The sequence below is a fragment of the Lutra lutra genome, chromosome 10 (assembly GCF_902655055.1).
Source record: "Lutra lutra chromosome 10, mLutLut1.2, whole genome shotgun sequence".
Taxonomy (NCBI): Eukaryota; Metazoa; Chordata; class Mammalia; order Carnivora; family Mustelidae; genus Lutra; species Lutra lutra.
In genome coordinates, this window is record NC_062287.1 from 110,571,653 (window position 1) to 110,643,195 (window position 71,543).

Here is a 71,543-nt window from a genome sequence, read left to right on the forward strand (position 1 = left end):
GCGGCTTGCCTTTCTTCCACTTTAATTATGTTTTTCCATTTCTTAAGCTTCGTTCCCCCCCCTTTTCTTTAAAAAAAAAAAAAAAAACCACCCTTCCCTTTTTATTTTAAGATAATTACGGTCTCACATGTAGTTGTAAGGAGTAATATGGAGAGATCCCCATGTGCTTTATCCAGCCTCTTCCAATGGTGACATCTTGTAAAACTAGAGTACGGTGTCATAACCAGATGCTGACATTGATACAGTCAAGACACGCAATGTTCCATCACCACGAGGATCACCCATGTTGCCTTGTCATAGCCAGCCCCAGTTCTCTCCTGTCTTGCCTCCCTCCTTAACTCCTGTCAACCACTGTTGCCACAGTCTGAACCATCACAGAACCACAATCCGTCGTACATTTCTCTAGGTTTTCATTTCAAGAATGTCATATAATTGGAACGATACTTCAGCTTTTTTTTTTTTTTCCACTCAGTTTACTTCTTTGGGGACCCGTCCACGTTGTCATGTGTACCACTAGTTCATTCCTTCATATTGCTGAGTAGCAGTCTGTGGGATGGATGAGTCACAGCTTGCTTATTTATTGACCTGTTGAAGGACATCTGGGCTGTTTCTGGCTTTTGGGTATCACCAATATGGATGGCTGCTATAAACACTCATGTATAGGTTTTTGTGTGAACCTAAGTCTTCATTTCTCTAGAGTAAAAGCCAGGAATGTAAGACCAAATTGTCGTCCTGAGTGGCTGCACCATTTTGCATTCCCCCCAGCAACCTATGATACGCCCAGCTTCTTTGTATACTCAGGACACTTGGTGCTGTCCCTAATTTTAATCTGAGCCATTCTGATAGGTGTGTAGTTAGTTGTGGTTTTCATGTGCACGATTAATGGCTAATGATGTTGACCATTTTTCATGCGCTTTTTTCCCATCTGGATATCTTTTTCCGTGAAATGTCTTCACATCTTTGCCCATGTTCTAATCGGATTGTTTGCTACTTTATTGTTGAGTTTTAAGATTTCTTTATATAGTCTAGATACTTGTCCTTCATCAGATATATAGATCGCAAATTTTTGTCTATTATTTTTGTTTGTTGTTTTTTACCAGTCTATAGTTTGCCTTTTCATCCTCTTGACAAGATCTTTGGAAGAGCAAAAGTTTTGTATATTTTTAAATAATATTTGTTCTTTGGGTGACAAGTCAAGAACTCTTTGTCTAACTATAGATCCTAAAGATCTTCCCTGTTTTTTCTAAAAATTTTATAGTTTTACCTGTTGTACCTATCTATGGTCCATCGGAAGTTAATTTTTGTAAAAGGTGTGAAACTTAGGTCAGGGTTCATTTCATTGCCCAGGGCTAACTACTTCAATGCTGTCTTTCCTCCACTGACATGCTTTTGCACCTTTATCAAAATTAACATATGTCAAGTACATATTTGTCTGGATCTGTTTCTGGGTCCTCTATTCTGTTTCATGGACCTATATGTCTATCCCTCTACTTTCTCATATTCACGTATTTTGACCATGTTTTCATTTTGATTGGTTTAGCTTTATAATAAGCCTTGAAATCAGGTAAGCTGATTCTTCTGGCTACATTCTTTACAAAATTATTTTGTCTATTCAAATTCTTTTTCCTTTCCATATACATTTTGGAAGAATCTCATCGATATCTACAAAATTCTTGCAGGGATTTTGAAAGGAATTGTGCATATAAATCAATACCTTTATATCACTTTAGAGAAAATTGATATCTTTATTATGTTGATTCTTCCAATCCAAGAACATTGTATGCCTCCCATTTATTTATATTTTCTTTGATGTCTTTCATGAGTTTGTGTAGTGTTCAGCCTATAAGTCCTGTGCACGTTTTGTTAGATTTACACCTGAGTATTTAATTTTTGAGCAACTGAAATGGTATTGTATTTTAAACTTTGATGTCCTTTTTTTTTGTTTTTTGTTTTTTTTTTGCTAGTAAATAGAAACACAACCAATTTTTGTACGTTTATCTTGTTTTAGCAATGTTGTTGAATTTGCTTATTAATCATAGGAGTTGTGTGTGTGTGTAGATTCCTCGGGATTTTCTACAATCATGTTAACTGCAAAGAGAAACAGTTTTATTTCCCCTTCCTCATTTGTATGGCTTTTATTCCCTTTTCTTGCCTTATTGCAGTGGCCACAACTTCCACTACCATGTTAAGTAAGAGTGGTGAGAGAGGACTTCCTTTTCCTCAGCCTTTGATGGAAACTATTCATCATTTACCATTAAGTATATTTTAACTGTAGGCTTTTTATAGGTTTTTAAAAATTATTAATTTGGGGAAGAGGAAGGTCCCATCTACTCCTATTTATTTCAGTGAGTTCATGTTGAATGTTGTCAAATGCTTTTTCTGTATGGATCAATATGATCATGTGGTTTATCTTCTTTCACTTATTATTACGGCAAATTGTACTGATTAATTTTCGAGTACTGAACAAACCCGGCATTCCTAAAATAAACCCCATTTGCTCATGGTGTATAATTCACTTTATACATTACTGAATTCTATCTGCTAAAGCTTTTAAAGGATTTTGGTGTTTGTATTCATGAAAGATATTGGTGTGTGATTTCCTTTCTTTCTTTCCTTTTCTTGTACTGTTTTTGTTTTTGGCATCAGAGTAATACTGGCTTCATGTAACATATTGGAAATTGTTTCTTCTTCTATTTTCTGAAATAGATTGTGTAGAATTGGTGTTAATATTTCTGTAAACATTTATCAAAATTCTCCAGTGAAATTGTGTGGGCCTGGAAATTTTTTGAGGGAAGTTTTTTTTTTTTTTAATTATGAATATAATTTGTTCAATAAGCTATTTAAGTTATCTATTTCATATTGAGTGAGTTGTGGTTTTTCAAGGAATTAGTCAATTTCACCTAAGTTGTCAAATTTGTCTTTCATATTACTCTATTTTATCCTTTTGATGTTTCCTGGATCTGTAGTGATACACCGTTTCATTCTTGATATCGGCAATTTGTGTCTTCTCCCTCTTTTGTTAGTCTTGCTGGAGTTTTATCAATCTCATCACTGTTAAGGAACTAGCTCTTTGTTTCACAGATTTTTACTTATTACTTTTGTTTCACTAATTTTTAAAAAATTATTCTTCTGTTGTCCATTTTATTGATTTCCACTCTTATTTTTATTATTTCATTTCTTCTGCCTTTTTGTTCATTTTGTTTTGCTTTCTGTAAGTTCCTGAAGTGGGACCTTAGGTTGTTGAGACATTTTTCCTATTTTATGCATTTAGTGCTATAAAATTTCCTCTCAGCACTGCTTTAACTATCTCCCTCTATACTGGCATGTTGTATTTCCATTTTCATTAAGTTCAATGTATTTTTAAAACTTCCTCTGAGACTTCCTCTTTGACCCAAGCATTATTATTGTATTGTTTAGTTTTCAAGTGTTCATAGATTTCCCTGTTGTCTTTTTATTATTAACTTCTAGTTTGATTCTATCATTGTTGAAGAACATGCTGTATAATTTCTATTCTTTTAAATTTGTTAAGGTTTGTTTTGTGGCCCAAGATATGGTATATCTTGATATGTGTTCCATGAACGCTTCAAAAGAATGTACTTTCTACTGTTGTTGGGTGGGATGTTCTATAAATATGGGCTAGATTCTGTGAGTTGATTGTGTTGTGTGCTTTTGTTTCCTTGTTGACTTTCTGCCTAGTTGTTCTGCCGGTTGTTGAGAGAGCGGTGTTGAAATCCCCAACTATAATTCTGTATTTGTCTGTTTATCCTTTCAGTTCCATTAGTTTTCCTTGAGCTGCTTTCAAGATTTTATAACACTTTTAGTTCTCAGAAGTTTAATTAGTACATATCTTGGTGTGAATTTCTTTGGTTTATCCCGTTTAAAGTTTGCTCAGCTTCTTGAATCTGTAAGTCTATGTCTCTTCACAAATTTGGGAAGTTTTCAGCCATTATTTCTTTGAGTACTTTTTCAGTGCTGCTCTACTCCTCTTTTCCTTCTGGGACTCTGATGATGTAATGCTAGGTCTTTTGTTATAGTTCCACAGATTTGCAATGCTCTGTTCATTTTTCTTTTAGTCTATTTTCTTTCTTTTGTTCAGATGTGGTAATTTCTATTATTCTATCTTCCAGTTTTTCTTTGTTCCTCCCATTCTACTGCTGAATTTTTGTTTCAGTTAGTGTATTTTTTAGTTCTCAAATTTCCATTTGTTCTTCTTTTCTATTGATTTGCTGATTTGCTGAGGATATCCATTTTTCATTTGCTTCAAGTGTATTCATAACTGTTTACTGAAGCTTTTTATCGTGACTGCATTAAAATCTTTGTCAGATAACACTAACATCTCTGTTATCTCTGTGTTGGCATTTATTGATTACCACTTTTCATTCGAGTTATTTCTCATTCTTGAGATGATGAAGGATTTTTAATTGAAATCTGAACATTTTTGTATTATGCTCTCAGACTCTGGATCATATTTAGATCCTCTGTTTTAGCTGGGGTTTTTTTTTTAAAGATTTTATTTATTTATTAGACACAGAGAGAGAGATCACAAGTAGGCAGAGAGGCAGTGGGGGGGGGGGAAGCAGGCCCCCTGGTGAGCAGAGAGCCCAATGCGGGACTCGATCCCAGGACCCTGAGATCATGACCTGAGCCAAAGGCAGAGGCTTAACCCACTGAGCCACCCAGGCACTCCTTAGCTGGGGTTTTTGACAGCGCTTTGGTAGGATGACAGAAGATGCTGTTTCATTCATGCCAGGGGGAGGTAAAATTAATTTAGGTGCATGATGAAAGTTAGAGGTAAAGGTTCATTTCCTTTACATTGGCTATCTGGTCAATCTGGCACCACTTATTGAAAAGATCATCCTTGTCTTCCCCTGGATTGCAGTAGTCCTTGGGTCTTAAGCCAGGTAACCATGCAAGGGTGTCAGTTCTATACTCACTGCTTCATTGACAAAATATCAAGAATATGCCAGGATCTATGTTAGGAACTAAGAGTCTCATGGACTTACTGCCTTATAAGGAGATGATCTTGAGAAAGAGAGGTGAAGACAGTGGTGAAGAAATTGATAGTTGTATTATCGGGGCATGGAGGGGTATCTCCAAATTAACCTGAAGTGGCAGATCAGGGAAGGTGTCCTGGAGGTAGAGGACCCCAGAGCAGTGTGTGGAAGGATGTGCAGGACTTGTCCAAGAGAAGACTGGCAGCAGAAGGACATTCTGGGCCAGAGGGAGGGCCTACAGCTGGAGGTGAGAGTCAAGAAACATCCTGGTACCCAAGGGCTGCTATTAGATGTTTAGCATTATAGAAATTGGAAGTTCAAGGAGGAGAAAGCATCCAAAGAGGAGGCTAGAGACCTTGGTGGGGATGGATCCCTGGGGCATGACTGATTACAGAGCACAGCTTGGATTTTACCCTGAGGGCAAGGGGGAGCCAGGACAGGACTGACAGCAGGGAGGGACATGGCCAGAGGATTCTTGGGGACAGAGGAGGGGACACCTCGGAAAGTTCAGGCCATAGGCTGAAAGACCCATTGGGTGATCAGTGCAATGATATTCAGGGGATTATGGCCTGGGGCTGGGGAAGTGGCATCAGCCCCCTCTTGTCAAGTCAGGAGAGGCACAACTGGGCTCCACTGTGGGTCCCCATCATCCCGGTCGCAGGGCCAGAGTGGATCTCCTGTCTGAAGTCAACACGTGGAGACAGAGGTTGACCACAGGTGCATGGCAAGATAGCTGAAGTAGAAGGTGGTTCCACAGGGAAAGGCTGTTATCTCCAAGACGCTGCAGCATCTGGGCAAAGCAGACAACGCAATTCAGGTCAAGCGGGAACATGCAAGAAAGATCAGAAGAGCAAGGTAGGCGAAGAGCACCCATGGATGGGGGGTAATTGTAAACAAAGGTTTCCCCAGTGCTTGGAGGCACGAGGAAACACAGTCCCATTTCTGCCTCTAAATGTGGCTGCTGCACTCCTGCTCTGGCCACAGACAGACTTGTCCTCTGGAGAAATGATGTGCTAAATGTAGATACCTAGTGTGGTGTCCTTCTAGCCCCTATTTCTTATAACTGGCGCCTCTTTTGGAGTTCTCACTGGGGCACCCCACCCTGATCTGTTCTCTGCCACTGTCCCCCACCCAAAGGAGATGGAACCTGGATGGACACCTAACCCTACCTTGTCAATTATATGGTGTCTGGGCTGGTCTCTCAACCAGACAAATTCAAAGAGGTCACATTGAAAGAGTGGCCATTTTCCAGGTGTCAAAAGCCCCAAGAAGGAGAGAACAGAGGAATCAAGAGCAGCAGAGAGCAGAATCTTTGGGTAAGAAGCCACCCCTGTGTCCTTGCAAAGAAGGCACCATCTTGTTTAAGCCAGCCAGATAAATAGTCTCTATCTGTAGCCCTCACGCTCTAGGAACTGCACCGAGCCATGTGCTGGGGACGGACTGCCTGACCCTATAACCCAAATGGCTACACGTGAGTCCAAAGGAATTGGGACAGTCATCTATTTCTGTGTAACAGGTCATCCCCAGACACAGCACTCTCAAACAATGATAAACATTTACCATCCCTGATAGCTTCTGAGAGTCAGGAATCCGGAGTGGTTTAGGTGGGTGGTTCTGGCTTGAGGTCTTCCATGAGCAAGAGTTGTATCATCTGAAGGCTAGGCTGGGGCAGGGGAAGACACTTCCAGGCTCACTCACATGGATGTTGTTGTCACTGGCTATGGGTCAGGCACTTCAGGTCTTTCTACTGAGCATCTCTATAGGCTGCAGCTTGAGAGCGGGGGAGGGAGGGAGGGAGAGGGGGAGGAGGCCCACAGGATGAGTGGGGTTGGCTGCTAACAAGAAGGAGGGTAGGAATGAGCATTCTGCTGAGAAGTCAGAGAAAGCCTCTGGGCTTTCTGGAATGTTGCTTATGGTCCTAGTGATGAGAGATGCAGCTGGTAAGGAAGGGGAGGCAAGAAGGACTTTGACGCCCTTCTAAGGGAGGTGGGGAGGGGCATATCTTGAGAGCAGTGGGGAGCCCTAAAGTTTGAAGCAGGGGAATGGCACTTTCCGATGGATCTAACATCAGTGTGCGGAGAACAGAGTTGCAGAAGCGACACCAGGGCCGGGAGATACTTCCACTCGTTACTGTTTCAGAAATGGAAACCGAAGTTTGGAAGGTGAAGACCCTCACGGGAGGTCGCGAGGCCAGGAGGTACGGAGCTGGGCTTTGAGCTCAGGCAGCCTGTCCCCAGCACATCCACCCGACCGCTTTCAGTGTCCGTGGTGGGTTGAACATGTTGCCACCAAAGACATATCCGAGCGCTTTCTCCTGGTACCTGAGAATGTGTCCTTATTTGGAAAGAGCATCTTTCCAGATGTAATCAAGTTAAGGATCTTGAGATGAAGTCATCGCGGATTTAGGGTGGGCTCTGAGTCTAAGGAGTTGCCCTTATAAGAGAAAAGAGAGAGAGGTTCGAGGCGCTGACACGGGGGGAGAGGGCTGTGGGAAGAGGGAGGCAGAGACCGGAGTGACATATCTAACAGCCAAGCATGCCCAGCACGGCCAGCAGCCCTCAGAAGCTGGAAGAGAGACGGGGAGCGGACTCTCTCTGAGAAGAGCCTCCAGAGGGAGTGTGGCCCTGTCGACACCTTGATTTAGGGCTTCTGGCTTCCAGAACTGGGAGAGAATAAATTCCTGCTTGTGGTCATCTGTCATACAGCCCCCAAAGCCCCTTCCAGGGACAGCCAGCCCCTGGCCTGCCAGAACTTCATTTTCTTTAACCATTCACTGAGCCCAGGGGGACCTGAGTAGGGGGTGGTGAAGAGACCCCTCTCCCTTCTGCCCGTTCTTCCCAGGAAACTTCCATGATGCCACCTGCTCCTGCAGGGGCTGACCGAGCTCCTACTGAGGGGTTCACACCAAGCAGGGGGCTAGCCAGGCAGAGTGGGAAGGACCTCTTGGACTTTGGTGTTTCTGAGAATCATCTGGAAGAGCTTGAGACACACCCCTGGGCTCCACATGTAAGTTAAAGTGGCCTGTGTGCACGTCTCCCAGTTCCCAGCTGCCGTTGATGCTGCTGGTCTGGGGACCGCACTGAGTAGTGCCAGTCTAAGCAGAGGGGACAGCTCAGACAGGGGCTGGATGATGGAGTTAGGGGGAGTGTGGAACAGCAGCGTGGGCCAGGAAAGCACCAGCTAATCATGGAGCACAGAGGCCCAACCTGCAAAAGCCCAATGATGGGGTGACAGGTGGGATGGCCCACTTCCAGGAGAGCCAAGGACCCATCCAAGGCCAGGAAGCCAGCTCCACGGTCTGCTTGAGGGAAGGGAAGCCTTGGGAGGGCCAGGCATGTGCAGGAGAGCATGGGACGGGGTGGAGTGGGGGCGCTGGTGGGCAAGCTAGGGCCTTGGGTCAAAGGTCTGCAGTAACAGGTTGGCACCTGTCACCGTGAAGGTTTAGAGAGGGCCCTCAACCTTCCGGTCAGGAAGCCAGTTCACAGAGGTTAGTCTGATCAATCCTGTCACCATTAACCTCGTTGGGTGACCACCCGGATCTCCAAGTCTCCATCCTGTCATTGCTGGCACTCAGCCTCACCGCCAACTCAGCTGAAATCAGCCCAGCATTGGACTGTCTTAAGGTGACAAAACTGAGGCAAGCCATATTGAAACCATCCGGGATGCCTCCGAGGGAGCCTCCTTTCTCCTCGGATTGTTCCAGAAAGGCAGGACCTTCCCATCTGCAAGGCTAGGCCTCCGGCTTTGCAAATGCCTCTGCCCACCCCCCATGGAGCTCCCCGAAGCCCAGACACTTAATGCAGCTCCAGGGCCCTTATAAACAGACCTTCCCCAGCTGGTAGGAGCTGTTTTCTTTTCCCCTCTAAGAGGTTTGTTCCTGGTCATAAATTCTGCAGCCCCGTCAGCCAGCCTAGGATGTACACGTTGGTAAACACTGTAGTTAAAACATGCTTCCCGGCTGAAAAAGAAGGCCTGACAATGCAGCCTTGTCCCCGGCAGCAAATCTGACGGCCACCTTCTTTGATTCCTTAACCTTGCTGCGGGCTTGTATGAAATTGGCCCCATTCTCCGGGGTCCATCAAACGTGCATTTAAAGTACTTCATTAGCATCTTTCTCTGATCCATAACCACTCGGCAAATCCAACAGTCACTTTGGTGAGGGCAGCCGCGGTTTTCTATCTGGTGAACATCTAAAACTCCTTGACAAAGTTCCTTTTAAAATTTACTTCCTTTGTTCCGTCTTCGTCTTCTGTTGAGATCTTTAGTGGCCGATGTACTCCGAGATGACTCGGGGACAAAACTCCCGTCTGGCCCAGACAGTAAATCTAGCCTCCATTCAGACGGGTTAAATGCGTGCTTTATGCCCATTGTCCCGGGCTCTCCAAAGCTCCTGCGCCTTGAAGGGTTTCCTACAATAAATTAAGCCCAGCGCACCGTGGTCGCGGGCGAGGGAGGACGCGGCCTGGCTGCGGCAGGGAGCCGGCCGGCGTCCGTGGCGGGTGCAGGCCTCCGGGCCCGCACCCACACCCCCGCCCCCGTGTCCCTGGGCTTTGCGCCTGGGCTGGCTGGCAAGAGGCAGAAATCCCAACCCCAAAGGGATTCAGCCACATTGTGAACAGGAGGTCGTGGGGGCTGGGCAGCAGCTGCGTGTGGGCTGCCCCGGGCCCCAGGACCCGCCCCGCTCTCTCCCTGTCCCCTCCGGGCCACACCCTCCTACGGCAGACAGGACCGCAGCCCACACACCTGCAGCCCCGAGCCCAGCGGGACCGAGCCCAGGTGTCTTCCCAGCATTCCTCAGCGACGGCCTCATTGGCTGCCTTTGGCCACGTGACCACTCCTGACCAATCACAGGCCCGGGTGGCCTGCCTGGCTGGGCAGTGAAGCCACACTCGGAGGGGTGCCAGTGGGGGAGGGGATGCCAGTGGGGGAGGGGATGCCAGTGGGGGAGGGGGAGGAGGAGGGGGATGCCCTCCCGGGGGAGGATTGGGGCGCGGTGCTCGAAAGACGCGTGAATGGTGGATGCTGCGTGGCCACGCAGCAGACGCCAGCCGCGGTCTCCAGCCAGGGCCCGTGACGCGCCGCTGCAGGTGACTGCTCAGAGGCTGGAACCCAGAAGGGACCCGCACGCTCCACCCGCGGTTTCTTCGCTTCTGCCTGTGGCCGTCGTGCTGGCCTCGCTGGGCTCCTGATGCGTCTCTGGAGTTTTTCCGAGGAAGACCCACGGGCCGGCGGGTGTCAGGAAAGGGAATTCGCGTTCTACGAGGTTCTGGGGTCCTGGGGACCGATCATCTGCCGGGAATGGTGGCTCTGGCTGGCAAGGATGGGGACCAAGGGCGAAAGGGTCGGTGATCGGAGCCGATGTCTTTGAACCCCGGGTCTCTGGCCACAGACCAACCCAACAGAGAGACTGCCGGAGTGGGGCGGGTACCCAACACCCCATGTTTCCTACTGTCAAAAACTGTGATTGGGGCAGTCATGGATCTGCCTAAAGAACAATGGTTTCCCGCCCTTTTTTTACTGATGTGGTGACAGCACGATACGGTTGTGGCCAGCGACATGTGTCAGGGGTTATTGGATGGGGCTTCTGGGGAAATCCTTTAACAGCCTGAAGCTCCTTTTGTCCTTTCCCCCATTCTTCTTGCCCAAAACACAGATGTGATGGGGTCCCGTTCCCCCACTGGGGCCCATGTTTGCTGCTACCAGACTTCCCTTTTTGGCTAGTCCCACGGAGGCGACATGGCATCACGAACTGCTTTCATTTTCCTTCCCCTGATCACCAGTGAGGTTGTGGTGCCTGTCAGAGTTTCCTTCTCTTTGACTCTTTTGTATGTTTTTCCCATTTTTTTTTCACTTACTGGTTTTTAGAAGTTCTTTATGTATTTTGGATACACATCTTTCGTCAAATATGAGTCTATCTTCTCCCTATCTGTGTCTTTTCATTTTTTCCACCATATTTTTTGTCATACTAAAGTTTTTCACTTCTAATGTAATTAAATTTATTTAAATCTGATATGGTTAAATTTATATAATCTTGCCAATTGTTTGTGCTTGTGTGTGTGTGTGTGTGTGTGTGTGTGTAGGCTTTTTTTTTTTAAGATTTTATTTATTTATTTGACAGAGATCACAAGCAGGCAGAGAGGCAGGCAGAGAGAGAGGAAGGGAAGCAGGTTCCCTGCTGAGCAGAGAGCCCCATGTGGGGGCTCGATCCCAGGACCCCAGGATCATGACCTGAGCTGAAGGCAGAGGCTTTAACCCACTGAGCCACCCAGGTGCCCCGTGTTCAGGCTTTTTATGTTGGTTTAATACATCTTATCTCAGGGTCTTAAAGACATTTTCCTAGGTTTTATTTTAAAATTGTATTGATTGTCTTTGCACATTTTTTTCTCTCTCTTAAGCTCTTAGATACAGAAAGTAGTTTGGTGGTTGCCAGAGAATGGGGATGAAGGTGGGAGAAATAAGTAAAGGGGGTTAAAAGTATATATATATTATATGGGGCACCTGGGTGGCTCAGTGGGTTAAGCCTCTGCCTTCAGCTCAGGTCATGATCTCAGGGTCCTGGGATCGAGCCCCGCATCGGGCTCTCTGCTCAGCAGTAAGCCTGCTTCCTCCTCTCTCTGCCTGCCTCTCTGCCTACTTGTGATCTCTCTCTCTATCTGTCAAATAAAAAAAATCTTTAAAAAATATATATAATATATAAATAGGTACACATATATGTATATATATTTTAGATATATACACATCTACCTATCTATCCATATTATATCTATATATGTTTTTCCATATATAATGAAGTAACAAAAGAAGGATGTTACTCATTTGCATCCATTGGGAAAATTTAAACAATGCTATAGGCCACCTTGATTGAAGTGATATTTATAGAAGTCTATACTCTAAAAGACAGAATAGATACTTTTTTTAAACTTTGGTCAAGATATACTATATGCTGGATCATAATGAAAAATGTTGTTCTTATCTTTGTTCTTCCATATGCAATGTATCTTCTTCTCTAGATGCTTTTAAGATTTTCTCTCTCTCTGTCTATATATATATATATTTGCTTATAATGTGTCATGGTGAAACCATCTTCACATTTATCCTGCTTGGGTTTCATTAAGATTCTTGGATCTTTGTGTTTATAATGTACATCATATTTGGAACATTTTTGTCCATTGCTTCTTCAAATATTTTTTAAAAGATTTTATTTATTTATTTGAGATAGAGAAAGAGAGATAGCAAGAGAGCGTAAGGAGGAGGGAGAGAAGCCAACTCCCTGCTGAGCAGAGAGCCCAACATGGGATTCGATCCCAGGACCCTGGATCGTGACCTGAGCTGAAGGCAGATGCTTAACTGACTGAGCCACCCAGGGGCCCCACTTCAAATATTTTTTTCTGCCCCACCCCTGAATTAGTTAACTTTTGCTGCATAAATATATACCCCCAAACCAGTGGCTGAAAACAATAAGTGTATTATCTCAAAGAGTTTTTGTGGATCAGGAATGTGTGAGCAGCTCATCTGGGTGCCTCTGGCTCAAGGTCCTTCATAAGAAGGTCCCAATCTAGGTGTTGGCTGGGGCTGTGGTCACATGCTCTTTTCATTGAGTTTTCCACCATGTGGGCCTCTTTCTAGGGCTACTTGAGTGCTTTCAAATATGTCAGCCAGATTCCTCCAGAGTGAATGGTCCAAGAGAGAATAAGGCTAAAGTCACAGGGCCTTACATGACCTACCCTCAGAAGTCACACCACGTCATTCTTGCAATGCTTGAGTGGTTACCAGTTCAGCCTTGTTCACACTGGGAAGGAGCTGTCAAGGTCATGGGTCCCAAGAGATGTGGGCCACTGGGAGCCATCTTGGAAAATGGCTACCACACTCCTAGCTTTCTTACCTCAACTCCTGAGTCTCCAATTATATGTACACTAGACCACTTGATTTTGTCCTGCAGGTCACAGACACTGCTTAATTTCCTTTTTTCATTTGTACTTCATTTTGGGTAGTTTCTCCTGCTGTGTCTTCAAGTTCCCCAATCTTTCCTCTGGAGTGTCAAATGAGTTGTTTATTCCATTCAGTGAATATTTTATTTCAGATATTGTATTTTTTATCCCTGCAAGTTTAATTTGGTCAAGTTGGCTGACAGTGTTGTTAAAGTCATCTTTATTCCTCTTAATTGTCAACTTGTTCCACCAATAAATGAGAGAAGTGTTGAAATCTTCAACCATAATCTTTAATAGTGTGTCCAATTTTCTTTCTCTCTCTCTTTCTTTCTTCCTTTCTTCAGTTATGTCCGTTTTTGCTTCGTTTATTTGGAACATTTCTTACTCAGTACATGCACATTTAGGATGGTCACATCTTGGTTAATTGACCTTTTTAGCATTGGGTAATGCCCTTCTTTATATATTTTTCCATTTTTCTACTTTAAATCTCTTTGTGTATTTACACCTAAAGTGTGTTTTTTGTATAACACATGAAGTCAGGGACTGATCTCTTGGCTAGTCTGATGACAGCCAGGCAGAACTTGGGTATGAGTCGATACTTCAGTCTGAGCCAAAATACCACACATGTCCTATGTCACATTTTTTCAAAGCCCCAGAGTGTGTCTCCCTTTGATTCATGATCTTACATTTATCCCCTCTGGTCACAGAAAAAATGATTCCATTTTGCAGCTGAGGCTCCAGGATGGGGAGTGGAGTGCTTGAGCCCACTTCCAAGGTCACCAGAGGCAGAAGCCTTACCTTCTGGCTTGGGGCCAGCTTTCCTGTCCCACTGCAGCTGTGAAGGAGGCTTCAGCTTCCTATGGGGAGTTTCTCCCTCCTCACACAAACAAACAAATTGATACAGGCCATTTTGCATTCAAATCGGATTGATCAGAAACAACTTAACCAACCACATCAGAGGGCACATTGAAGTGAATTTTCCAGAAACTAAAGGAGGTAGGTTTGCCCTAGAATTAGTTGGCAGCTTGTACCTATTGTTAAAAAAGAAAAAAAAAAAAAAGTCTCGTCACCCTCTTCAATGCTAGGAGAATGAACATAAGTGAAAGAGGTTCAGGATTTTCTTTCTTTCTTTCTTTCTTTCTTTCTTTCTTTCTTTCTTTCTTTCTTTCTTTCTTTCTTTCTTTCTTTCTTTTTTTTTAAGAAAACCCTCACAGCCTTCTGCCTGGTGTACAGCTGAAATGGGGCAAAAGGGGAAACTGAGCTTGCAGGGGATCAGATATCAAAGGCTGTATGTCCCGCTTGAGTGTGGTGATCGTTGGGCCCCATCTGGACCCCTACCCCCGTGCCGTAGTCTGGAGGTGGGTGGGTGGGGAGCGTCTCCTTTCACAGACCACTCCATCTGCTCCTGCCAGCCCTCCTGCCCACCCACTGCTGGCTCTGGTTAGCCCTGGAAGCCACCCACATGTCTGTGAATGGTGTACTTCATCTGTCCAGATAAACCAGGAGGGGAAGGACACTTCTAGTGAGTTTCCCTGTCAAAGGTTGGAGGGCATTTTATTTTATTTTATTTTTTAATTTTTATTTTTTTTATTGACAAGGACCTCCTAACCAGCATAGCAAACCCATGCCTGGGACCACTGGGGAGACAAAGGCAAGCTGGTCCCCAGTGACTCCCTGTTACATCGTGGAGACACATGTGAATGCATGGAAAACCCAAGGCTCAGACATGAGAGACACTCTAGGACACCTCTAATTGTTAAGTGACAGCGGGGACAATGGAGACTCCGGGGTCAGAAAAGGGTTTCAGAGGCAAGTTGACAGATGTGGACAAGTCATCTACTATGGGCTCCCAGAGGAGGCAAATTGGTCCCAGGAAGAGTTGGCTGCTCATGTTTAGTGTTAAAGAAAAGAGAATCTTGTGAGCATCTTGCTGCCTCTCATATGGGGGTGGTGTGAGCCCAGTTCTTCCACACACACGGTCTCATTTGCTCTTCTGGAGTCACCCCATCATTTTACAGTGGGGAAACTGAGTCTGGGAGTGGTTTCAGGCACTGTTTCAAAGACAGGCCTCTCAGAGGAGAGGGTCTGTGTCTCAAAGTCCAGGTGGGGTCGGGATGAGGCTAGGGGACATTTCCTGTGGCTTGGGGAGCAGGCTAGCCCAAGACCTATCTGGGACACAGCCAGGACCCCAGCGTGAACCGACCAAAGGGTTTGGGCAGGTGTATGAATGGGTAAGGATGAGGCTGCATTGGGGGTGGAGCCAGAAATCCCGGACATGCCCCTGGTTTCTCACACAGGTGGTCACGTCTGTGTCCTTGCTGAGATCCCCTTTGTCATGGCTCTGAGGGGCTGGATGGGGCTCAGAGCTGTTGCCTTCCCGGGTACTTATTTTATAGATGAAGTAACCAAAGCAAAGGGGAGGAGGAAGTTTTTGGAGGCGTGGGTAAGTGAATGGTCATGCAAAGGGACCACCAGGTCTCCCCGCCTGTGGTCTCTCCGTTCCTGGCTCTTGTGCTGCCGTGGGCACCATTAGGAGTCATGCTGCACCTGATCTTGGCCCTGACGCCTGGCTTATCCCCACGGTAGTAGTTGTGGGGTCAGATGTGTGTGTAGGGGGGCAGTGGGCAGGATGGAAGGCTGACATGGGGGTTTAGGGATGGGCAGCTTCTCCCATAAAACTGAGACTTTACTGATTCCCAATGGTGACAGTCTTCTCCCTTGTGCTCAGCAAAGGCTGTTGGAGTTTGGGGCTGTCCCCCGACCTCCAGCCACCCACATTCCCTTAATGACCCAGGGGTTACCTTGCAGTGAGGCCTCTGTCCCTAGCCATGGGACTGAATGCCTCCATACGGGTCGTCTGGAATTGCAGGTTCTGGAAGCCTGGATTAGGGTGATGAATGACAGCTCTTCAAATCCCAGTGCCTGTGGACAAGACTACATCTTTCCTTCCTCTCTGCCCTCCCTCTAACAGAATGTGCAGACTACTTCTTTGGGTATGAGGCACAACCTGACTCCCAGACCTTGACTGAAGGCCTAGCCATAGTAGGAGGGAAGCTGGAGATGGCTTTGGGGGCCGGGGCCCTGGGCGTTTGTAGGAGGCATGACCGGATGGCCAATGAAGATAGTGAAACTTGCTCAGGTGCCCACCAGCATGGGTCATTCCCAGTGTTCTGCATGGACCACTCTAGCCCAGCCTACAAGTACCCCTGCTTCTGTGCCTTGTGTCTGGGCTGGGGGCTGGTCCCTACCACATCCTGCCCCAGTGGACCTCATGGAGCTTCCTACTCAGGGCCACAGTGACCAGGATTCAAGACCAACTGTTCCCTTGAGGACCAGAGGTGACAAGGACCTGGCTGAGCTGGCCTGGCGGGTCCCCTGTGGTTATCAGAGGCTGGAGTGCCCCCTGACGGATGTTCCTCCCCACGGGAACTGGAAGATAGTTCAGATATAGCCTTAAAATAAACCAATTTCAGTCAAACATGCTGAGGACAGACTGATGTGTCTTGTTCTTGCAGTAGAAAATCTTATCACAAAGTCACGGTCACACGAAGAGTGTGCGGCCCACATGATGCAGGAGAAGAAGTTATTACAAAGGAGGCTCAGGCAGTTAACGATGTAATCATATGCTACTTTTCTACATCTGGTGATGTTTATGTTTTGGTCAGCTTTTAAAAAATGTGTCCTCTGTTGTGATTTCTTTTTAGTTCTAAATGATTATTTTGGGACTTCCTCTGTGTTTGTAGTGTGGTGTCCTTGTCCTCAAACAGACCCTCCAGATTGTAATTGCTTCAGGCCCTGTAATGTCCGGCCTGCCCCAGCCCCAGGACTGTCTGCTCTTCCCACTGGAGCCTCGGGAGAAGGCCCAGGTGCTGTCCTATGATTGCACTTCCCCCAGGAGATCCGTTGAGAAGAGTGTTTCCCATTTTTCTAAAAGGAACAAAAGCTGTTGCAGGCATTCACTTCCCTGATCCCAGGGCTTGTGGGGATCTTGGTGAAAAAGGAAGTGAGGGAGACAGAGGGGTGGGGGCAGGGTTCTGTGGGATCTGGATCAGACCAGATGGCAGGAGCAGGTGAGCAGATGAACAGGTACACAGGACTCAAGGATACCCTCCTGTCTCCTCTCTACCCCTCCCTTCCACCTCTAGGCTCCCCAACCCTGCGGAGGTCAGGACAAGATGCCAGAGGAAGCTGGCTTTGTGGGGTCTTGCTAGCCCCAGGGAGAGCTGACTTGCCCCTGTGGAACATAGCATGTGTAGACTGCTTGATGAGGGCACCTGCATCGCTGTCTGGATCATGAGGGTGCACATGTGGGCTCATGATCATGTGAGCATGTCCTCATGTGCCCACATGCATGTGTGCCTGTGTGCATCAGCGAGGGTACATCATGGTGGGGAGAGACATTGCTACCAAGAGACAGATAACATCAAGAACAAGGAACTGGAGATGTCTGGGTGGCTCAGTCAGTTTAGCATCTGCCTTCAGCTCGGGTTATGATTCCAGGGTCCAGGGATCGAGTCCCACATCAGGCTCTCTGCTCAACGGGGAGCCTGCTTCTCCCTCTGCCTGACTTCTTGCCCTGCTTGTGCTCTCTCTCTCTGACAAATAAATGAAATCTTAACAAGAAAAAGAACAAGAAACTCTTCTTGTCAGCACTTGAAATTTAGACTCTGGTCAATACAGCTCTTCTGCATTGCTGGCTCTGAGGGTGCATCTGTAGGTGAATTTGAAGATTCCTCTTGCCTTGGGATTTCTAAGAATTCTAAGAAGTTACTTTGTAAGCAAAATAGAGGAAAGCTTTGCATTTATTTACCCTCATATTCATCCATCCTTTCATTCATCCATCCATCCACCCACCCACTCATCCATCCACCTACCAGTCCACCCATCATCCATCCATCCACCCATCCACCCACCCACTGATCCACCCACCTACCAATCTACCCATCATCTGTCCATTCACTCACCCACCCACCCATCCACCCACCCACTCATCTACCCACCTACCAATCTACCCATCATTTGTCCATCATGCATCTGTGCATCTATGTTTCTATCCATCATTCATCATCCATCCTTCCTTGCATCCATCCTTCCTTGCATCCATCCGTCCATCCATCCATCCATCCATGCATCCATCCATCCATCCATCCATCCATGTATACATACATCCAGTCAATGCCCACTGAACCCCAAATACCACTGGGATGAACTCTGGCTGCTGGGTGTTGGAGACACAGAAGAATCAGACATAGTCTTTGCCCTGAGGAGTTCTCAGCCTCATTCTGAAGAAAGATCAGGAGAAAAACCATTGTAACACAATAGTATCCATGCTCTAATTGAGGCTGGTACAGCGGGTACCCCAAGAAGCCCTTAATTCAGCCATAAGTAGACCAAGGAAGACTTCAAGGGCAGGAGGCCTCAATATTGAGTCCTGGAGAAGAAGCAGCTTATGTGGAAGGAGATGGAGAAGGGCATTCCAAGACAAGGGACATACCTTTACCTCAGCCTCTAGAGACAGGTGTAGGAATGCGGTAACCAGCTGGAAAGGTAATGCCCATGTCTCTTACCTCCTGGGTTTCATACCCTGGTGTAGGGTCCTCCTAGTCAGAATCAAGGCTTCTGTGGGATGAGTAGAGTACAGCAAAGATGGTGGTGTGACTAGGTCATAAAGGGCACAGCAGTTTCCGTTCTGGTCTCATGAATCTCTCTGAGGGAAGCCAGCTGCCATGACATGAGGACATTCAAAAGGTCCCGTGGAGAGGAACTGAGGCTTCTTACCAACATCCAGCACCAGCTTACCAGCGCTGGAGGCAGATCTCCTTCCCTGGTCAGTCTTTCCAGAGGACTGCCCCCCAAGCTGACCTCTGTCTGCTACCTCAGAAGAGACCCTCATGCTCCTCCCACATTCTTGACCCACAGAAACTGTCAGGATTACAAATGTTTATGATTGCTTTAACTCATCATGTTTGGGACAATTTGTTATGCAGCAGTAGATAACTAATAAACATAGGCATGGAGAAAAACCTGATCAGTTCCCAGCACTGGCCCTTCCTTCTCTATGCCAGCCACTGGGATAAGGAATGTGGCTGCCATGAATGGTTCTTTCCAGAGCCAGAGCTCAGGTGGAAGGAATTCTTAGAAGTCATTCCCCTACTTGTGCGTTCCATACGTATTTATTGAGGGCCCACTCTCCTGAAGCTTACCTTCTTGTAGGAGAAGACAAACACTGAAGATACAAAGAAGTGAGCGCTATGAAGGAAAACTGAACAGGATGGGGGATGGGGGAATGTCTGGGTGTGGGTGTGGGCATTTATTTAGCTTGGGAGGTCAGGGCAGGCTACATTGATGAGGGGACACTGAGCAGAGAACTGAAAAAGTATGAGAGCAAGCCCGGTGGATATCTGGGGAAATAGTGCTCCAGACTGAGGCAACCACAATGTGTGCAAAGGTCCTGAGGCAGGAGTTTGCTTAGCATGTTATAGGAATGGCTAGGGGGCTGGAGAGGCTGGAGTACAGTGAGGGAGATACAGAGTATGAGGTGATGAGGTCAGGGAGGTGGGCAGCTGGCCGGGTAGGGCCTCGTAAGCCACAGTGATGTGTCCAGAGAATGTAAGGTGCTTGTTCTAGGCTTGGGAAATATTTCAGCACTTTCTACACTCCCAGCTCTTTGACATTGGCCCACAGAAGTTGCAGAATGGTTGCTCTGAGACCCACACTAACTGAGGACTACAGTGAGGGCCCCAACCTGAGTTATGGCCAGCTGGAATATTCCTCGAAGCCATCCTTGGCATCTGCTCCAAGGTGCAGAGGGGGAAGTTTCCATTTCTGCCTCTCTTCCACCATGTGGCTGCATCTCACTCCTTCTACAGCAGAATGCAACATACTCAGCCTAAAGTTTGAAGCTCTTTTCACTATACCTCCCGTTGATGTTTCTAGCCTCATCTCCTATCAGAGCCCACCTTGCAGGCTGAAATCCCCTTCACCCCCCCGCCCCCCATGTAGATGCCCAACATCCTTCTCCTTTGAAGCTAGGCACCTTCCATGTGATGCTTCCCAGCAGCCTCTAGCCCCAGCAGAGGCTCTGTTCTTTCCCTGATTCCCACCACACACTGAAGTTTCTTCCAGCTTGTGTTGTTTCTGATGTATGTCTTCATCATTCTCATCCTTGTCTCCCTGTAGGGAATGTGTGTTTTTCCTTTGGCTACCTGATGGAGCTATAATCTGCACACTGTTTCGTTCATCCTTTTTGGTTCTGATGTTTTGTGAATTCTGACTAATGGGTACAATGTGTAATTACTACTATAGTCAGGATACAGAATATTTCCACTCCTCTTCCAGAAGTCCCTGGTGCCCCTTTACATCAGCTCCTTGAAACTACTGTCAGTCTGCTGGGGTCGCCATAACAGAACACCACAGACTGGATGACTTAAGCAATGGAAATTTATTTTCTCACAGTTCTGAAGGTTAGAAATCCAAAACCAAGGTATCAGCAGGGTTGATTTCTGGCCAGACTACTTTTCCTGACTTGTACGTGCCCACATTCTCATTGTGTCCTCACACGTCCTTCTCTCCATGAGCACGTATGGAGAGAGAGTTCTCTGATGTCTCTTCCTCTTCTTAAAAGGCACGGAACTATCTGATCAGGACCCTACCATTTTGTTTTTGTTTTTTTTTTTTTTAAGATTTTATTTATTTATTTCACAGAGATCACAAGCAGGCAGAGAGGCAGGCAGAGAGAGAGAGAAGGAAGCAGGCTCCCTGCCAAGCAGAGAACCCGATGTGGGACCCGATCCCAGAACCCTGAGATCATGACCTGAGCCGAAGGCAGAGGCATTAACCCACTGAGCCACCCAGGGGCCCCAGGACCCTACCATTTTGGACCTCACTTATCCTTAATCACTCTCTAAAGGCCTTATCTCCAATAGAGCCAAATTGGGGGTCAAGGCTTCAACATGTGAATTTTGGTAGGACACAATTCAGTCCATGACACCTCTGATCTATTCTCTGCCCCTATAATTTTGCCTTTTACAGAATGACAAATAAGTTGAATTATATAGTATATAGACTTTTGAGTCTGACTTAGAGGCATAATAGGTTTCAACATTTCTTTCTTTCTTTTTTTTTTAAGTAGGCTCTACACCCAGCATGGAGCCCAACTTGGAGCTTGAACTCACGACCCTGAGATCAAGACCTAAACTGAGCAACTCACTGAGCCACTCAGGTGCCCCAGAAATCCATGTTTCAATGTGTGTATCGGTATTCCATTAATTTTCATTGCTGAGTAGTATTATAGTGTGTAGCTGGACCATAGTCTGTTTTTCCAATGATCAGTCAAAGGACATTTGAGTTGTTTCCAATTTGGGGCAATTTTGAAGAAAGCCACAAAAACTACAAACACATACAGATGTTGTGTGAATATAAGTGTTCATTTTCTTGGGTAAATACCTAGGAGTGGGATTTTGGGGTTCTATGGTAAGTATAATTTTTTTAAAAGATTTTATTTATTTGACAGACTGAGATCACAAGTAGGCAGGGAGGCAGGTAGAGATAGAGGAGGAAGCAGGGTCCTTGCTGAGCAGAGAGCCCGATGTGGGGCTCGATCCCAGGACCCTGAGATCATGACCTGAGCTGAAGGCAGAGGCTTAACCTACTGAACCAACCAGGTGCCCCGATAAGTATAATTTTATAAGAAATGTGCCAATCTGTTTTCCAAAGTGCCACACCAATGTATGAGAAATCTAATTCCTGTGCATCCTCAAAGCACTTGGTATTGTCAATTTTTTTTTCAAAATAAATAAATAATTTATCGTTCTCTTGGTATTCTAGGAGATAAGAGGTATTTCAATAAATATGCTTCCCCTGACGACTGATGATGTTGAAGGTATTTTCATGTGTCTACGTGCCAGCCACTTATCTTCCTTGGTGCCATGTTTATTCAAATATTTGGCTCTTTTTTTTTTTTTAAAGATTTTATTTCTTTGTCAGAGAGAGGAGAGCGAGCGAGCACAGGCAGACAGAATGGCAGGCAGAGGCAGAGGGAGAAGCAGGCTCCCCGCCAAACAAGGAGCCCGATGTGGGACTCGATCCCAGGATGCTGGGATCATGACCTGAGCTGAAGGCAGCTGCTTAACCAACTGAGCCACCCAGGCGTCCCTTTGGCTCATTTTTTATTGTCTAGTTTTAATTTTCTTATTATTCAGTTTTGAGAGTTCTTTAAATATTTTGGATACACGTTCTTTGTCAGATACGTGGTTTGCAAGTATTTTCTCCCCGTCTGTGGCTTATCTTCTCATTTTTAAAAGAGTGTCTTTCAACGAGCAGAAGTTGTTAGCTTTTATAAAATCCAACTTATCAATTTCTTCTTTTATAGGCTTTCTATATAAATTTTTTATTGACTGTGCTTTTAATGCCATATCAAAGAAATCTTTGCCTAACCCAAGGTTACAAAGATTTAGCTCCTCTGTTTTCTTCTAGAAATTTTACAGATTTAGCTTTTACATTTTGGTCTATGATTCATTTTGAGCTTCCTACATTTTTGTGTTTATAATTTTCATAAAATTTGGAAAATTTTCAGCTATTATTTCCCCAAATATTTTGACTGTCTTTCCTTGCCTTTCTGTTTAAGGCTCCATCAGCATGAATTTTAGACCTCGTGATGTGGTCCTGCAGGTAACAAGTTGCCATTTATTTATTTATTTTAGTATCTTTCCTTTTTGTATTTTAGTTTGGATGGCTTTAACATTCCTGTATCTTTGAGTTTCCTGATCTAGGCTTTTAATTTGCTGAGTCTGTGCAGTGAATTTTTCATTTCACATGTTGTATTTGTCATTTCTAGAAGTCTCGTTTGAGTGTGTATCTTCTGTTTCTTTCTATGTTTGCATTTTCCTTTCATTTCTTGAGAATATTTATAATACCTGTTTTTAAAGTCATTGTATATTAATCACATCATCTCTATCATATCTGAGTCTGTTTCTTCAAACTAATTTCTCTCCTGGTTATGGGTCTCATTTTGGTGTCTGTTGGCATATCTGGTAATTTTTGATCATATGCTGGGCATTATGTATGTCACAGTGTTCTGAGTTTGGATGCAGTTGTCGTCTTTTACAGGGCGTCGAAATTTGTTTTGGCAGACATCGAAGTTCCTTGTGGATCAGTTTAATCCTTTTGAAGCTTGTTTTCAAGCTCTGTTCTTGAGTAGCCTATAGTGTATGACTAGTTTATCTCTATGACTACGGTGTGTCATTCTGCATTTCCCCCGAATGGCCCAGGTATTCAGCAAGATATTTCCACTCTAGCTTATAGCAACTTACGTGTGTCTCAGGTGAGCACTGGGAATTGTTCAGTTCATGGCCCTCCACTGGTGCTTTGCCCACCCTTGTGCCGTTTCTCCTCACATATGTGAAACTGGTCTTCAGCCAAATACTCAAGGGGACACTGTGAATGTTTCTGGAATTCTTTCTCTGTTAGTTCTTTCCTCTTTATACTCTGCCTCACAATTTCCAGTCGTCCTGACCTCCCAAAGTCCCTATCTGAGTTTTCTCAACTCAGAGAGGTCACTAAACACTTTCCCTGCATTATGGCTGGGGCATTGTCCCCACGAAGAACACCAAGGTGACCCTAGGGCTAAACTTTGTTTTCTCCTTCTCTAGGGAATAATGGTCTTGAGCTGCTTATTGCTCAATAACAGCTGTTTCATATATTTTGTTTAGTTTTCTAGATTTTTAAAAATAATTTTTAAGATTTTATTTATTTGAGAGAGAGCACAAGCAGGGAATAGGGAGAGAGGGAGAGGGAGAAGCAGACTCCCCATTGAGCAGGGGGGCCCAATCCCAGGACCATGGGATCACGACCCAAGCTGAAGGTAGATGCTTAACCGACTGAGCCACCAAGGGCCTCTCTAGTTTTGTTTTTAATGAAAGAGAGTTAAGTCCCATACCAATTATGGAGCAGGGTGGAAATTCTACCTTTATGTTTCTCTACCTGAGAAATGGGGATGAAAATACCTATCTCCTAGGGCTGCTATGAGTACACAGGGAGACACATAGGTGTGCTGGACCCAATCCTTATACCTTTCCAAGTTCCTTCTATTTTTTTTTTTTTTTAATCTCTTGGTTTGACATTTATCCTTGTTGGGTCATGGCTTTGCTTTCAGACTTGGATGAAAAACACTCCACAGGGCATGGGGTCTAACTTTCTGAGCATTTTCTCTTGAGATGAAACAACCTTTGGGGCAAATCTCGACCCAAAAGACAAGGGACATGTAATGGGCCAGGATGTCAGATCCTCCCATCTCTCTCCTTTTTGTGGGCTTTAAGGTGCGATGGTGTAGAAACCCTTCCAAAGGAGCCCCTCCTGGTCTCTTGAAAGTTTACTGTAGAGCTGCAGCCGGTGTGGTAATACATGGCATCTCCTTCTTCACATATTCCTTTCCCTCTCTCCCATGCTCATGGACCTGGGCTTGCTCACATGAAGGGTCAATGTCTTAATCTTTCACCAGGCTCTGATTTCTGGAGGACCTTATGTCAGGGAGTAGGTAAAGGGCATAGTGTAGGGCCTGCACCTCTGTGCATCATGAGTAAATTGTAGCTTCTGTTTCTAAGAAATGCATCTGCTGAAGCACTTCTTGGGCTGTATTCTAGCCGGTAGAGCATGTCTGTCTCCCTTTGCTGGATGTAAGCTCCTCAGCACGAGATGGGGCACACACGTTGTGCAGCGTCAGGCATGTAGCTGTGTTTGCTGACTGTCATGGACCACATTCTATTGACTGATCTGAAATTGAACACAACAATTGCTATTAATGTTTTTTTTTTTTTTCCCCTTGAAGCTTGTGTTTAAGTAAGAATGGGCTGTGGCTCTCCATGCACAAAACATCCAAGGAAGTCAAAGTTCTAAATGTAACACTCAAGGAATTGGCTTCTGCTTTAACTTCTACTGTAAAAACACACCGTGGAGATGCCTGAATTGGGACGATGCGTGAGCACTCGTGTGCAGTTCAGGGACAGGTCAGGGAACCCCTTTCCAGCCAAGCCCCAGATAAGCAGAAGGGACACTGAGAAGGACTGCAACCCATTTATTTTACTGACAAGAAGACTGAGGGTCAGGGTGGAACACAGTGGGCTTGGGCTCACACCTCTGGATTCCTAATTCCAGTTGTTCCTCCCACACCACAGCTCTGTGCTTAGAAATACGAAATTCAATTTAAAAAAAGATTGTGTTTATTTATTTATTTGAGCAGGGGGGAGAAGGGGTGGGGCAGAGGGAGAGGGCAAGGGAATCTTGAGCAGACCCCATGCTGAGCATGGAGCCCAATGCAGGGCTTGATCTCAAGACATTGAGATCATGACCTGAACTAAAGCCAAGAGTAAGAGGCTTAACCGACTGAGCCACCCAAACACCCCAAAGTTCAGTTTTTCAAATAGGTTTGTGATTGAAAAACAAAATCCTACTATTTGTGTTTCTGGTCCTTGATTCTGCATTTCGTCCCGTGTACCCAGCAGCCGGTGGCAGCCTTTAGAACTAAGTCCCCAGGTTACATTAGGATTCATGTTTTGTGTTGGACATTCTGTGGGTGCAGAAAAGTGTACTATGTCTGCATCCACCATTATAACACCACACGGTCGCTTCACCGCCATAAAACCCCCCTGGGTCCATCTGTTTATCTCTCTCTCTCCGGAGTCTCTGGCAACCCCTGACCTTCTCATGGTCTCCATAGTTTTGACTTTTCCAGAACATCATACAAGTTGGATTGTACAGAAGGTGGCCTTTTCAGATTGCCTCCTTCCACTTAGCAAAATGCATTTAAGGTCTCTCTGTGTCTCTTTGTGGCTCGCCAGCTCATTTCTTTTTTTTTTTCCCCCTTTAAAAAAAAATGAATGCATTTATTTCTTGACTGTAATATGTTCACAGGGTTCAAAATTCTAAGGGTATCAAAGTTCCCCTCCTACTCCTAACCCCCAGCCATCGGGTTTCCTTCTCTGGAGGCTACTTCTCCGGAGGCTTTCTTCAAAGAACACCTTCCAGAAGACTCTACATATAGAAGCATTTTTCTTCTCTTCTCTCTTTTTTATTGTGTCAAAATATACGTACCATAAAATCTACCATCTCAGTCATTTTTGAGTGTGCCGTTCAGCAGCACGAAGCACGTTCACATTGTTGTGCAACCCTTCCCACCATCCATAGCCAGAACCTTTGCATCTTCCCAAACTGAAACTTGTCCCGGTAAACACTAGACCCCTCTTTCCTCCCCTCCCCCAGCCCCTGGGGCTACCCTCCTACTTTCTTTCTTTATGATTTTGACTCTAAGTAGCTAGCTCATTTCATTGTATCCCTGAATAATATGGGAATCCTTTCAGAGAGTCCCCAGGTGACATGATCTGGGAGCTGGGTTGAGGCCCTGGGATCTCAGGTGGGTGGGCCTCCAGAATGGTGCGGCTGGAAGCATATCCTTGACCAGGTGAACATGCCACTGGATTCCCTTTTCTTTCCTTCATATTTTGATGCAGCCCACCCTTGGTTTCCTTATTTCCTGGCCTCGGATGCCCTTCCCTGCCCACCACTGCGATACACTGCATCCGTCCTGGGAGCGCGGGCCTCCTTGCTCTCCTTCTTGCCGTCCTCGCGGCTGTGTGCGCCGCGTGTGCCTCCTGCCCCGTACGTGTCGGTCGAGCTGTCGCGCGGGCTCCTGTGGGCTCCGCGGGGCTCCTGTTCGTAGCCTCTGCACGTTGGGGGACGCACAGTCGAGTCGCACCATGCTTTCTCTGGCTCCCCTGTGGGGTCCCGTGCCGGTGGCTCGGGCCTCCGAGGGGCCACGGGGCGCGGGGTCTGCGTCTGCCTGCGGGGAGTGCGCAATCGGAGCAGCCTCGCCCGGATTCTTGGTGCGGCCTCTAGACAGACCGACTGTCTAGGAATGCACCGGCATTCCTCCCAAGGAAGCACGTCTGCCCCTCGGAGAAGGTGCCGTAGCTTCCCGGACACCCAAGGGGCCCTGCTGGGTAAATTAGTTCTTTATTATTCCGTTCCCGGGGCTCTGGCGTTGGCCGAGCGACCGGCACGCAGACGCCCGCCCGCACTGGGTCGCCCAGACGCCGCAGACGCAGGGCCGCAGGGTCCCCGCACCCCGGACGCAGAGGATAAGCTCCTAAAGGCGGACGCCAGCCCAGCCCGGTCTGCTGGACAGCGCAGAGGCTCGGGCCGGCACGCGCGTGGCTCTCCGGCATCTAAGGGTCTGGTTGCCGAGGACACGCAGGTTCACGGCCATCTGTGCGCGGGTGCTGTTCCCCTGTCTCTGTGGGGCATCGTTTACCCTCCACACCCCCTGCCCTTGCCCCAGGGCTGGAAGCCCCATCTGCAGTGACGATTTTGAGATGGGGTCATTCAAAACCCAAAGTGGACAGATACTTGGGGTAACTGGGGCACAAGATGAGCTTTGACCCCCAGATGTGGGGCTGGGGGAGGCATGACTGCCCTAAGACCACCCCAGGCACCTTAGGTCTCTTTACCACCACAGACCACCACCGACTGTGTGCTGGAGGTGACTCCTCCATCAGGCACCCAGCGCCCCTCTTGTTTCTTCCTTGTCTCTCTCCCGCCCTGCCCCCCACCCCTGCGCCCACCCCCTTCCTGGAGGCAGAAGAGCCGCGTTTGAAACCCATCACACCTCTTGCCAGTCACCCCGCCCCTCTCACCTGGCTTCCTCCTCAGTAAAATGGGCTGGGGGGCGGTGATCCTGCTTCCCCATGTTGAGAGGCTGGGAAGGGAGGTCAAGACTGTGCATGGGTGTTTGGGACATGCCTGGCCTGGAGAGACACTTAGGAAGGGAGGCCTGTTACCCTCCCGCTCCAGGTGCTTTGTTTCTGAACCAACAAGCAGTTGCCCGGCGTGGGCGTCAGGGCACAGCACTGGGTACCACCTGGTGCCTACCCCAGGTTGGTGGCCGCAGTCACGGGCTGGGGTGCCCTACCCCGGGGTTCACATCCAAGGTTTCCCCTTACCAGCTGCTGTCCTCCGTTTCCCCAGCTACTCACGGGGTGCTGGGAAAGTTAAATGATTGAAAGGTCTTAGGATGCGCAGCTCAGGGCCTGGAAGACGCATCTCAGAGTTCGTTCTTATCTAACTGTGTCTGCACCGCAGTGGGGGTGGAAGGCTGAGATGCAGAACTGGGCCGGACGATAGGGATTTCGTTCCTGCTGGGCCCAAGGTCAGCGTGGCTGAGAAACGGCCCAGCAAGGGAGCTGATCCGTGCGGGGTTCCTCTTGGGAGTAAGTGGTCCGGAAGGCCAGAGCAGGAAGATGCTCAGGGTGTCTGGTCTCGCAAGGGCCAGCCCTGCCGCCTGCCCGCCGCTCTCTCGATCTGGGTTCCCTGTCTGTCCTCCTGCAGCCTTCCCAGGGGAGTGGGCCAGGAAACCGGAGCTGCGGGCAGGAGGCGCGGGCCATTTCATCCACCTGGGGATGGCAGGGCGGTACAGGTGAGGCCATTGTTCCTGCGCACAGGTGGGGATAATGCGTCCTGACAGCCCCAAGGACGGGCCCCTGGCAGCCCCGCCGGCCTGGCCCGAGCCCCAAGCTGGCCCTCGTGGGCACCCGCGTTCCAGAACGTCCTGTGAGTGCTCCCCACAGCCCAGCCTCTTCATGTTCTTCCAGCGCCCGCGGCTCGGACACACCTGGGAGCAGCGTGGCCCATTCACTAAGTGCTTTGGCAAAGGTCACCACCAGCCAGGGACAGAGTGAGTATTGTCAAGGGCGCCAGCCCGGCCTTTGTGCCCTCCAGGCTGCCCCTGACCACAGGAATTCCTCGTGCTCACCCTCACTCACACCGGGAGGGTGCCCACGGCCGTGGGGGCGGCCCCCCGCCCTCCCTCCCTGTGATGATGCCTTTGGGCTGGAGGCTGAAGTCTTAGCCAAACGAGCCTCACCCACCTTTCTCCAAAACCTAATTGCCACGCTGTGTCTGTGATGGGCACAGACCCAGGGTCAGGCCTGCCAAGAATCTCCCCGTGTGAATAGCTCGCAGGACATCTCCTGTGGGAACCAGGAGTCACACAGGGCCTGGCGTCTGTCCCCAGCCTGTCTTGTGACATTAGGCAGATCAAAGCCCCATTGTAAAAAGTCATGTTCGCTCTGTTTGTCCGCCTGGAGCCCATGTCCTGGGACAGCCCTTCCCTCTTCTTGGATTCATTGAGGGAGCTGACCACCGAGCCGTGGGCCCCCACATTACCTCTGGAAGGAGCCCCACTGAAAGTGAAATCGTCTCTCCTGGGTCTGAGGCCGCGGCACACCCTGAGAAAGAATGAGACAGCGTGGGGCAGCCCGGCTCCCCAGTGTCTCCAGGGGAGCAAGCTCCAACTTGGCTCTACAAGTAGCAGCTGAAAGGCAGAGAAAAACGTCATGGACGCTGAAATCACCAGGCTGTCCTGAGCCAGCGATGAGGGAAGGGCCACTGGAAGCGGCCAGGGGTGGCGGCCTCAGCCCAGCAGCCCTGGGAAGGCAAGGCAGAGAGGAAAGCAGGCTCGGGCAAGCCTGAGCTGCAAGCCGTAGGAAGGCATGAGGTCCTCCCAAGGGGCAGCTTCCCTTGCTCCCACATCCCATGGCTGGGTATCCAGCAAGGGGGAGCCCATCAATGACCCATGCGGCCGTGCACGAGCTAGGAGGCCCTTGACACATCCTACGGCCCACAGATCTGTCGGTGTTGGCTGGCTGGAACACAGACTGAGTGCCAGGACAATGCGTAGATCTCGGTCAGGTGTGTGTGCCTCCCGTCTGCGTCTCTGGTGTATTAGTCAGGGTATGCTAACTTTTGCTGCAGTAACAAGTTCATCTCCCAGTCGCAATGGCTTAGCACCACAAAACTTCATTTCCCTCTACAGAGCTCAGACCGAAGGGCCGGCTTCCCAGGGCAGCTGTCCAGAACGTGGTGACCCGAGACCCAGGCCATCTTCGTCTCTTGGTTCTGGTGGAGGAGGTGTGTGTGGGGCTTCTTGCCGCCGTGCCTGGAAGCGACACGTCACTTTTGCTCACTTCTCGCTGTCCATAACTTCTCGTGTGCTCTCTTTCTTCCCCTTCCTGGGCAGTGCAGTGAGCGCCCAAGAGGGGGGACCGGGAAATGGGATCCAGTGTGTGTCTACGATGGTGTCTGTCACACACAGCAAGAGCCTCTCCTCTGTTTTAGAAGCCAAGGAGGTGGTTCCTGGACAGGGAGGTGATGTGAACCAGGCCAACAGAGGGAGTCGCAGGGGTCACAGTGGATCCAGCCTAATTCCCGTGCTGGTGTTTTTTGGTGGGCCACAGTGCCACATTATCTAGATTCCTTTTTCTATCCACTTCTCATCTGGTGTGTGAATTCTGTTGCCCCAGACCCCTTCTCTTCCTGGGAAGCCCCGTGCAGGGACCATCCCGCTGCTGGATGCTCCCCTCCGAAGCACCATGTCCTCTTGTCTGGGGCCTGGGACTCACTGGTGGTACTGTGCACATCGATGAAGGCAAACCATAATAGACTTCTGGTCTGGACCTCAGATGGCTAAAATGAGCAGAGAATATGCCACCATTGCTAGTGTGTGGCACCCCAGGGGCAGGGATGGGTGTGGCTGCCCGAAAGGTGCTGTTCAGCAGAATGGGGCTTTGGAAAGGTGTGATATTGTGATTTATAATAAGAGATGTGGATTTGGTCTTTGTCCCCTTTCCTGGCACAAATCTCCTAAAACCCTTGGAATTTCCCGTGATGAGAGCATAAAGGTGTCTTTTGCTATGTTAATGAGGCAACTTTTGGAAAGCACCTCAGGAGCAAGGCTGGTTGCCAAGGGAGCCAGCCCAGTGGTTAGAGGGCGGGAGGTTTCAGTAACACCTCCCAAGAGGTGCTGGCGGTTGAATCACCTGCCGTTGGCCAATAATGAGTTAATCGATGAAGCCTCTGTGAAATGCAAAAGCCTGGGTTTGGAGAGCTTCTGGGTTGGTGGAGACCTGAGGGGAGTAGAAGGGCATGGGAGCTCCACGCCCCTTCCCCACACCTTGCCCTATGCGTCTCTTCCATCCGGCTGGTCCCGGTTATACTCTTTTATAACAAAACAGTGTTGTAGTAAGTGAAGTGTTTCTCTGAGTTGTGTGACTAAGGTAAAATCAGATCATTAGGCGGGGCCCTAATCTCATCTGACAGGTGTCCTTACCTGTAAGGAGAGATCAGGACACAGACACACACAGAGAGGGTGGACGGCCTGCGCACGCCAAAGAGAGAGGCCTTGGGAGGAACCAGCCCTGCCCCTGCCTGGCTCTTGGACTTCCAGTCTCCAGGAGCTGAGGACAAGAAACCCTGTGGTTTACGCCGCCCTGTCTGTGGGACCTTGTGCAGGAGGTCTTGCTGACTCTACAGATACGTGTTTGCAAAGCTGTGGTCTGTGAGAAGATCCCACCCAGGGTGGTGGGGCACAGTGGAGAAGTAGGAGGGACCCTGGAAGACCAAGGCCTGGCACCCCAGGATGCTGATGAGCGCCAGAACAGCATGTGTGCCACGGGCTGCATGGGGGACCGGGTCTAGTCCCGGGCCAGGTCACAGCAAGGTCAAAGCCACGCTGAAGTGCTGTTTCAAGAACTGGCAGTGACTTTGGATGTGCATGGCTCTCTGCAGATCTGTGCGATGCCTCTCATGGGCTTCCCGAGTGCTGCTTTGGGCCAGCTTCCCTGTTGAGTGCGGAGGACCCCGACAGAAATAGCAGTGATGGGAGTTCCAGAGGATGGGAATGGGGGTGGCGGCCTCCCAGTCTCCGGCCCGGAGGAGCTGAGAGCTCGGGGCCCCACTCCTCAGTGTGCCCTCGGAGAGGAGCGTTCAATCACTCCTGTGTCCCTGGCCTCTGGCTGTGCTCCGAGCTCACCCAGCCTGCAACCGTTTCAAGAAGCAGTGCCATGTGTATCCCAATGTTCACAGCAGCAATGTCCACAATAGCCAAACTGTGGAAAGAGCCAAGATGCCCTTCAACAGAAGACTGGATAAGGAAGATGTGGACCATATATACAATATAATATTACTCAACCATCAGAAAGGATGAATACCCAACTTTTGTATCAACATGGATGGGACAGGAGGAGATTATGCTGAGTGAAATCAAGTCCTCCTGAAAATCAGCATGAGGGCATCTGGTGGCTCAGTTGATTGGGTGACTGCTTTCAGCTCAGGTCATGATCCTGGAGTCCTGGGATTGAGTCCCACATTGGGCTCCCTGCTCGGCGGGGAGTCTGCTTCTCCCACTGACCTCTCTCTTCTCATGTTCTCTCTCTCTCATGCTCTCTCAAATAAATACATATAAATCTTAAAAAAAAAAATCAACATGACACCACACACTCCCTGTCCTCACTCATACCATCTCTTGTTTTTATTAAATAAAAGTGGAGCTGTAAAAAAAAAAAAAGAAAGAAAGAAATAGCAGTGATGGCCTCTTCGACTCACATGCCGCAGGCCTTGCAGCCATGGAGCGGAGCACCTCCTCATCACCTCTGACCCTCACTACAGCCTGGGATGTCCTCACTCTACCTGGCACAGCCTGGTGAGGCCTGGGAAGCCTGGGCTCATACAGCTGTTGGGGTCCCCACCTGGGATTCGAAGCCGGGTCTATGGGACCTTGGAGCAGAAGCTCCTGGCCATTCAAGTCTTGGCCTTGCTGCATGTGGGCATCTACCAAAGGGTGGTTCTTGGCCACTTTTGAAAGACGTTGGCATTGATGGCAGCTCCAGATTGGACCCCAAACCTCCCACCTGGTACACCAGCCCCCAGGGTTGGGGTCTGGGCCCAGGGTTGTACTTGAGCTCAAGGGCACCAGAGCCCCAATGCAGGGAGAGAATGTGGAGTTAGGGACATGGGGTTTTCAGGACTTCCCCTCTGCTGGGCACAAAGGCTATGGCTTGTCTTGTAGCTCTGGGAACAAAAGGGCTGTGTCTGGGTCCATGGGAACAGCTCTGGCCCTCTGTGTATGCTGATCAGAGACCCCAATGTCAATGGCAACTCAAGCTCAAAGGCAATCCAATTACTGCATTCTGGAGCCATAGCCACCCTTTCCTCTTGGGGGGTCCCTGTTTCCCCAGACCAGGTTCTTAATTGGCCCCTGGGAGGAATCTGAGGGATGGAGTCCTGTTCCTGGGGCCCCTGCAGACACTGGGGAGGAGAAGGAGCTGTCAGGGCTCCCAGAGGAGAATAAAGCCCCCTGTCCAGGATTACCCACACTGTCAGCCAGAGAGATGGGCCACAGCCACCTCCCCTGGGCCACAACTTATGTCACTGAGCTCCTGCGCACCTGTCCTGCACAGAACTGAGCTCTATATGGGCCGGCACCTCTCTGGATGAGCTCTGCTCCAGTGAGGACCTGGACTTCAGAGTCACAGGCAAGCAGCAGGGGAGCCACTCTGATTTCTACCTGCATGATCTAATGGAGGCCTCGTGTTGGCCTCTGAGCCTCACCCATGCTGTTCCTTCCACCTTCCCTAGGTGGCTCTCATCTTCTCCATGGTGGGAAGAAAGTGCAGGTGTCCTTCATGCCAGCCCTCTGCCCACAATGTCATGTTTTGTCCTCCAAGGATTCCTGTGACTGCTCAGGCCCTTCCTGGGCCAACCAGTTGGACTCACCTTGGAGTCAGCCAGAGGCCACTACCATGGCCTGTTGAGAAAGGGCAGAGCCTTAGTTTCAGACCTGGGGTTGATTTTCTGAGATTTCCTGAGAAGATATTTATTGGGAGAGGAAGTTGCAAGAGGTGAGAAATTCACCCAGAAAGTTGAGGAATTGGATACTTAGAGAAAAAGGCTTTTCCCGCAAGGGGCTGTGTCTCCTTGAACCTACACACCTGCAGATTCCTGGCACTCACTGTTTATCTGCCAGAGATTAAAAACCTGAAAAAGTCAGCTATTAGCATGCAAATCCCAGAAGAACTGGCCTGATGTGATTTGCATAGGAACAAAAGCTCCCTCTGATATCCTGGGGCCCAGGAGGCCTCAGTCTTCAGAATAGCCCCAACTTCCAAACCCAGTGGGGCTTCCTGCCCAGGCCTAGGGCAGCCATTCTCAAGGTGGGGTCACCTGGGCATGGGGTAGAAATGCAAAATCTCTGGCTCCTCTTTAGACTTGTTGAATCAGAAACTCTGGGAGTAAGTGGAGAGGTAGTCCATGTTCATGGATTGAGAAACCCAATATTATTTGATCTGTAGATTCAACCTGAACCCAGTCCCAGCAAACTGTTTTGTAGGTGTTGAGGAACTGATTCTAAAACTCATGTGGAAAGGCATGGGTAAGAGAGTAGGCAATGCAGTTCTGAAAAAGATGAGACTTTGGGGACAAGGTCAACAACTTGTGTTTTCACAAGCCCTCAGGTGAGTCCTGGGCACAGTCTGGGGACCACTGGAAAAGCAGAGAAGCTGGGGTGTGGGAGTGGAGGGGACCATATCTGGAGACTGAAGTGTTCAAGGGCTTCCTCCTAGCCTGTCTCACCTGGTGAGTGGGCATCTCCATTTTCCCTCAAACACACCCCAAGTTTGCTTTTGGGGCAGGGGAGGGAGTGAATCTGATTGGGCCAAGTTGGAGTTTTCTCTAGCACCAAGGATTGGCTGGGGAAAAGGTGAAGTGCATTCTACATTACTAAAGCCTGTTTCTATTATAGGTGTTTTAAACCCCAGTGTAATTCTGGTGTCCTTCACAAGCCCTGCCTGGCCCCTGTTCTGATTTGTACTGATACCTTCTAAAGGGCTATGGTCACTTTCTTCCCCCTGGACTTCTCCTGACCTCCTGCTGGCATCATCCACCAATGTTTCTCCCATCCTGGTCACCAGAGTGGCCTTCCTAAAACACAGTGCTTTAAGAGTTTTTATGTGTTCTGTGTACTTAATTTTATTTATTTATTTATTTATTTATTTATTTATTTATTTCCTTTAATGGCTTCTAGGTTTCCTGTCTTGTGTAGGAAGACTTTTTGATAACTGTGAGGTTATAAGGATATTTATCATTATTGTTTTCCATATGCTTGTAGTTTATAAAGAAAAAACACAAAACTCCTTTACCTTTAACTCATTTGGAAATTATTCTTGTGTACGATGTGAGTTAGGGATTTATCTTTGTCCATGGTCCCAGCTCTTTTATTTTTTTAATTTTTATTTTTAAAAATTTTAGAAGGTTTTATTTTTATTTATTTGACAGAGAAAGAGAGAGAGAGAGAGTGAGAGACGGAATACAAACAGTGGGAGTGGGAGAGGGAGAAGCAGGCTCTCCGCTGAGCAGTGAGCCCCATGCGGGACTCGATCCCAGGACCCTGGGATCATGACCTGAGCAGAAGGCAGATGCTTAAAGACTGAGCCACACAGATGCCCTGTCCCGGCTCTTTTAAACAAAAAATTTTTCATTTGTTTTAATTTCCTACATATACTGGGAGGAACCTCTGAACTCTTTTTCCTGCTAATTAGTTTGTTCCCATGCCAGGAGGACACCATTTAGTTACCATAGCCTCAGAATAAGTTTTAATATCTGGTCTGTTATGCCCCAGTAATGGGCCCGTGATTAAAGGAGCGAGACTGATAAAAAGCGAAGGTCAAGCAAAGCTTTATTTCGCGCCAAGCATCAAGAATCTAACCGAACGTTCGGGGCCGCACCTCTTACAAGAGAGGGCGACCCTTCTCTGTTTCACAGTCTAGCTTTTAAGGGCAAAGGCCATGCGGTTGGGCCTGTCCACGCACAGGTGGCCAATGAGATCGTAACACACACAGGAAACTCCACAGTGATGCTAGGTCACCAATTGAGTTACAATTTACCCTAGTAGACATTTGAACTAACTATTACACCTTGATTGGGATTGGAGCCCAAAAGGCTCCCAAAGGGCGGGGCCCATACTCCTTGGTAACCAGGGAGACAGTATGCATCCCCCCACTGATCAGATGTCTCCATCTGGCCTGACCCACCCTTGTATTTGGGCTTTGTTACTTGGAGCTGGTTTCCAGGACTTGTCTCCAAGTCAATCCCCTGGGGGAGGGGAGCAGGGACAGTTTCTAAATAGGTCCTTACAGGTCAGTCGTGTCCTTTCATGGTCCTCCTTTCCTCCTTTCCTTTTCTTCTCCTCCCCCTCCCCCCCCTCCTCCTCCTTCTTCTTCTTCAGATTTATTTATTTATTTTAGAGAGAGAGTATAAGCAGCAGGGGCAGATGGAGAGAGAGAGAAACCCAAGCAGAATCCATGATGATCACAGAGCCCAGTGCCGGGTCTGATCCAACAACCCTGAGATCATGACTTGGAGCCAAAACAAAGAGTCAGATGTTTAACCTACCACACCACCGAGGGGCCCCTGGTCTCCCTTTCTAAAGCCATCTTGACAATTTTTGAGGTTGATTTTTTTCCTCCCTGAACATCAGATTCACATGGTCTAATTCCCCCACCCCCCAGAAAAAGAAAATTTGGTTTTATTTTTAAAGAAATGACACAAACCCAAACTCAGAGCCTTGCTGGGATTCTGAAGAGAAGAGAGTAAATATATCAGTCCCTGAAGATTTGGCCAACTGTGAAACTAGATCCCTCTCAGAGAACATCTCTCTCCACTTATTCAGCCCTTCATTCTTTAATGGCATTTCATCATTTTGTCCTAGAAATCTTGTACGCTTCTGATTAGATCTGTTTCTAAGTATTTCATGGCCAGCTTAGCGGGATTAGGGCATTGGGATGTGGCAGGCCTGGGAGAAACAGAGCAAGGTCTGCCACATGGTGATAAGGCGTGTGTCTAGCAGGTGCTAATTTTGGAGTTGCACTGGCCTTCAGTGGCCACACTGGCCTGTAAGCCCAGCTCATGGGGGTTTCCAGGGCTGCATTTGGTTTTGATGTTGGACACCTTTGTGCTCAAACTCGCTGTCGCACTACACGTGGGGCATCAGGATCATCTGGAATTTGCCAGGTTGGTGGTGGCATGAAAGGGTGGGCTCTTCCCTTGTGCTCCCAACGTACCCCCTCTTGCTGCAGCAGGTAGCAGGGTTAAAGCTCCTGGGGTCCTTTAAGACTCAAAGGGCCAGACAACAGGTTTGACTTGATGTCATGGAGGGTTTGCAGGGGTCTGAGCCTGAAGCCAGCGTCCCAGCCGGTGGCCGTCCCCCCATCTGGTTATTTCCCACGGCTCCCATCCCCAGAGTTGGGGCACAGAGTCAGACCTCACTGCCCCTTGTAGCATCCCCTATAGCTGCCCAGACCCCAGGACAACCAGGACCTCGGCGTCAGTGGGCCCCCGCTGCCCCGTCCACCCATCCATCATCCCTCTGCCCGCTGAGTGTGCTCGGGCTGCAACCACAAGGCTCCCATAGACGTGGGTGTCTCGTAGATGGCACAGATTTATTCCTCACACTTCTGGAGGCTGCGGGTCCAAGATTAAGGCTGTAGCAGACTCAGTGTCTGGTGAGAACCTGTCTCCTTGTTTGCGGACCATGACCGCTCACCGTGTCCTCAGGCGGAGGAAGCAGGAAGAGTGCTCTCCGGGGCCCCTTTCATAAGGCACTGATCCCATCTGGTAGGGCTCCAGCCTTGTGACCTGATCACCTCCCACACACCCCACCTCCTCAAACCATTGCTGTAGGGGTTAGGATTTCAACATACAACTTGGGGGGGGACACAAACATTCCTTCTATAGGACCGCTTGTCCTCTCCTCACTCATCCCTTCAATAGTCCAGCCACCCCGCAGCCCCCCACCCATTCCACACTCAGTGAGCTTGCGCTGCTGGGACGTCTGGCAGGGGGCAGCTGAGTGGACAAGGCCATGGCAGACCCATGCTTGGGCCATGACAGAGCAGCTGTTCCCATCTGGGGTTTTGGAAAGCATCAATCTATCCAACACCCACTCCCTGCTATGTCTCAAGCTAGCTGATAGGACCCCACGTTGCTCTGTGGACTCAAATGGCTCCTCTTGAGCTTCAAGGAGGCAGAAGGTGCCAGATCAGAGCCCAGGCCAGGGCATCCCCAACGCATGTAAACCCTGGCACCCTCCCTGACTTGCTCTGTGACCTCAAGAAGGTCGCTGCCCGCCCCACTCCCCACCTGGTCCCCACTGCCCCCATCATGAAGGGATGGGATTGGCTGCTTTCCAAGGCTCCTTCTGGGTCCCTCTGGGTCCTTTTGGGTCCCTCTGGGCCCCCCCCCCCCCCGCTTCGGCCATGCACGGAGCAGACTACCCGACTTTCAAGCTCAGCGTTCCTCCCCCTCGCCTCCCACCTGCCCTGGGGTGGAAACGCTGACTCCGCATTCTCCCAAATGTCATATTTCCGCCCATCACACCCTCCCTCTGTCTTCCTGTCCTGCTCATTGTCTGCATCCCCAGCCTATGAGCTGATGACACGCAGGGTCTTCTGGCATCGGAGCGAGCGTGATGCTGGGATGTGCCCCGTGTGGGGCTCCTGGTGTTCCAGCCCCTGTCCTTGTTGCTGCCCCAGGTCATCCCAGGGCTGGTGGTTCTTTCGGCCACTTCTGGGACATCCCAGGGCCCCAGCTCACATGAAGCTCTGCGTGCCGTGGCCTGAGGGGGCCCTGGACCCTGCGATCGAGGCCTCCTTCTCGTCCTGGACAGAGCGATAGCAGTGGGGCTCAGAGGGAGACTTTGAGCATCATTGCTAGTACTGTATGTAGTCAAGGCACTGGGAGGACCAGGTGGACCCAGAACTGAGCCCTGGCATCCCATGCTTGGCATAGAGGAGGTACCTGGGAAGATGTTACGGGCAAGCTGAATCACCAGCTTCCCTGGTTTAGGGCTGGACGCTGGAGGAGGAGCCAGGGAGAGGCCTGTGAGGGCAGTGATGGGGAACAGGGCAGCCTCTCGTGCTCACACCGCTGCCTACGCTCCCCTCATCACACTGTGGCTCGAGGGTCCAGAGCTGAGTTTGACCAAGGACGCTCGGCTGATGGAAGCTTCCAGAACCAGCGTGCATTGCACCGTGGGAGGAACGCGTCCATCCGCCACAGCCGTTGACTCGCCAGGACCTGCCGAACAACTAGCTTTATCTGCGTGTCTGGGCAGAGTGTGGCCATCCTGGGTGTCACTCGGGTGGCAGATTGAAGGTGACATGTCAGTGCAGAGGGCTCCCACTCACCTCCTCATCTTTCCATCCTGTTCCGTGCACCCTTTTTATCAGACAACTTACTGTGCAGGCTGTGACTTACTAGCCGTTGTCACTACCCCTTGAAGTGTCCATCCATCCCCTTCACGTTGCTCGGTTTCTAGGGCAGAAATGACCTTTCCCACGTCTTGCAAATACGCATCACCACGTGGTGGGCGGTGACCCCAGAGAGAGCCGGCCAGGGGTTCCCAGCACTGCTGAGTGCCTACTGCATGCACTGCCCAGCACCGAGCACTTTGGGGCCCCCCTGGAGCTCACAGTCAGGACTCGGGATTTGGGCTGATGGTGACCACGTGGAGGGTCTCCTGGCTGCTCATGGTCTCAGCTGAGGAGCCCAGAGGGGTTAAACTGGGTGCTTCCACAAGCACCCCTGAGCCCCTCCTGTGAGCCAGGCAGGCGTCGGTCCACCTGGAGACATGGTGGGGAGGCCCCTCCTGGTGCGGACAACGGTCTAGTGAACAATACACGTGTCATTTCGCTCCTGGGGAGGGCCAAGGAGGTGCAGGTTCCTGAGTGGGGGGGGCCTGTCCTTGGAGTCAGCAGGGACCTGGGGCAGAAGTCAGCCCTCCGTGTTGTGGAAGGCAGGGTGCTGCTGCTGGCAGACGCACAGGGTAGGAGTGGCCCGGAAAGACGAGACAGGGACAGGAGGCCAAGTCACAGCTGGGACATTACAGACTTTATCCTGGAGCCGTGTGGGGCGTCACACTCCGAGGGGCCTGTGCTGGCCTGCAGGATTCCTTGCTGCTGGCCGGAGGCTCCTCATCATTTTGGAACAAGGGGCATCGTGTTGTCATTTTCTTTGGATCTCCAGGGCTCCTGCTGCCACCCAGGAGCCCTAGCCCAGTCAGGGGCTGGCGTGGGAGCCCAGGATCTGCCCATGGTCCCATCCTGGTGTGTGGGAGGAGCGCTGGCATGGCCGTCAGGCTGGGACCTGTCCCCTTCGCCGGGCAGGGCTGACGATCTGCTAGGCGCGCCTTTCCGGGGCCCATTCCCCTGGCGTTCAGCTCCGCACGACCTCATAGCCTAGGGTTTCACAGGGAGTGTGCTGTCGGGCTGGAGGTGGCTGCAGGACCGAGGGTACGTGGCTGGGAAGGGGCGTGCTCTTTTTAGGCCAGGAGGATATCTGAGCCTGGGTCACCTCCTGGAAAGCTCGGCTTCTGCAGGGCTCTGGGCTCTCCAGGGTCGCAGGTCTGTCTGCTGACCAGCGGGAGCAGGGGTGATGGAATGCCACCCAGAACAGTCCCTTCACAGTTTGGTCCAAAGGACAGAAATTCAAGTCCTGGTACTCAGAGTTGTGTGACCAGAGCCACTGAGGATAATTCCCAGCCTCAGCTTGCTGATCTGCACAGTGGGCATAACCATCAGTCTCCAGGGAGGAGGATGAGGGCCTTGGAACTGGGCTGGGAGGCCCTCTTGGGGGCCCCAGCCAGGCTGGGCACGTGCAGGGGCCTTTCTGTACCTTCCTAAAGTTTTGGTCTCTGGCCTTGAGTTGCAGGCTCTGCTAGGCCGCATCTGCGGGCCCCAGGAAGGGCTGCCGTTTGGCCCCATGTTCTTGGTGCTGGTGGTGTGATGGGCTTCGGGGCCACAGAATCTTTGGAGCAGGGACGCAACCCCAGGAAAGGTGGGGACCTTTCCTCCACGGGTCCCTGGGTGTGGGAGGGGCTGGGCAGGGAGCCTGTGTCTGGTCCCTGGTGTCCCTGGGTCTCCTCCGACCCAGCTTCACATGGGGATGTTTGGGGCTTCGCCAGCAACTTGGGCTATTTCTCAAAGAGGGTTCCAAGGAACACTGGTCCCAGAAGATGTTCCAGGAGAAGGATTTTGGAGGTCAAATTGGCTTGAGAAACTGCTTGCTCTCTCCTCTGGGAGGGCCTAGTCAAGGCGCCAGCTAGTCCACAGTAAAGACTTGGCTTCGTCTTGTGACTTCTAGCCCGCCTGGGTCCTGTCCACGTCCTACGGAAGCAGAGTCTACCTTGGAAAGCGTTGGCCACGTGCATCTGTGCCTGCCCTGCCCTGCGTGCAGGGCAACGGGCTTTCCTCCCCAGGCTTTGGGCTTGGTAGTGCACCTTGTCTGGACGAGGGGTTCGCTGCTGCCTCGGCTCAATGCTGCGGAGCGCTCCTCCTCCCCTCCCAGAGCCAGGGACACTCCAGAGTCTTCCATGCTGCCTGGGGCCGAGAGAAGTGTGCAGAGGGGTCCGGGAAGCAAGCTGCCTGGGCAGAGTGGGGTTTCCCAGTTCTCAGCTTCAGAGCTGGATGGCCCAGGGCTGCCCAGAGGCCAGTGAGGGACCAGGGACCCACGGCAGGCTCGGCAGGCTCTGTGCGTGGAAGCCGGGCTAGGGAGAGGCTCAGCGAGGTCAGAGGAGGGCAGCCAGGTGTGCAAGCGAATTTGGGAAGGGGTCAGGGATCAAGTCTCCAGAAGCTTCACTTGGAACTTGCTGGGAGCCCGCCGGCTGCCCCAGGGGCAGGAACAGGATTTACCTGTGTGAGCTGGAGCAGATCCTGGACCTTGGCAGGTGGGGTGTGGGGAGGAATGGCACAGCCATCAGGGGTTGAGAACGCGGGCACCAGCCCAGTAGCGAACACCCCATCTCTGGAGGTATTTTAGCAGGAACCGGGCCCCATGAAGCTGTCAGCCAGGCAGAGACATCGCAGGGTGGAGGCTTAGAGCATGTGCAGTGGTGTCTGTGCGTTTGTTCACCACCCAGCATGGGCAAGACACAGGTCTGGGTTTGAATCCCCCCTTCCCTCTCCTCACTCTGCAACCCTGGGCTGCTCACTGAACTTCTCGGAGTCCTGGCTTCCTCACCTGTGAAACGTCTGTGGTTTCTATCCCTTTCCCTGCTGGGGAGACTGTCTGAAAACCAGGGCCTCCAACACCCCTTGGGGAAGTTCAGGTGCTGTGTCAGACGTAGCGGGTGCTCTGGCCACGCAGGAGGCAGAGAGCAGCCGTGGGCATGAGGAGGAACCCCACCGGGCTTGCCTTCAGTCTCTAGCTGTACCACCCTGGCCCTCATGTGGCCCCATGAGGATCTCCCAGAAAAGCTGCCCAAAGAGGCCCAGCCCTCCTGGTCTTGGTGGGCCAGCTTTTTCCCTCCCTGTGCTCACAGTGAGGGCCCACAAGCGGCAACGGGGGGCCCAGGAAACAGCCCTGTGTGCCCTGTGGCTGGGCCATGGTGAGGGTCTCTAGGGGGCTTGGTTTACTGAGTGCTGTAATGGGGACACACGCGGCCTCTGTGTGTGGGAGTGGGGACCCCAAGCCTGTGACAGGTTCCTCCTCAGGGGCTGGCCTGGCGTGGGAATGGTCTGGCTCAGGCTCCTTGTGCTCAAGCAGATTGACAAGGTCCAGGGCCCTTGCTCTGACTCCCAGGGGACAAGATTGATGGCTGATCAGTGTGGGGCGGGCAGCTGAGTCAGGGTGTGCTGGGAACGGCGAGTCCCGGGCTCCCTTCTGGTCCCTCCCTCTCCTCCCAGGCCTGGCCTAGGCCTCTCGTTTGGGATCTCAGAGGGGAAGGGCCTGGTACCCCATGGTGGCCCTGAGATGGTGATGGCACCACGGCAGGAGGTCATCCTCAGGGATCCACCACGCCAAGGCCACGAAGTGGGCAGAAGGGGGCACAGCCCTTGTTCCTGCAGCCTGCCCCAGGGCCTCTTGCTTCTACTTCCTGCCCTTTCCCCCTGTCTCTGGGGCAAGTGCGGCACATCATGACTCCCATACCCTGCTACCCCTCCCGCAGGCAGACCTAGGACCTCCCAGACCCTTGCGCTGCAAAAAGTGGTAAGTCCCTAACCTAGGCCGGCTTCCAACATGCGTTCAAGGTAAAAGACGGGAAGGCAGTACCTGGGGGAGCGGCGTGGTGTGGGGAGACGGGCCCGACAAGATGAGGAGCCCGGGCAAACCAGGAGTCTTCTCCTGGTCCAACTGTTCTTCCCTCACTGGCTGTGGTGACTTGTCCTGGCCAAGGCCTCAGCCTCCCGACCCTGGAAGGGCCCATTCAGGTGGTCCCAGAAAGTGGGGTTCAGAGACCCTGGGCTCTGAGGAGGAGCACTGGGGGCTGTGGCCGCGGATAAAGTGAGGGCCTCCAGGGCTCCTCCAGCTGTCAGTCTTGTCCTCACTCCTGTCGGCTTGCCTACTGGGGCAGCAGAGGCCCAGAGATGGGCATCACCCTCCAGGGACACATGTCAGGGCTGGGGACACCCCCCTCTCCCATCTGGGACTCTCACTCTGGCTTCTTCCCCCGGATGGGAAAGGAGCTGCTGGTTCACCTGTGGGGGGAGAGGGGGGATTAGGAGAGGAGGCTGTTCTGGGAGCCCTAACTTAGGAGCCTGGACTTGGCAATGTTGGAGAAGAGGAAAGGGCCCTGTGTAGACCCCTACTACACACTCCACCTGCCACAGGTTCGTTGGCCCAGTAGAGGGGATACTGAGTCCAAAAGGTGACTCTGACATAAGGTCTGGGCCACACCCAGACTGCAGAGCAGGATCTTGCTTGGGGGAGACAGTAGGTATTTGAAAGAGTCTCTTATGCAGCCAGGATTAGATCAGAAGGGACCCATCCATCCACTCACCACCTCACTTTCCATCCACCCTCCAGCTGGTCTTCTGTTTATGATACCAATCCTCCATGTAGCCTGCCACCTATCCACTGGTTCATTAATCCATTCATTATGTGCTTACCTGTCTCTTCAGTCATCTGTTGGCCCATCCATTCAAAGGTCCATCCTTCCATCCATCCTTCCATCCATCCATCCATCCATCCATCATCTGTCTATCCATCCTACCTACTCATCCATCCATCCTTCCATCCACCCGTTCTACCCATTCATGTATCCATCCTATTTGCCCATCCATCCATCCATCCATCTATCCACCCATCATCTGTCTATCCATCCTATCAATCCATCCATCCATCCATCTATCCACCCATCATCTGTCTATCCATCCTATCAATCCATCCATCCATCCCATCACCTATAACCCTTTCAATCATCCATCCCTTCATCTATGTATCTACCTTTTATTCCATGAACCAGTCTATCTGCTTATAGGTCATCCATCCCTCCCTCCCTCTTCCTCACCTCATAAAGGAGGCACTCATTTACCCAACTGTTCACTTGTTTACCTAATTATCCCACTGTCCATTCACCCATTCACACATTGATCCAACCAAGGATTCATGAACAGATAATGCCGCTCAAACCTGCCATAATGGTCCCAGAGTACAGAGCGATGCCATTTCTTGGATTTCATGACTGTCCCTACTTGGCAGATGAAAGCACTGAAACAGTGAGGGCAGTATATTTATTAGAAATAACTACTTCGGGCCAGACAGACCAGGGGTTCAAATCATGACTCCATCTCATTAGCTGTGTAGGCTCAGTCAGTTGCCTCTCTTCTTGTGTAAAACAATGTGACCACTGAGATTTTTCTGGGAATTAAAGACAAAGGTTTTTTGTACATACTAGCTTCTTAATGGAAGTCTGGTGCCCTGGAGCAGTGCTGATGGGAGGTAGGGCTGTACCCAGGGCTGGTTCCTCTAGTCTCTGAGCTCCTTGATATCCTGTGCAGATGGTCCCTGTTCCATCCAGGGCAGCTGAGTGGTACCGACACCAGGGAGGTCTTTGGGGCCATTGGGGACCATTGGAAACTTGTCACCCAGATGCTGTCTTGGCCTGGCCTCCTGTTGCCGGCTTCCCTGGCCAAGGCTGCAACCCCAAGCATGCGACCTGAAGACCCATGGCCTGGGCTCCCAGGTTGTAGCTTCCCACTGATCCCTCCGCCAATGTGCCCCAACAGATGCCCAGTTGGTGGGCACAGGATGTGTGCACGCTTGGAATGTCACAGAAATCAAAGCTGAAGGCCTCTGAGCTCATCCCTGCCTGCCTCGCCAGGCAGACCTGTCCCTTTCCCATGGTAGGTAAATACAGGACTCTATTTACACGGCAACACAACCGGCCAGCGGTGGCTGGGTAGTTGGCTTACATAATGGCAGCGTGGCTCTTGGGAGCCCCTTGGGTGTGGCAGAAGAGGGAGGCCTCCTTCACGATGGGGCTTGTACACTGGGTCCTACCCCTGGGAGGGGTCCCCTGTTTGGGCTGGGAGTCCTAGATGGCCCTGTCGCCTGCTAACCAGTCTCCTGGCTCTCAGTCTCTTGGGGGCGGGGGGAAACAGGTCTGCAGGCTCGCTAGGGCCCAGCAGCCATGCCCACGGTTTTTCCCAGAATCCTCTTGTCCTCACTTTACAGATGAGGCGCTTGGGGTCTAGAGAGGAGAGATGCTCACTCTGGGTCATGTGGAGAAGGGGTGGTCTGACTCAGCCATGTCCTGGGCCTCCTGTCCTCGGCCTGGCCAGGTGGGGCCTTCCCCAGCGCCCACCCCCGCCAAGAGCCCTGAGGCTGCAGCCGCCCGGTCTGGGGGGGTGACCAGGCCATAGTGGACCCTAACCTCCTCACCGCCTCTCCTCCATCGCAAGGCTCTCAATGCCAGAAACACAGCTACCCTTTCCACCTATGCTGGAGGAAATCTCAGGTGTGCTCCCCAAGCCTGCTTGGTTGCCTCCTCTGAGAAGCGCTCCCTGAACTCCAGGTCCTAAGGCTGAGACTCCTGAGGCTCTGTGGACCTGTTTCTTCTTCTCCCACAGGGAGGAGAGACCCTGACCTGGATCTCATGAGAAAACCACTATAAAACTCCTCCTGGTCCGCCACGCGCACCCACGCGGGATTCTAACATCCCGTGGCAGACGGATACTGATGGGTCTCACTCCCTCGGCAGAAACCAGCTCTTCAGGGACAGCAGCTGCATCTGGTTTCTCTTCCTCTCCTCTTCCCCCATCGGCCCAGGATGGGGGGCGGGGGGGGGGGTGGGACGCGACTGGGGCCTGAGCAGGTGGATGGATGGATAGAAACAGCGCAAGAATAAATGGATGCATGACTCCGTGGGCGAGCCAGAGGGCAGGAGGGGCAGGGAAAGTGGGAAAGAGAAAGAAGAGGGAGAGGCCAGACAGCTCAGTTAGCCCCACAGGCTCTGGGGCCAGACTAGGGCTCATCTCCCCATTCTGCCGCAATCGCTGTGCGACTTAGGTTAAGGGTGGTACCTTTCTGTGTCTCATTTCTGTTTTCTCATCTGTAAAGAGAACATACCTGTCCCTAGCCGGTACTGCTGTTGTGAAGTAAAAAAAAAAAAACTGCCCAAAAGCACAAAAAAACAACAATCCTGCAAGGGCAGCCTCAGTAAATGACACTTCAATTTCCTCCCTCCCAGTCCGAGCTGGCTCCAGTTCCCAGCAAGGCCAGGTAGCTGCAGAGCCATTCCTGCCCTGGGCGTGCCCCGCCCTCCTCCCCCGGCACCCCCAGCATCCTCCCCACCCCCCCAGCCTGTTAAAATCCTCTGGATCAGCGCCTCTCCCAGGTACGTCCTGGTTATGTAATCATTGCCGGAGCAGACACACACCAACTTGGGCTCTTCCAGGCTCGCCTGTGTTTACTCTTTGGCTCAGGGGAGAGTTCCATTCAGAAGAAACTGCTTTTGTTTCTCAGCCTTCCCTTGGGAAAGCTGCGTTAGGGCGGAGTTCAGTGAGCCAGAAGGGGAGGAGAGAGGCAAGTGGCCTCGCACAGCCCAGGGCTTTCCGGAAACATGCACATCGCTTATCATGCGTTTTATCTCTTTAAAAGAAAAGGCTCAAAGAATTTCTTGCATGACCTGAATTTTTGATAACCCTAAAAAATGGTTAAGAAAAAGGTGGATTGTTATCCACGCCCCTAGTCATGACCTTTTATTTCACTTCTTACGGTGTTTTGTTGCCCTTTTATTCATGCACATGCATCCATCTGTCCATTACACTTCCACGATCCCCCCACCGACGCACCCACCTGTCCACCAATTCATCCATCTGCCCATCCATCCATTTGTCTATCCATCCATCCATCATACACCCACCCCTCCATCTATCCATTCATCCATCCATCCATCCATCCATCCACCCGTCCTTCCATCCATCCTTCCACCCATCCATTCATCTATCCATCCATCCAACCACCCATCTACCCACCACCCATCCACTCATCCATGCACCTATCCACCTGTCCATCCATCTCTTCTTTTCTCTAGCATGTGTTGAAAAGCAGTAGAAGAAATTCTGGACTAGAAGTTCTGGGACCTGGTTCTCATTCTCAGCACAGACACTGTGTTGAAACAGATTGCTCTGTGCAGAAAGTGAGGTTTGTGATGGCCATCTTCCCATGCTCAGGTCTGCCACTTTCTCTAATGCCCTTGGCCAGATCCTTTGGTTTCCTCCTCTGTGAAACAGGGCAACAATGGTACTTGTCTTATTACTTTGAGGGCACAATAAAAGAATTTGCATGACAGTTCCTGGAATCACATTAGGTTGCCAGCAGGAGCTATTCTAAAACTGTGCTTTGGGTGGAGGATACCACAATGAGGGCAAGAGATTGCTCTCTCTTTGGGGTTTCCTGGGCAGTGGAGAAGGAAAGGAAGCAGCCAGCATCAGATAGGGGTGGGGGCCATCTATATTAGCTGGGGATGGAGAAGAACGAAAGAGAATGAGGTCAGAGAGACATTGCAGGGAAGGGCGCTGATGGCCATGGTGAGGAGGTTAGATGCAGGGTTTTGAGCAAGGTAGAGTGTGGTCAGATTGGTGTTTGGGAAGGACCCTTCTGGCTCCTGTGTAGAGAAGGGTAGAAATGTTGGAGATGGGGTCCCACAGGGAGGGAGACCATTTAAGAGAATTGCAGTTGCCTGTAGGAAAGACCAGAATGCCGCATGTCACGGGGGTGTGGCACTAAACCTCACAGATATTTTTTCCTCCTAAATACAAAAACTGTCCAGGCATCAGAATCCATGACTTAGGCATCAGGTGACCTCGCTGGTGGTGGTCATTTGGTAATGCAGCGTTCATGCCTTATCATCCAATCCTGTGTTCCCAGCAGACATTGCTAATTGATCGCAGCTCTCCTTCCCGTAAAGCCCAACACAGGGCTGTCCACTATGGTAGCCAATAGCCACCATTTAAATATGGCTTTTTAGATCTAAGTCAATTAAAGTGAAATAAAATGGGCAATTCTGTTGCTCAGCCTCAATTGCCACGTTTCAAGAGCTTGACGCATACCTGTATGTGGCTAGTGGTTCCCATGTTGGACAGAGCAGATAAAGAACATTCCCACCATCACAGAAGTTCTCTCTGTGCTGGCCTCAGGCAGTCAGGCTGCTGTAGCCAGTCCCCTGGAGCTGGGAAGGATAGTGAGCTTTCTGTCCTCCTGGGGCCAAGCCCCAGACCCGCCGTGGTCACATCACGCTCCAGGCTGGGTCTTTCCTTTCTATCTGAACTTGACATCCAGTAAAGTCATTCTTAAAAGACCAAATTCCTTCAGGGCTGACCCTTTTTAAGTTTGCTTTCTTTTTGTCTCTTAAGGGAAAAACAACAACAACAACCCAGAACAAAACAAGTAAACAACTTGCCCTGCCATGTGGCTGGCCACAGACATCGCTGGGGAGCGTCCTTTCTGCCCTAAGCTCACCTTCTTCCCCCAGCCTCCAGAGACTGGATGGTTCTGTTCTGGAGTCTATTTTTAGTGCTTCTGGGTGAATGTCATTGCTGCCGGAGGCTGACATTTCATACTCTGGGAACCTTGACCTGCTGCTTTTCCGGTTGTGAGCCGAACCTGCTTTTTCATGCCCCAGAAGGAAAGAACAATGATCATTAATAATTGGCATCTTCTGGAAAATCGGAAATGGGACCTCCGTGATCCGAGGCTGCCCTTAACCCCAACTGCGCTGGTTGCAAAGGCTGCCCCGTGGCCGATGCACCCGAGGTTCCACGGCTGTCGGGGTCACACCCTGGGGCCACCAGCCACGCCGAGGCAGGGCAGGTGGGCAGCCTGGCTGTAGGCTGGCCATGAGACCAAGGGGCAGAGGAGGTCAAGGCAGAGCAGTAAGAAGTTGATGTAGAGGCCTGTGGCCCTGCCTGTAGAGACCAGCCTTGGTGGCACCCTCCAGAGGCAGGGTCCGTGGAAGTGGGAGGAGGGGGGTTGCCTTGCTCTCAGGGGTGGGGTGGGGTGTCTCAGCTAGGCTGGGGAGCTTGATTGAGCCTCTGACTCTGGGCTGGGTCCTATTCTGGGTCCTGGGAGGCACCGAGGGCAGCGAAGAACAGGAAAGAGGTGGGGGGGGGTGGTTCGTGGGACAGGGAAGGTCATCTCAGCGGCTGGCTCAGGGAGGGGGGACAGATGGGTGTGAAGCCTCACTCCTTCAGGCAGGGACCGATGCTGCTGCGTTTGTCACCCCCCACCCCCGCGTGCCCCTCCCTTCCTCAGGCGCAAAGGTGGCCCTTTCAGTCCCTTGGGGAGTGGGAAACCAGGGCTGGCCTGGCCTTTAGGGAGGAGAGTCGGTGCACCTCTGACAAGGAAAGCAAAGGTCACGGGAACAATTCCTCCCTTTCACGCTGGGCGATTGCGAGCGTGCCGGAGCGGACGGAGCTGGGAGCCCCTCCCGGGCAGCCCAAGACAAACAGGGCGGCAGGAAGTTCCCACGCTCAGGCCGGAGCCGCCCGGAGCCACCGCGCTCACCTGGCCGCCCGGGCTGCGAGGGGGCGGGGCCTCAGCCGCCCACAGGTGAGCGGCGGCGGCTCTGGGCGGGAGGGGCCTGCGGCAGGCCCCGCGGGAGGGAGCGAGGAGCGCAAGGGGCAAACCTTGGCTCTCCGCGTCCTCCCAAGGCTCTTACGAAGTTACTGTTACCAGCTTCATTTCACAGAGTGGGAACCCGAGACCCACGGAGGTGAGGCGACGGGCCTCGGCTCCTACCGACGATAAAAGAAAGCGCGGGGGTTTGGACTCCGGCTTCTCTGGTTCCAAAGCCTGTTGGGCTCTTTCGTCTCATGGAGTCTGCAGACTTGGCTGAGGCCCCACTGTGCTCCGGGCGTCAGAAATGGGTCAGTGGCCCTGTGGGGCTCCCAGTGCCCCACGTCACATGAGCGGCAGCCTAGGGTTCCACCTGCGGAATGGGGGAGTGGGTCCCCGACTGTCTTCTGGGGAATATGCCAGGAGGTGATAGGACAGCATATCTACTTGTGGGGGGGAAGACCGCGGAGGGATATGCCTTTGGCTCCCAGATTTGTGTTTCTGGGTTACTTCCAGGGATCTATGGGTCAGAACAGTGTGGGCTTTCACTCTAAATCAGCGTAGCCGAGAGCAAACACCCTTACCACCCACGGACACCCCATTCCAAAGAAGTAGAAGGAACGAAGACCTGGATCCCGGAGCCAGAGCCACGCGTGGCTTCCCTCTCTCATTCAGTCCTGCTGCCAGGACTCCCTTCCCTTGACCGACACTGACTGAGTGCCTTGTGGCCACAGGCTGGGGGCTCTCGGGGCGCAGACAAGAATCCCGCCCCCCAACTCCCCAGCACCCAGCCCAGGGCCTGATCCGCGACGACTGGATAACCGGTTGTTATCCACCGGCTCCCAGGGACGGAGACTCCGCGGTTCCCTGGGGCTTTGAGGATCCTTGAGCCCAGGGGTCTCAGAGGACCCCTAGAATGGCCACACAGCTGTCTCGCAGGGACCCCCACCTTGGCCAGTCCCCACACACAGAGCAGCAGGTCAGGACACTGTCGTGCTGGTCCTGGGTCCTCATCAGAGTCCACGGTAATGATGGGTTAGGCCAGGGGGAGGGGGTCTGGCTCAGGCCGGAGTTTAGGGCAGGCTGAAGCTGCTGGAGCCCAGATGATGGTCAGAACCAAGAGGTTTGGACCAAGGGTGGAGCCCTGGGATTCATCCTGCTGTGTGGCTGCAGGAGAGGCTCTCGCCCTCTCTGGGCTCGAGGCCATGAAACCCATGTGACCTCTATGGCCCCTTTTACCTGTCAGATTCCAGATCCCTGAGGCCAGGAGCCACTTGCACCGTCATTGTCTCAGGGCAGGTGTGCCCGAATGACCTGTGTCTGAGGGAGGATATCTGACCAAGGATCCCTGACCAAGACCCCCTCAACCAGCCTCCCTCAACCAGCCTCCCTCAGGCTCCTGGCTCCCAGCTACAGGAACAGGGAGTCAGGCCCACGGTCAGCCCTGCCCACTCATTCCTTCCACTGCCCACCGACTTCAGCACCTGTCTGTCCGTTTATCCCCTCTTTGGGCCAACGTTGGCTGCCACCCTCCCACCCTTATCCAACCATCCTGTCCCTTCATGTCGTCCACCACTGGCCAGTCACGCCCATGGGTGTCTGTGCTTTCAGCCTCCCATGGGGCCGTCTGTCCCCTGCCATGGAGCTGTCCCTCTGTGGGCCTGCTGAACCGCCTGAGCCATTCCACTCCCTCGAATCCCCAGTGCCAGACCTGAAGTCGTAAGTCAGCAAGAACAAGGCCGGTGTGGATTCTGGGTGAAAACCCGCAGCAGTTAGAAGTGAACAACTCTAGGGCTCCTGGGTGGCTGAGTGGGTTAAGCCTCTGCCTTCGGCTCAGGTCATGATCTCAGGGTCCTGGAATCGAGGCCCGCATCGGGCTCTCTGCTCAGCGGGGAGCCTGCTTCCTCCTCTCTCTCTGCCTGCCTCTCTGCCTACTTGTGATCTCTGTCTGCTGAATAAATAAATGGAATCTTAAAAAAAAAATACGTTAAAAAAAAAAAAAAGAAATGAACAATTCTAACCATTCTTCGGCCGGTGTGCCGCCTTCCTGGCCCGGGGGGTCGGAGGGCATGGGGGTCGGGAAGCAGGGGTTTGGGTCTGCTGTTCACGAGCTACATGACCTCGGGTGGGCTAACCAGCCTGTCCCTGACTCCTGGAGCTCAAGGAATCCCACCAGCGCCTGCACTGAGCAGTGGTGATGGTGGTGGGCAGAGGGGTGGGGACACCGTGGGAAGTGGTCATTGCCAGTGCCCAAGCTGCCCCAGCTGGTCCTGAGCGTGGCCGGCTGCGCTCTGGGCTGAAGGTTGCTGTGGCCAAAGGCAGGGCAGACAAGTGACCTCCTTCTGGGGCTTCTCATTCCCCCACGCCTCCTCTTCCCCCAGGCCTCATCCCCTGCCCATTTTCCATTCTGATTTCTTTCTTCCCAAAGCCATGCTGATAACACCTTTTTGATAAAAGGAAAACAAAACTTCCAGGCGAGATAAAGGAAAGGCCATGTCCTCTGTGGGCTGGGAAGGAGCATTCCACGGTTCCCTGTTACTTTCCCTGCTGGAATGTGAAGTATTCATCCGTGCCTTTCCCATCGGTGGGGGCATTCCAACGGCCCCAGGCACCCTGGGAGGGAGCGACTGGTCTGGCTGCTCCGGGTTTGTGGAATTGGTTGAACTGACTGAACCTGGAACTGGAGATCGTGTGCCAGGGGTGCAGCGTGTCTGACCGAGTCAACGGCTCTTCTGCTGGAGCTGGGCCGTCAGAGGCTGGACCCGAGGCTCTCTGGTGTGGGCCCTGGACACGCGTGGCTTTTTTCCCTCTCCTGCGTGGGAGAAGCAGCTAAACATCCCACTTTGGAGGGGGAGACTAAGGCCAGAGTGGGTATGGGAGGCCTACTCGGGGTCACACCCAGTGGACACAGGTCAAACCTGACACCAACATCCAGCTCTCACGGCTACGGCCAGGAGGGATGTTGTGCACGTTGTCCCCGTTTTGTGTTGTGTGTGTGCGACAGCAGCGTACCCCCGGTGCCCACACACACCTCTGTTTACTAAACACGAGGACGGCTTGGTGTTGAGGCCGTGTAGGCCCACAGCTGCCCCTGTGGGATAGTTTTCGTCTCCGGTCAGCGTGGTGACCAGTCCCAGCGATCTCTGAAAAGTCCCCGGACAGCTGACACCACCGTGCGACTGACCACTGGTCCCATTGGGGCACTCAGGCACGGGTGGGCAGAGTCAGGACTGGGGCGGGAGGTGGTTTAAGATGGCGCCCCATAGTCCTCCCGTCTTGGTATTGACTCTGCCGTGTGGCTCATTTCCATCTTAAAGGGCTCCCCTTGCAGCCAGTGCAGGCTGTGGAAACGAGGAGTATGCCTCCCCAGGCCACGTCGTACAGGGCATCGTGGCTTCTGTCCTGCTTCCTTCAACCGCCCGCTCTGGGGGAAGGACGTCCGCCATGTTGTGAGGAAGCTCGAGCAGCCCCGTGGAGCGGTCTGGGTGGTGAGGAACGGGGGCCTCGCCCCAGCAGCTCGGGGAGCGCGCTGTCCTGGACGTGGACCCTCCCAGCCCTTGCCAAGCCTCAGATGGCCGCAGTCCTGGCTGGCGTCTTGATGACAGCCTCGGGATACATACTGATCTGGGGCCACCCAGCTTAGCTGCTGCTGGGTCTCTGACCCCCGGAAACTGGGAGGTGATAAATATTTGTCGTTTTTAGCCCGTAGGGTCTGGGAGTAATACGTAACAAAGCAGGAGATAACGAGTATACGAGGTTTGCCCCGTGCTCTCCTGCTTGTTAACTTCGAGCCTCGGTTTCCTCCTCTGCAAGACAGGGTCACTGCCAATCCCCTAGAGCTCGGTAGAGCACAGTGCTTGGAGCCTGGCTCCTCGACGTGGGGATCACTGCTATGGCTGGAGATGCGCTTGCCTGTGCAGGGCCCCCCGCTGAGGAGGGGGCAGCACCTGCCTGCATAGGCCCCTCCCGACACCCTTCGTGTGCCCTAATGCACGTGTGCGCGAGCGCACACACACACACACACACACGCAAGCACGCACACGCGCGATCACCGGGCCAGGGCTGAATGACCCTGCAGAAACAGCAAATGAAGTCAATCATTTCTTTTTTTTTGAAACGTATTAAGAAAAACGTTAATTATGATAAAATACCCGTAATGGAAAATGTAGCGTTTTAATCTGTAAGTGAGCAGTTAAGTCGTGTTAAGTGCATTCGCACTGCTGTGTGGCCATCCACTCTGTCCCTCTCCAGAACGTTCTCATCTTCCCAAACTGCACCTGTGCCCCATGCACACTAATGTCCCAGCCCCCAGCCCCTGGCGCCCATCGTCCTCTTCTCCGTGTCTATGAATCTGGAGAATCTAGGACCTCATACAAGTGGGATCCCCCAGGATCTGTCCTTTCATGACTGGCCGGTGTCACTCAGCATCACATCCTCCAGCTGTGTCCCTGATGTAATAGGTGTCAGCGGGTCCTTCCTCTTTGAGGCTGAAGAATATTCCATAGGGCAGCGTCCCTTATGTTCCTTTGCCCTGACCATGAGGTCGCTGAGGTCAAACATGAAGTCTTATCTTTTTTTTTTTTTTTAAGATTTTATGTATTTATTTGAGCAAGAGTAGGGAGAGGGAGAAGTAGCCGGATGCGGGGCTCGATCCTAGGATCCCAGGATCACGGCCCAAGCTGAAGGCAGACGCTGAACCGGCTGAGCCGCCCAGGCGCCCCTTATCTATTTATTCCCAACCACCCCTTCTTGGGAACCGGCTCTGAATAAGCCCTACACAAGATGTGTTTATGGAAGAGAAGACTAGAGTCCGAACATCTGGGTTTGTGTCCTGGTTCTGCCTCGTGCCGTCTGGGTGGCTTCACACACGTGGCTTGTCCTCTCGAGACCCCAGTGCCCCATCCAGAGTGGGGATGGTGACTCACTCACAGGGCACCTGTAGGGGTCAAATGTGTTGACTCTGCGGAGCGAGTGGGGTGCTTGTGGGTGTAGACTCTTCCTGGCTTGACCTCCAGAGCCTGAAAGGGCGCCTCTCCTTTGATTGAACTTGGTCTGACCACATGCCCCTCAGTAGGGGGCCGGCCGAGGTGGCCCCTCCATGGTTTCAACATGGCAGTACAAGTTACCTGAATTACACCCGTCTTCTGAGATAGGGGCGTCAGTCCTACACCCCATGCCTGCTCATTCTGTCAGTAAGACCCCGGAGCCAAACTGAGCCATCCTGCACCCAGGAATGCCAGGGGAGGACGGCAGGGGAGGAGCTAGCCCGGATCTGTCTCACACCAGGTGTAATTTCAGACGTGAGCCCGTCACCGCCCTGGTCTGACGGCTCTGTGATTCTGATGGTCCTTGAGGGAGCCCACATTGGGACAGATAGCGTCAGTTCTGTGTCCAGCCTGGGGGTTGTGGGACCTCGGATGAGTCACCTGCCTGGGGGTGACACGGGGGCTGTGGGGTCAGATGGCCTGGGTCAAGCCTCGGGCCAGCCACTGGCATCTTGGGTGGCCTCGGGGAACCTTGTCGAATTGCTCCATGCCTCAGTTTCTCCATCTGTAAAATGGGGATAATAATTCTCCCCGCCATCTTCTGGGGTTCTTTTGTGGACAGAATGTGTCTCATGAGGCTGGGGGTGTGTTGGACACAAGCCAGGTGCACCACGAGCCTTCTTGGCTTTGCTCCTTGCTCCAAGACTCGGTGCCTTTGTCCATATGATGGGGGACCCCTTGCTGCACCCTGCCTGAAAGGCCCGTTTCTCTCTTTTCTTCCCCACCCCGCATAGGCGTGGTGAACCGGTGAAGCAGTCTTTCCAGACTGGAGGAGCTTCTCAAGTATTTTTCTTCCGAACTTCCATCAGCCTCCTTCCCGGAGCCCCGCGCATCTGACCCTCTACTTGCGTCCCCACGTGGGTAGTTCGTGGGCAGTGTGCCCCTCGCCCCTCGCCCCTGTGCTGGCCTCTTCCCAGCTCAGCAAATGCGCTGCCGTCTACCCGGGGAGGGGGGAGGCCAGAGCCCCATTGTCGACGCCTCCCAGCCTCCCAGGCCACACGAGCTCCCCTCCAGCTGGGCCACTCTGCCCTCCTCGGCGCCTCTCAGTTCCAACCCACTGCCGCCACCAGAGAGGCCGCCCGCAGCCTTCTCTGGAGACCTCGGTGCTGGATGTCTATAACCTACTGTTCACTTGGGAGCTTTCAGAGCCCTGAATCTAACTGCCCCAGCAGACTGTCGGGACAAACCTCTCCCGGCTCTTGTACACTGACCTCACTGCGTTCTCTCCGTGCCTCAACCACCTGGGTCCTTTACAGCCCCAGGACCTTTGCACTTACTGTTCACCATGCCTAGAAGGCCCTTCGCTCCATTTCCCATGTCTCTGGCTCTTTCTATGCTCAGGCCCTGCCCTAAGGGCTCCCCTGTCAGAGGGTTGTCACCACACGTGCCGACCTACTCATCTACGTGAGTTTGAATGCGAGAAACATGGGCACCAAAAGTACAGAAACATCTCTTGTATTTCTCTGTGCTCCTAACTCTCTCTGTACTTCACTTCTGGCCACTAAATGTGTGGGTTTTTCTCCACACCAAGCATTTCTCAGATTCTCCAGACACCAGCCGGGTGTCCTACAAATTAACTCAGTTTTGATGATCTCCATCTGCCCTGATGGCACAGGGGAGGGCTCGGTCCCACAAGACAGTCCCCACTCAGACGCCGGTCGTCAAGTCCCAGGCTGTCACCTGCCCTTCTGACCGAAGGGCTATATGGATCGGAGGGTCCCATAACCACCTCCTCAGTCTTGAGAATTGCTGGAAAGTTGCACAGAACTCACTCAAGACAAGACTTCACTTACCAGGTTACGGTTTATTATACAAGGATGTAACTCAGGAATGGGACAGAAGTCTCTGTGGGGAGCAACCCATGAAGGCGAGGTGGGGAGGCGGGCGCGGAGCTTCCATGGCGTCGCAGGGAAACCTCCGCCGGCACTTCCGTGCGGCCGCCGGCCCAAGCTTCCCAAATGCCGTTCTTCCAGGGGGGTCTGGAGGCCTCCCTACGAAGTCGTGGTGGATAAAGTCGTTTGCTCCTGGAGATTCAGCCAACCCCCAGTCCTGTGCCGCCCTCTAGTCGCACTGTTGGCTCTCCTGGCAACCAGCCCCGCCCTGAGGCTGCTGGGTCAATGGTGGTGGGGGGTGCTTTCCTAGAGTCTCCTCTTAACGTAGACCCAGCTGTAGCCGCCCAGACTTGAACTTCCAGGCTTCTCCTGTCTCTCCTGCTTCTGGGCCACTGTGCCGGCAGCTCCCACTGCCAATTCTTTCTCCTTCTTTCTCCCCCATCCCTCCTTTGCCTGCCTAACCCCGGCTTGGCCTTTGGCTCTGGTTCCCACGCTGTTGCCTCTTCTTGGGTTCGGAGGAAAACTTCCTTTCTGAGCCTCCCTGTCACCCCGGACTTCTGTTTCTCCAGGTCCTGTCTGGTTGGAGTCTGTTAGAACCGGGTGTGAGTTCTGTGCATCTCTTGCTCCCACCTCATGGCTGGAGGCAGCCCGGATCCCTGCATCACTGCTGGAGGAGACCCGCCAAGAAGACCCTCGCTGCCCAAGATGAGAGTAAAGACCAGATCTCCGCTGGGTTAAGACATTCACGCGCTGGCTTATTTGTTAGTGTAGCACAGCCTTGCTCAGCCAGACTAATCCAAGGTCCTCCTGCTTAGACACAACTTTCCCGGTGAAGGTCTGTCCTGCCCTGCGGGGGGCGGGGGGGAATCAAGTGCCTCCCCTGGGACCTCCCAGCACTTGGACTGTCACATCGTGTCCCACCTGGGCATAGTCGCAGGTCACAGGACCACCTCCTGACCTAAGAGTGCCGGGAGGCAGGTGCATGCCTACCCTGCTCACGTCCCTGTCCCCAGGCCCAGCTCTGACTCTGTCCTCCCCGGGGCTCAGGCGCTGCCCGCTGAGCCTGTTGAGCAACTGGGCTTGGCAGGGACCCAGCTGTCCCCCACATGCACATTCTTCTTTTCAGAGGAATGTCCCGGATCCAGGTTCCCACAGAGGTGCCCCAACTGAGGGAAGTCACTCTCTAGGCTCTGGCTGTTGTTTTGCTGCAGAAAAAGCTGTTCTTTTGAACTCTGCTGAGTGAGCCCCTGAACGGGGCATAACTGAGATGCAGGAATTCCCGGGTCAGCGGGCACTCACTCAGGCAGGGGCTGCCCTCCCCCTGCGGGTCAGCAAAACCGTCAAGTGAAACCCATTCTAATTAAAGGGAACATTAAGCAGGGGGACTTTTAAACATGGCTATTTCCTAAAATCCTGTTTTTGATACCAATTAATCCCTCAGAGGAAGGGGAAGGGGAGGGGTGGGGTGCTGGAGAGCCCAGTCCTCCCAGCCCTGCTCACTCGCTCTGCACGGACCCAGCACTTCATCTACACAGTGAATTGAAGGCTCGGGGAAACTTCTCCAGGCCCGAATTCATCAACTGCTTCATGAGAACGTAGTCCCGCAGCCTTCGTCCCTCTCCGGGGAGAGAGATGCTAACCTGGAGAGCCTCAACAAGATCGTTGGGGTGAGAGCCGGCCAGGAGACTGTGCTGGTGAGGATGGGATCGGTCTGGAAAGAGCTTGGAGCCATAGATGTCTCTGTGCTCAGAAAACATTAATTGAGTGCTTTCTGTGTGCCATGCATTGTCCTAGACACTGGGCCATTGCATGAGACAGGGCCAGCAAGTGCCCTCCAGCATGTGGCTTGCACTTTGTTTGGCTTCAGATGATACGTGATGTGTGTGCTTTGCCCTGCTCATGTTCCTGCATGTGTGTACACACACACATGGAAGAGACAGAGGGAGAAAGAGAGAGAGAAATATCTCATGCTCCCTTTGTGCTGCCTTCTATAATTTTCCAAGTGTCGTAGCCAACAGTGACCAGAGCACAGAGAGGATAGTCAGATCCTGGTGGGCTTCATGACAAAGCTGGGCATCTGTCTCACTGAGAAGAGTGGACCAGACCCCAAGCAGCCCCAAAGATCCCTTACCTAAGTACTGGGTTGAGGATTCTTCAATCAGTTGGTCATGTCTGCAGCCAGATCCCTTACCTGAGTACTGGGTTGAGGATTCTACAATCAACTGGCCATGTCTGCACCCAGATCCCTTATCTGAATGCTGGGTTGAGGATTCTTCAATCAATTGGTCATGCCTGCCATGGGTGCAGAAATAGAGAGTAATGGCATGCCAGCTCTGCATGTGCTGACCTTGCTCTAGAGTCTAAATTGGAAGTAGCATTTGCGGAAAAATCAGGAAAGCTCCTGGACAAAGCCATTGGACTTTCTTGTCTCAAGGGCCAGGAGTACCTTGGGACATATTTGGAGATAAAGATCCAGATTGGCCCTGCTCATTGCTCAGGGTCTCCTAACAGACTCAGCATCTGTGAGGACCAAATGCACACCAGGTAGACCCACCATCACCAGCATTAGAGCTGCTGTCCTCACTCTCTGGGGTTTCCCTGATGCCCCATTTGGCTGCTAGATCACAATCTGCAAAGCTTCCAGGGAAAGTAGTGAATTTACTTGAATAATCATCACAGCAGTCTTGGAAGGGACAGAGGCTGAGACACAAGTCCTGTCTGAGGCAAGGCATGGGGCTCCTTCCCAAAGGAGGTGGCCCACCTTTCATGCCAAGCAGCTTGTGGTTCCCCTCATGCCATGTCCATCTGGCCTCTGTACCTTTGCCCAGGCTGTTCCCTCTACCTGGGATGCTTTCTGTCACTGATCGGCCTGAAAAAAGGTTCTGGCTCCATAGCGCTCCATAGCCCCTTGCCCCATTGGCACCCCTTCTCAGAGTTCCTGTAGCCTCTCCAACAGTTCTGTGGTCTACACCGATCACACCCTGTCATCAACAACCTGTGTGCTGGTATCTCTCTCCTTTGCCCAATTCTAAAGGCCCCGAGGACTCCACAGTCCAGCCCAGGGGGTGGCACACAGCAGGTGTCCTGGAAACATCACGGAACGATCGCCTCTCACCTTCATGCCCTGTGCCAGCCATGACTTCTGCGTCTGGTGCTCTCAGAGCTCATTGAAACGGCAGTTTGGTCCATTTTGGTCCCTTATAGTGCATGTGTGGGACTGGTGTCAGGGTGACATGGAGTCCTTGGACCCAGAAAAAAGGACCTCTTAGGTTTTTTAAAAATTTGCCTTTTATTGATGTTTAAGGAATACCTTTTCCAGCTCTCTGAAAGGTTCTTGAGGGCTTGACTACGTGGGCTCTTCCAGGGGAGATGGGCAGGGCCCCTGTGTACCCCAGCAGCTGGGGGGTGTCAGGCCAGCCTCTTTGTTGCCCCTTGGGAGTGAGATTCCCGCATGAGGCTCTGGTCAGGGAGACAGAGAAGCCAAAGTCTGTTTTGCTGCTCTAGGACTTTGCCTGGGTATTTCTGCATAAAAAGCACAGTGTGATTACTGTTAATATTGGCAGACGATGACCACGCATGGTTTCTTAAACACCTACTATGTTCCAGACACTGAGCGAAGCACTGTTGAGTACGTTCCTTTATTTTGCCCTCCCACAGCTCGCCAGCATTGATTTGGTTTCATTAAACAGGAACAGGAGGCCCAGGGAGGTGGTGCGAGGTGTCCCTGTGTCTCACCATGGTCGGGGCTCCCGCCGCGGCACCTGCTAGTTCTCCATTCCTTCCCTGACCCCCAGGAGAACTCAAGACCTCAGGAACTCTAGAAGCAAGGCTCCACTGACCATGACCCCCTGAGTCCCACCTGGGGTCCCCTGAATGCATACCTGTATCAGTTACCTCTACTGTGTTATAAACCACTGCAAACTTACTGCCTTAAAACAACGCTCCTTTCCTAGCTCCCAGACGTGCAAGTCAGAAGTCAGGCACAGCATAGATGGGTCCCCAGCTCAGAGTCTTGTATGGCTGAAATGCGGTTGTGAGGCTGGCTGCATCCCTTCGGGAGGCTCTGGGCAAGAATCCACATCCATGCTCATTGAGGTGGCTGGCCACATGCAGTTTCTTGCAGCTATAGGACTGATGTCCCACTTCCTTTCTGGAGAAGATCCTCTGCTTTTAAAAGACTCCTGTGATGAGGTCTGGCCCGCCTGGCTAATTGATATCCCCTTCTTGGAGGAACATGTCAACTGTGCCACATAGCAAAACCTCAGCCTGGGAGTGAAATCCGTCCTATTCCCAGCGGCAGGGGTAATAGTCACGCGGGCATGTACATGGGATGGGAGAGTTGGGGACCTAGAATTCTGCCTGCCACAATATAGACAATCAGCCAGCATTAGGCTTTTCCACTCTTGGTGCAGATGTTCCCTTCTTCCAACTAGGCCGCCAGTGTTGGGCTGGGTTGGGGGTGTCCTGGGCTTTAGGCAGCCCTGGCCCAGAGTCATGGCTCCATCCCCCATGACCGAAGGCTTCAAGGAAGCAGATAATCTGTTCTGGGCCTCAGTTTGCTCATCTATAAAATGGGATTGATGATAATGCATGTCTTCGGGCTCAAACACATCCAAGCACACAGCAGGCCCCTCTCACGGTCTAAGTCCCAAGCATCAAGAAGAACCTGCTTGCTGAATGGGGTCTTGAGAGGCATGCCATGTGCTGACCAGTGTCCTCCCTAGCCTGGGCTTGCCCGGGCCCATTGCTCATGAGGGGAAGGATGTCAGGGCCATACCTGATCCATTAGAGCAGGCACATGGGGTGGGGAGTCATGGCAGATAGAGCATTCATATGCTCACATCAGGAGAGTGGTGATGCCTCCTTGGCAGTGCCCTGCGGGGGACATGCAACCCCACAGAGAGCCCCACCCTTCAGGGACCTCAGCTTTCTCCCTGTGTCTCGTTGGGGCAGAGAAGACGGACTGGTGATTAGTGGGGGATGATGGTACCCTTTGAGGGCAGACAAGGAGTGTCAGATAAGCGGGCCACAAATATAGGCTCTTCCACAACCAAAGACAGGGTAGGGCATGGTTAGTGAGAAGATTCTGGTACAGTGCCTGGGTGTGCCTCTCAGCTTCACCGCTAACTAGTCATGTGACTGCACCTTTCTGTGCTGCATCTTTCTCTGTAAATGGAGAGAATAATAGACCTAGCACACAAGGCTGTCCTGAGGGTTAAATAAAAGTGTGGAAATGTGATGGGTCTATAGTGACTGCCAAGTAAAAGTTAGCTTCACCATTATCTTCTTCCTCCTCATCAGCATGGTCATTGCTGTCATCACCCTCACTACCGTCATCACCACCATTGCCATCAAAACCATTGTTGTCACCCTTATTACCATCATCACCACCATTACCATCACCACACTCATCACCACCATCATCACTGTCATCACCATCATCTCTAACATCATCACCCCCATCACGACCATCATCATGACCACCACCACCACCACCATCATCACCACCACCATCATCACTACCATCATCATCATTGCCACCATCATCAAGACCATGATGACCATCATCATCATTACCACTACCATCATCACCACCATCACCATCACCACACTCATCACCACCATCCTCACCCCTATCACAACCATCATCATGACCACCACCACCACAACCATCATCACCATCATCAGCATCATCACCACCACCATCATCACTACCATCATCAAGACCATCATGACCATCATCATCATCATCATCACGACCATGATCACCACCATCACCACCATCATCATGACCCTCATGACCATAATTATCACTACCATCATCATCACTACCATCATCATCGCCACCATCATCACCACCGTCATCACTACCATCATCAATATCATCACCACCACCATCATCGCCACCATCATCAAGACCATCATGACCATCATCATCATCGTCATCACTACCATCATCACCACCATCACCACCATCATCATGACCATCATGACCATCATTATCACTACCATCATCATCACTACAATCATCATCATCGCCACCATCATCAAGACCATCACGACCATCATCATCATCACCACTACCATCGTCACCACCATCACCATCACCACACTCATCACCACCATCATCACCTCCATCACGACCATCATCATCACCACCACCACCATCACCATCATCATTATCAACAACACATCATCACCACCATCATCACGACCATCATGACCATCATCATCATCATTACCATCATCATCACTACCATCACCACCATCACCACCATCATCACGACCATCATGACCATCATGATCATCATCATCATCACTATCATCATCATCATCACCATCATAATCATCACCACCATCACCACCATCATCACGACCATCATCATCATTGGTTTAACAGGTGGGCTCATGCTATGAGTGTTGTAGGCAGAGGGAGAGAATCAAGCAGGGTCACATCAGATTCCTACAGTACCCACCATCACGCAGCAGGGCCCAACAGGGCTCCTGGCAGTGGTGGTGGTCATAGACACAGACCAAAGGAATGAGCTTCATTAACCAAAACTAAGCTCTGGTGGGACTGAGTCGGGGTCAGTGTTGGGATGCTGGAAGTGTCAAGAATGTTAGAAAGTTGACAGCAGACAAGAGTAGGATGAAGCATCTTCTGACATCTACCCCCTTCCACTTCCTCCTCAAAAGGGGCTCTTTGGAGAGAGGTTGCAAGGCAGGATTCTGGAAGTCTCATGCTACCTACCTCTCCTTTGCTGGATGACCTCAGACAGGCCTCTCTTGGCCTCAGTTTTCCCGTCTCTAAAATGGGACACAACAGGACACGCTGAGACATTATTGAAGGCCTGACCTAAGCAGTCAGTAGGTGGCGCTGACGAGTATGAAAACCACTCTAGGACAGGCAGGAGGGGTCCGGGCAGGCAAGAGGTCCTTATGTGGCTCTGAGACGGCTGTCAGTGGGAGCAGCCCCAGCAAGGCACTGGTGAGGGCTTTCATGATTCCTGGGTGCAGAGGAGCCGGCTAGTGTTGGAGGCTCTCCCCTCTGGTGGGGCCGCAGACCCCGCCTTGGGTATCTAGCGGTCTATAGGCGTCTCCTGCTCAGGGTGAACCAAACAAGGAGTAATGCCGCTCTTGTATCACCCCCATTTCCCCATCTCACTGAACGGGGACTCCTCCCAGGAGTCATCAGCACACCCCATCCTCTTGGCCCTTACCTGGACCCTGACCTGACCCTGGCAGGACCCTGAGTCCTGCCAGGGTCACCTTTAATCCCACCAACATCTGCTCCCTGGGACCTGTGTGACCATGGTAACCTCATCTCTCACCCCCTCCAACCTCCACATCACATCTGGAAGAAGCTTCTAGAGGGGCAAGTAAGGTCCTGTGCCTGCAGCTTGCAGGGTCCCTGGTCTTCGGGATAAAGTGCAAGGCCCTGAAAAGGCCTGTGAGGCCCTGTGAGGTCTGGGGCTGGCTCATGGCTGCAGCCCCATCTCTCGTCCCAGGCTGGTTTGGCCCAGGGTCCAGGCAGACCGGATTGCCTCTCAGCGGGGGCTGCTACCTCTCCCCGTGGGGCTTGCATGTGCTTTCCCCACTCTTCCTGGCCATCTGCCTCATGGGAAAGCTGTGTGGGTTCCATGAGTAATTGCTTGACTTGCTTGGGGGCGCCTGGCGTATAGGAAGCCCTCGAGAATATTCGGTACGCGTATGCATACTAGTACTACTGCTGTTACCCCAGAGGAGATGAGGGAGTGAATGAGCAGATGAATGAGGGGCCCCTGAGCTACCATCATCCCCTGGTCTCCTGGGTGGTTTCAAGGTCACGGAAGGAGGTGGCTGTGTGGGTCCTCCACAGGTGGGTCCCAGGCGAGCTGGGGAGTCCTGACTCACCTAAGGTGGGGCTTAGGCTGGCTGTGGCTCTGCTCTGACCTTAGCCCCAGAAGGAGGGAGAATGGGGTCAGAGAAGAAAGCCCCGCCTACCAAGGTAACCCCGCCCTCCTGTTCTTTCAGTTAGAGCCCCACCCACCCACTCACCAACCCACCCACTCTCTCCCAAAGAAGGAAAGTCAGACCGGGCAGATGGGGCTATAGGCATAGACCGAAAGTTATTTTGGAAGCGAGACCAGCAGACCTTTTTGGAGGGTCCGGGGCCACATTGGAGCTGTTGAGGTCCTCCACTGGTGAGCCTCTCCCACCTTAAGATGGTGCCAAGGCTAACCACCACATGACACAGAGCCTTCAGCCCTGCCACCTAGGATGGCCCAGCTGGCTCCCGCCGGGTCATTGCTTCCTGCAGAGTGCAGGATGGTGCTCAAAGCCCCAGGACTGGGCTGAAGACGGGTGTCTGGGTGAACTTCCACTCCTTGCCAACTCAGGCTGGGAAGGCTGCCCACCCACTTTCTCTGAGAAGGTGAGGCCCCGGCCCTGGTGTCAGTGGGGGGAGAGCCCCTGGGCTAGGACCACTTCCATGGATTTGGGCAGCTCACTCTCTACCGGTCAGGTTCTGGGCCTGTGAAGGGACCCAAGGCCATGGGGGACCCGCCTAGAAGCCAGCCTCCCATGTGGGGTATGAAAGTCATGACCATTCGGAGGCAGGAATGTTCTTCTCAAGCGGTAAATCAACTTGCGTTCACACCACCCCTACAGTCACCAAGACTTCCCCTGGCCCTTAGGATAGTTGTCTACTCCATGAGACCCTGGCCTGCCTGGGTCTGTCCTGCTCACGTACGGTGACCACCCCGGCCCCCGGTCCCTGCTGGTGCAGCTCCCCGAGCTCTCCCCGTGCCTCTGTGCATGCTGTTCCCTCTGCTGGAACAGTCTTACTCCCCCTCCTCTCCCCGCCCCCCCATCCTCCACCCCCCGCACCTTCTTGCTTTTGGTTCTCAGTTTCAAGGTCACCTCCTCAGCAAATGTCTGCCCCTCTGTGGCCCTGCTCATAAGCGGTCGGCATTTGGGTTTGTCACCGTGTGTCCTCTTGTCTAGTCCCTGTCTACCTTGAGCACAGGGCCTGGCTTCTCTTGTCCCCTGGGCAGCTTGGTGGACATTCCACAGAGGGGTCCAAAGTGGGGCCTCTGTCGTCTCATCTTTCCCTCCCAACCTGGCCCCCATGTGAGGACACATTTGTTTCTCTGTTTCTCAGGATGACATCTGTTGCTAGAACCAGGGCAGAGGGAGAACCCGGGTGGAAGAGGGAGTCCGAGCAGATGTGGGCTCCTGCCAAGAGGCAGAGACACCGCCGTGCCTCAGGCTGGCCACGGAGGCCACCAGGAGCCCCGAGTAGGGTCAGGGACAAGGGATTCTGGGAAACTGCTTCTGCAAGCATGTCTCTCCCTGAGAGATCAGCCCTCCGAGTAGAAGCTGAAAAGGCCGTCAGCTCGGGGCGCAAGGAGTGCACAGGACACAGGATCTGGACAGAAATGACATGGCTTCGTGTGAATGTGGCTCTGGGTTGTCCCCGAGTGTCGCTGCCTGTGCAGGGGAAGAAGGGCAGGCCTGACAGCCCCGACTGTGACCCCCTGCAACCTGGAGTCTTGTCCTGGGGGCACTGGGTGCCCGTGAGAGCCTCCATCTCGGGAGCCTGGGGCCTACAAGTTGGGACCCCCAGCCAGGCAGGACCCCCTACGCTCCCACCTGCAATGCCAGCCCCTTCCCAGCATGGCTGCTGCCACCCAGCACCGTCGCCTCCAGCCTGGCACCCTGCGGATTCCCTGTGTGGGAGCAATTTACATGTCGGCCTCATTTCACCATCACTCTTGCAGGAGAGTTGCTCCAGATCTCCCCTTAACAGATAAGGAAACCGAGGCACAGAGAAACACAACATTTGCCCAAGACCCTGCTGCCCTCCATCCTTCTTCCACCCTCCCTCCCCCAGTCTCTCCCCTTCCCTTCTTACCAGACAGGAACTTCCTGCACAGGCAGTGGCCGGGGGTTGGGAATACCAAGATGACCAAGGCCTCTTCTGCAGCTTGTCACTGACAGGGGATAAGCGGGTCAGTCCCCAGGCTGACTCTGGTACACTGGTGGGGTTCCCTGGAGAGCTGTGTGGGATGAGGCTGTGAGGCAGGATCTGGCCCGGGGCGGTGTGCTGCCATCCATTAGTGATGTCTGCATGGTAGAAGGTGTGGGGAGTGGGTTAAGCGTTCTTATCTGCCGGTAGATCCCAGCAGAGCGTCTAAAACCCAACCAGACAGCGCTGGATTCTTCTTCTCATCTTCGGATGAGAAGGCAGGCTCAACCCTGCAGAGCTGGGATCTGATCCCAGGCTCCAAAGCTCCCAGTTTTCTGCGGTGTCACGCTACGGCGCCCTGTTCCCTCTTTGCTTCGGCTGCTAGGGAGCTCGGAATGGAGCTTTAGGCTGACCCTCCAGTGCCACTGTAGCCCCGGGTTTGGAGCATTTTTGTTGCCTCCTCCTTTATCGTCCCTGCTGGGCCTCCCGTGGAGCAGGCCGGACATAAGTTATCAACTATAAATAAAACCAAGACTTCCGTTCTGGCTCTCACTTTACTTTCCTGGTGCATTTTTTTATGTCCTTGATGGAAGGAAGGGGGGTGCCTCCTAAACGGAAGATGACATCACCATCAGCTGGCCCCGGGGGGTAGGCCCCCAGCCCCACAGGCCTGCATGGGCCCTGAATGCCCCCATTATGAGGGGTAACCTCATTACCCAAGTTGGGCCGCGCGGTGGAATTTCAAATGGGGTTTTGTGGTTTCTGCCCTTCGCAGCAACGCGCACGCAGGCAGCTGTGGTCACCGACTTCCTCTGCCGCCGCAGCCCTGGCGCCCAGCCAGCCCGGTGACCGCCCTGTCCACCATGACTCAGCTTCATTCTTAAGTCTCTGACTCAGGCCCCTTTAAAGGGACCGCAGAGCCCACTGGCCTGGGCAAGGATGGGGAGGCTGTGGAGAAGCCTTCCCCGGGGAGGGGACGCAGGTCTGGCGTGTGGGGGTGGGCGGTAGGGGGTGGGGGGGTGTCTCTGGCAGGTCGCCATCCTCGGGGCTGGTGAGCAGTCCCCGCCTCCCTCCATTCCCCTCCCCCCAAGATGCAGGGGCTTTCCTGTCTGCTCCCAGGGAGCGGAGCCTGTGATTCCCCCAGATCTGATTGTCTGCAGGGTGGGAACCCCCGGGCATTCAGTGACCTTGCTTTTTGTCTGGCTAGAAACCCTGCCTGCGCTCCAGTACAGGAGGTTGGGCAGGCGGCCCTCTGTGTCCTGCTTAATTCCCATCGCCGTGACCTTCCACAGCTCCCAGAAGGTTCTGAGGGGCCCCAGGCAGTGCTTCCTGCCCCCCGGGGTGCATGTCCCCTGCTTCCTGGGGCTCTGTCTCCTCCTTTAGGCTCCCCCTGCCACCCGGTCAGAGCAGCTGGCTACTTCCTCTGGAGCATGAGTAACAGCCTGCAGCTCCGTCCGGCTTGCCTGTGGGCTAACTGGGTCCCCCTGTACAGGCTCTCAGCCCCAGGAGGGCAGGGACCCTGCGGGTCTGGCTCACAGCACAAGGCCTGGCACATGGTAGTTGCTCAGTACAGAGCTGTTAAATGAATGAGCGAATGGGTGGGTGGCCAGCGGGATTGCTCCACAGCCCACACCTGTCAGGGCTCCCCCCAGACAGAGAGTGTGGGGGCAGCCCCTCCCCGCCAGATGGGGCATGAGGGGACAGAGGAACCTGTGTGGGGGACAGACCAAGGGGACTCGTGGATGCTTCTGAGTCTAGGCGCTCCCGCAGGGGCAGGGCTCCGCTTGGGGATTAGTGAAACCCAACAAGAATTTCCCTGTTTTCCATTCTGTCTGACTCACACTGAGGTCGTGAAGTTCCCCTTTTGGTCAGCAGCTCTCTTGAGGCTGCGGAGACCCAGGCGAGGCTGCTGGGCCCTGGGCGACGAGGGAAGCTGGGCCTCGGTTCCATTCACAAAAACAGGACTCGCTCAGGGCCCGAGTCCCGCCTGAGCGTGGGCCCCCAGCTGTGCCCAGCGCTGGCAGGTTCGCAGGGGGCCCGGGGGGTTTATGGGGATCTCAGATGCACAAGTGCACCCACAGAGCTGGTGTTTGTCTGGGCCTCCCACCTGCGACCTCCTGGCTCACCCTCCCCAGGGACTGGGCAGGGACTAGGGTCTGGCCCCGCCCCCGAGGCGTTGGTCCTCCCTAGGGACCGGATTGGTCTTCATCCCAGACAGCTGGGAGGCCAGGGCCCAGGTGGGGCAGCCAGCCCGAATGATGGGTCCACTCCCCTCTGTGCTTCCCCTTGTGAAGCCTGAGACCGATCCAAGGCTGAGGAAAGGAGAAGGCATTCCTCCCACTGGCCACGGGGCGACTCCGAGGGGCGGTCCCCAGGGAGCCCCGGGGGCATCGCAGACATTGCTCATACTTCACTCAGCAGCCGGTCCTGGTGCCCCTCGGTGCCCGAGTGGCCCGGGGACATCAGTGACTTGACCTGATCCTGCCCTGCAGAGCTTTCAGTCTGATGGCAGAGCTGGCCAGGCAGCCAGACAGTGAGGACACAGAGTGGAAGTGCCCTAGAAATGCAGAGGAAGGGACCAGCCCGCTGGGGGATTGGGGGAGACTCTCAGGAGGAGGGGGCTTCTGGGCAGACCCCGGAGCAGGGAGGAGACATCAGCCAGGGAAGGGTGGAGGGAGGCGAGGTGGGGACGGCCTCCAGAGAGAGGAGAGTACATGCAGAAGCTCCAGGCAGGAGGACGGGTGTCACGTTGGAGGTTCGGAGCACCATCAGGGCAGCTGGAGGGGAGAGTCTGCCCCAGGGGAGGGGGGTGCAGGGTAGGGGAGAGCTGAGGCTCGGAGGGAGGCCAGGACCCTGCTGAGCCGGAAAGCTGAACCAAGCAGCTGTGATGTTTCCCAAGGACGGTGGGAAGCATTTGTGGGCTTGGTTTTCTTCCGGAATTAGCTTCTGGACGCCTCTGTTGGGAAGGGCCACTGGGCAGGGGGCCTGGGAGAGGAGGCCAGGTTACACCCCCTGCCAAGGCTCTGCCAGAGCTGTGGGCTGCTGGGGACACCCCCGGGGCCCAGTGGGCAGGGGCAGCCAAGACCATCACGGGAGGGGAAACTGAGCCCCAGTGCCATGGGCAGTTTGGGGACAGCTGAGGCATGGTGACCGCAGGTGACCCTGAGCTTAAACCAAAGAGGAAGGACTGTCGGGTGAGAGGCCCAGCCAGTCCTGCTCTCACCACCCAGGCCTGGGGGCCCCTCTTCCTGGGCCAGAGCAGTGACACTGGACCACCCCCACAGATGTATCACCAGCTCCCTTGTTTGTAGGCTCTGGGGACTCGGGAACCCAGAGGCGCAGGGACAGGGGTGATTCTGAGCAGCCATCAGCAGGCTGTGGTGCCAGGTCCTGGACCAGTCATGGGCTCTCAGCTGCGTTGGGAGGGTCCTTTCTGTCATCCATGGCCATCTGTGACCTGTGGAGACTATAGGGAATGGCAGTACCATGGGGAAGGCAAAAGATGGGGGCTGACACTCAGAAGTGACGTGCGGGGCACGGGTGGTGGAGTCAGGCGAAGGGTGCTGCCAGGGAGGCTCATCTGTGACACTTTGGACTGTTCGGGAATGCCGCTTCTCGGTGGCAGGTGGGACAGCGCATCAGCTCTGCCGGCTTCACCCGCAGACCACGGCCTCCTGTTCCGCGCGCACCTGCAGGACACGGCTTTGCCTCCCCTTGCACAGTTGAGAAGACTGAGGCTCCAGAAGACAGTGCCGTTCAGGGCCACATGGCGCTATGCTGCCTGGTGGTCTCCACTGCCCCTCCCCTCTCCCCCAGCCCCTCCTGTCTGGGCTGCCGCAGGCACCAAATCCAACCATAGGAGCAGAGCACTTTGAAATGCAAAAGCTGAAAGGTATTATTATGATTATAAAAACACAACCAATTACGGTTTTATGAGGCTGAGCTGCCCCTCTGGAATTCCCTCTTATCCAGCGATCTAAGCGCTGGGCCAGTCCAGAATTAATTAGACCCTGCAGCCCAGCACCATAGACGCACCTAGGAGTGCTGGGAGGGGCAGGCTGGGGCCAGACAGGAAGCGACAAGCATTGCTCACACTCATTGCTGCCCTGGAGTCTGGAGCCCCAGGCCTTCCCGGCAGCAAGTCCGTTCTCCCTGAGCCAGCTGGCGGGCCAATGGGAGCTTCGGGGCCTCTTCCTCTCCAGTCAGATGAGGAATGAAGACAGCAGCAGCAGCAGGAACAAGTCCAAGGGCCCCACAGTTGACAAGGAGGGTGGGAAGGTCTAGAGTTTTCCTGATCGAGATCCAGAAAATTGGTGACTGTGAGCTACTGAAGGTCATGGGCCATGACCTGAGTCATGAAGGCTGCTGGAGGGACAGGTTTGATGGCTGAAGAGGAGGGAGTGGGGTATTGAGGACTGGAGATGGAAGGAAAGCCATAGAACCTGCGACCTTGTCAAGGCTGACTAAGCATGGTTCACTGAATAAATAACTGATGGATGGGTGATGGGCAGGTGTGCAGGTGAACGATGGATGCAGGCATTAATGGCGGATGGGCGGGTGGATGGAGGGATGGATGTGGTGAGTGGAGCATGAATAAACATAGGATGGATGTGTGTGTGTGTGTGTGTGTGTGTGTGTGTGTGTGTGTGTGTGTTCCAAAGGGATGCTGGAGACATGGGCAGGCTGCAAGGAAGGGCTACATTGGACGGACAGATGGATGGATGGATGGATGAATGGATGGATGGATGGATGGACGGACGGACGGACGGATGGATGGGCAGGTGGGTGGATGAATGGGCAGGTGGATGGGTGGTGGAGGGACATATGGATGGGTGGGTGGATGGATGGAGATATGGACAGATGAGTAAATGGATGGATAGATTAATGGCTTGGTTGGTTGGTAGATACTGGAATGAGCTCCTGAAATCATTTCAAGGAGGGAATGTGGAAAAGTGGGATGATTCCAGCAGAGACTTTGGTGGGGTCAACAGGAGCACTTGGACAGAGTTTGAGCATGCATGGAATGATGCCCATATCCTCCACCAACTGGGCAATAGCCTGGGGGTCACTGATCCACACTAGGA